This window comes from Balaenoptera musculus, chromosome 4 (assembly GCF_009873245.2).
Source record: "Balaenoptera musculus isolate JJ_BM4_2016_0621 chromosome 4, mBalMus1.pri.v3, whole genome shotgun sequence".
NCBI lineage: Eukaryota > Metazoa > Chordata > Mammalia > Artiodactyla > Balaenopteridae > Balaenoptera > Balaenoptera musculus.
Window position 1 is genome coordinate 15900006 of NC_045788.1, and position 70855 is coordinate 15970860.

Genomic DNA, 70855 nt, shown 5'->3' on the forward strand with positions numbered 1-70855 from the left:
AAACTCCCCTTGTTTCCCTGTTGTGGTGCACAGCGGTTCTGCGTCTGCGGCCTTTGTGCATTTTCCAGGCATGAGTGACACGGTGCTGAATGCCTGGGTGGCAGAGCCTATCAGAGGACGGCTGGACACAGGCCAGGGCAGCTTGGACCCCCACGGTGTACTGCCCTGGAGTTCCAGGGCCCCCCGCCTGGTGGAGGATGGGCACCCCGTAGTAACATCTCTCTGGACCGGGTCCATACTGGGTGACAGTGGGGATTTTCGGGGGAGAGACCCTAGGGGGATGATGGACTGAAGTGTTAGGAGCCTGGAACTTGAAACAGGCCTGGGCAAGAGAGGCTGCCGCCACCCACCCTGAGCTCTGGGATGGCAAGGGCAGGGTCCCTTGGTTCCCTCTGTAGCCCCAGCATGAAAGGTCAACTGGCGCCATACCTGGTGCTTATTAAGTGCTCCACGAACATTTGTTGAATATACAAATGTGAGGATGAAGGCACAGGAGGCTGTGAGGATCCCCGGGGGCCCTGGCTGTAGCTGAGCCCGGGCATTTGGAGCGACAGTGTGGGGAGGAGAGTGCTGGGCAGTGCTGGCTCTCAGGGGCTGAGGCACTGATAGGCAGGGGCTGCAGAGCTGGAGAAGCCAGGAGGGCAGGCGGAACCACCTCCAGTGTCTCCATGTGCTGGGATGGTGCTGCAGTGTCCACGCAGGGCCTCTTGGGGCCTCTCCATCCTTCCCTTCCTGCTGCCCTTGCTGGAGCCAGCCTTTCTGCTGTTGCCATGGCAACGTTGGCCCGAGGTGCTGCTAAGGGCCGGCTGGGCAGCGATGCTTCTCAGGCCCGAGCAAGTAAGGGGCTCTGGACTGTCCCTACGGAAGGCGGGCCCTGGGGGTCTCTCTTGTCTGAGAAAGGCAGGAAGGGGCATAGGATAGCGATCAGCACAGAAATTGCTCCCAGGACAGGTCGAGGTCCCCCCCGGTGTGGCTTTGGTGGTAGGGACCTTGGAGCTGGCAGGGCCCTGTTATCGTGGGGGCCCCTTGGTGCTGCGGCATTCTCACTACTTCACCCAAAGTCTTTATTTAGGGTTATTGTCAGGGCTCCCCAAGGGCCCAGCAGCCTCCTGGGGCTTCCTGTGAAGGGTGCAGGCTGGGGCCTGAGAGGGCCTGGAGGGGCCGAGTGAATTGCTCTTAGACAGAGTGGACTGAATTACTCCCTCTGAGAGCAGAGTCGGAGGTCTTACATCCTTAGACTCAGGTGGCAGGGCTGCCAGGTATTCCTGCACCTCCTGGCCCCTACCCAGGACACCAAGAGCGGGCACTGGCTGCTCTTGGCCTTGGAGTCTCCCATAACTTTTCTGTTGCCACATTCCCAGCACACACAGGGATTGTGGAGGCCCTCAGCCCCCAGTCAGCTGGGGGGCAGTTAGTTTCCTCTCCACACCTTCCTTCTCAGACCCTGGAAGAACAAGAAGTGGCGTCGGGAATGCGGAAGGCGGTCAGGTCTGGGGAAAAGATGACAGTCCAGCCTCCCCTGGGGTCCAGGAGTTGGTGAGAAACACCGTGATGCTCCTTGAAAGGGGCTCTAGGATTCAGGACGACTCAGCCCCGTAGAGCCCGCCCTCTCCTCTCTCCCCATCAAGGGAGAAGCTTTCGGCCCGGGCAGCATCCCGGCTTTCCCACACCAGCCAGATAACAACGACGAGAGCATCAGCACGAGAAGGGGGCGTCTGGGCAGTGGTGTACAGTTTACAGTACCTTAGATTTACATAGCACCTTTGTCTTCTAAAGGGCCTTTGCCTCTGTCCCCTCGGCCACCAGAACACAGACGTCAGAGCAGGGAGACTGAGGCAGAGGCCCAGAAGGGATTCCATGCAGACTCAGGGGTGTCTGGGGCTCTCTGCAGTGCCCGGAGCAGGGGTGGCGGGGCCCCGGTCCTCACTGGGCGTTCACCTTGTATTTCAGGATGTAGGAGTAGAAGTTGTGGTTGGCATTCTCCAGCACCATGACGTAGACCTCCTGGCAGCCGGCCGTGCTGCAGCTGCCCTCCCAGTAGCCCTCGCGGTTCAGGGTCAGGGGCCACGTGTCCTGCCCCTTCACCAGGGCTTTGGCGACACCGTGAAGCTTCAGTTTGAACGGGACGTTGCGGTTGGCGGGCAGCACGCCCGACAGGGGCTCCAGCAGCTCATTTTCCTGCCCCCAGTTGCCGAAGCTCTCGGGGAACACGGGCCAGTTCACTTTGCTGTTGGTGCAGCACAGGAGGTAACTGAAGACGAAGACGTAGTTGCCCGGTTCCTGCCTCTTCTTGACGAAGATCTTGAGCGCGAACTTGCCGGCGTGGGGCAACTGGACTTTCAGCTCCGTCCGCTTCTCCCACTGCAGCTGGAAGATGTAGCGCCGCTGTGTCTCCTCGGTGACGGGGCCATCGTCGCCGTGCAGCGATGCCAGGACACTGATGCCCTCCTCCACGCTGAAGCTGACGGAGCAGCGCCCGTCGCTGGTGTAGATGACGGGCTCGGGGTGGGACGGCTTCGTGATGCCCATCTGCTCCGAGAACCAGCTGGGCCCCACGGGCTGGTGCAGCTCCGCGGGCAGCCGGACGTCGATGTCTGCGTAGTGGCACTTGAGTGTGTACTCCAGCACCGAGCTGTAGATCTCCGAGTTGCCCTTGGCAAAGATCTGCAGCTTGTGGGTGCCCACGGTCGGAGGGTACACGTCCAGCTTCATCCCGTTCTTCCTGAGGCTCAGCAGCCCGTGCTCCTGCTTGCCGTTGAGCATGAACATGAACAGCGTTGGGGCGCAGCTCTCGATGGTGACTGTGACCTTCCCGTTCACTGTGGAGAGAGAGCCGGGGTCAGGTGAGAGGGGTCCGGCCTGTGCTGATGTGCTGGTAAAAGTTTAACAACGGGATCTCTGGGGGGAAAGCGCTGACATATAGCGTCTGCCCATTTCCGTGGTGTAAATACCTTCACCGCGATAGTTTTAAGTCACCAGTGTGACCTCACTGAACACGATATAAGCCGGAAGCAGCACACCTCTGGAAGGGCTCCCCTACCCCCTCTAGGTGGTTCTCTTCGAGAGCTGCAAGCTGGGTGGGAGGGGGTCTCAAGAAAAAAACCTGCCCCCAGCTGTATGTGCTCGCCTTGCGCATTTGATTCGTATCAGATGAGTGTTGCACGAAGCCTTAACCTGATTCTAGGGCAGGGGAGAGGGCCAAGGGACAAGGAGGGCCCAAGACCCTGGCTGGAGAGCCTCCAAGTCTCAAGTCTTGCTTTCACACTGCTCCCTCCAGCATCTGGGCCTTACCTTATCACAGCTGTCATGTCAACACATCACCTTAAAAACGGGTTGGAATGGCTTCCCTCCTGGAGGCTGTGCTCAAGGGGCAGGGCTGCTTCCTTGCGTGTCCCTCACTCTCCCTGCGCGCCCCCTGCCACCCCAGGCCGCATGTCTCTAATGGGGTCAGTGAGTGCAAGGGAGGGTCTTCTGCACCCACCTTCCCCACTCCTTGCCTCTCCCCTTGCCCTCCAGCGCTGTCTTCCTCTGTCCGGGTCATTGCTGTCAGGGAGAGGGGCTGAGTTCTCTGGTTATTGCAGCCCACCAGCACTCCCCTACCTGGTCCTCCCTGCTTCGCAGGACCACAGGGAGGGGGAGGGCTTCTCTGAGAGCCTCGCCTTCCTCTCAGAAGCTGATCACCTGCTCCTCCTCCCGGCCACCTCCCCAGTCCCGTGCGTGGATGAGCACAAAGGAAGGAGACAGACTAGTGTCTGATCCATGCTCCCTAGTAGCCTTTCCCCAATCGGGGGTCCAGTGCTCTTGCTGGGTAGGCAGAAAGCCATGCCCAGGCTCTAGGACAAGTGTCCCTGAGACTTCCTATCTAATCAGCCACGAGGTCCCTGACTCCAGGCTGCTCAGCTACTGCATTCAGTGCTACCTCCCATCGTGGGAGCGAGTGAGAATCCCCACACAGGCAGCAGGACCGGGATGGGGGCTCCATCAGCCTCCCCCCTTCCTTCTTCATGGCTCCTCCATCTGGAAGACTTTCCCTGCCTTCCCAGGTACTGCCAACTCCTCACCGACCTTACTCTCCCAAACACCTCCCCACTGCAGCTCCCCTCCACCCAGTCAGCTCTCTGAAATCTGGCCTCTGTTCCCGTGCTCCAAGTGTTCAGTGACTTCCTTGGAGGATCTGCGCCGCTGGCCATGCCCTCCTGGAAGTCCTCTCCTCGCCTTGCATCCACCACCCTCTCCAGCTTGGCCCTCTCCCCACCCTCTGACCACCACCTGATCCCTTCCCTTTCCCATACATTAATTGTGGCATTCTTTGTGCTTATGTGTTATTTTCTTTGTCTACACTCTTTCTCCACTGCCACCAGCCACCATGGGACCTGGTGACCTCCAAAGGAAAGTGACCAAGAACAGCAAACTTGTTATCAACCTCTCTCGGTTGAATCCCTCCTCTCCCCTCACTTCCTAATCTAAGCCAGCGCAGAGGGCAGAAGCTGTCTCAGCCCTCAGCTGCTTGTGTATCCTGTCCTGCTCCATCTTGCACCACAGTTGGTTGTGTGGTCCCCGTGCAGTTCACCTTTGATGCATGGAGCGCTCCCAGCATCTCCACATGGCAGCCCGAGGGCTCCTGAAAATATCCACCCGGTCACTCCGGGACTCACTTCACCATCAAACCGGAGGCCAGTGGAGAGGCCTGCCCCCTCCTGCCTTGCCTGAGTCAGGACCGTCTTCGGGCCCACACGGTATTCCCTCACATCCTCCCGGGGGACACCCCTTCACATCCCAGGGCCCTCACACATGCTCTTCCCCACACCGTTGTCCCCCAAACCTGGATAAGGCCTCAGTGTAACGTTCTGACTGCAGAGAAAGCTTTCCTGATGCCCTGGGGTGAGGCTGAGCTGCCTGGAAGTCTCTCTCCTGGCTCTGCATCTCCTCCAGGGAACTTAGCACCATAGTAATGAACTGGTTATGTGTAACGTCCGTCTGTCCTCCCTGCGGGCGCCACAGGGAAGGGTCCGCCTGCCTCCTTTCCTGCCATGTCCCAGGCCTGGCCGGCGTGCCTGGCCCAGGGCGTTCTTGGCAAAGGTGAGTTGACTGGCTGGGAAGACTTGAAATAAAGGTTTGGAGACCCCTGGGGACCAAGTTGGAGCCTGTGACCTCCTCTTCCCCTCACCCCTCCTTTGCCTCCTCTCACTCTCTCCTCCCTGCCTTTTGCCCACCTCAGTTTTCCTCTCAGCTTTCTTCCCATCCCCAATCTTAAGAAAACTAGCTCCAGCAAAGAAATATTCTATAAATATGCTTCATGAATATGCAATCACATTTTAGGTTTACTATATATTAAGAAACCCAGTGTTTACATTTCTCTGTCTCTTGAAAAGGCAAACCCCTTGGGGGCACTGTTTTGACGCTGGTGTGACCTGGCCCATTCCTCCCTGTGGCCCCGTGGCCCGCGACAGCTGGAGCAGGCCCCCATCTGACGTACATGGCAGAGCCGCGCTCCTGAGACGGCAGCTTCACGCCATCACCTTAGCAGCGGGAGCTGCCAGGTATCTGTAGTGTTAAAAAAAGTATTCCAGAACTCAGCAGCCTAGTTAAGGAGACTGTTGTGAGGTGGAAGGGACAAGTCAGCTGGGACTAATGTGGGTGCCCCCATAGCCCTGAGTGTGGGGTGGGGGTCCCCCGAAGACCCTCCCACAGACCCCGCTGTGCTCACACCAGGTGAGCTCAGGTCTTCTCTCCTGGGAGCACACAGGCCCCCGGGGGCAGAGATGGGGCCCGTAGGCAGTCCTTGGAGGTAGTGTTGGGGTGCACTGATCCTGCTGGGCTGAGCCCTGACTGTGGCTCTGGCACCCCTGGGCCCAGCCCCCCATAGGCCTTGTAGTGCCCAAACACACCCAGCTGGCTGCCCGTGGCCCCTGTGGGGAGGTGGGGAACAAAGGTCAGTCCAGGCCAGCCTTGGGGACAGCTTGGCCGGGGGTCCTGCATGCCCAGCCCTGGGGAAGTCGGCTGAAGAGTCTGGTTCTGCCTTCAGGAGGGAAGGAAACAGGGCAGCGGGCAGAACCGGCAGGCATCCAGGCGGCGAGGGGAGCTCTGAGAGGCCAGGCAGCGCCCCTGGGGCCCGGCCGTCGTCTGGGGTGCTCGAGCTCAGACCTTGGAGGCCTTGCTGTGTCCTTCCTGGAGCACTTCCTCCCATCTCCCGTGATGCCTGCTCTCCTCCAGCTCCCAACACCCAGCTCAGTGGTCACCTCCCTACTACAGCCCCCAGCGCTCTGTCCTGGGACACCCCCGCTGCTCAGGCCGCTGACACGCAGACCCTGGCTCAGCCGGGTCAACACACATTCTCTGCCAGGAGTTTAGGAGCATCTGTCGGGCACCTGAGCTGGGAGGCGGGTGTAGCCCGGGCTGAGGCAGTCCTTTCCCTGCTGTGTGAGCTGAGAGAGACTCCCCCAGCTCGGGCCCACCAGCCCTGGTGCCCCGACCCCGGGCTGAGAACGCGGCCCTCAGGCCAGGGAAACCTCGGACCCCCTAGGCATCCCTGTCTTGGTTTATGCTGGTGGGAGGGGCTTCCGTCCCCGCAAATGTGACCTGAGGCTGCGTCCTGCCCTGATGGCCTGATGGCCTGGGCTGCCTCTGTCGCCCCTGCACAGCCCCCATATACAGCGTCCAGCCAGCTGGGCCCTGGCAGGGCAGCCCCACGGGCCCGGGTTACCTGTTTTGATGATGGAGGTCTGCGGGTGGGCGCTCAGCATCCCCTTGTTGTAGAACTCACTCTTGTGGTACATGTTATTCTCAAACTGCCTCAGAGATTGAGGAGGTTTGAGCAGTTGCCAGTTCTTGTTGTCCGGGAAATGGTCCTCGATGAACAGCGCAGGGTGGGTGAGGAAGTAGAATTCATTGTAGCTGGAGGGGGAAAGCAGGTCCGTAGTCATGTGGGGGAGCAGGCCTTGGCTGTGCAGAGGGGCGGGGGGACCCACAGGGCGTCTTTGGGGCCTTCTTTGGGCTAACATATCCTAGGGGAGAGGCACCATTTCCAACCCTAACGTGGGTGCTGCAGATGCCCCCTCAGTGGCTGCTTCCATAAATAGGAAGTGGGGGCTTCCCTGGTGGCGCAGTGGTTGAGAATCTGCCTGCCAATGCAGGGGACACGGTTTCGAGCCCTGGTCTGGGAAGATCCCACATGCCGCGGAGCAACTAGGCCCGTGAGCCGCAACTACTGAGCCTGCGCGTCTGGAGCCTGTGCTCCGCAACAAGAGAGGCCACGATAATGAGAGGCCTGCGCACCGCGATGAAGAGTGGCCCCCACTTGCCGCAACTAGAGAAAGCCCTTGCACAGAAATGAAGACCCAACACAGCCATAAATAAATAAATAAAATAAATAAAATAAACCCAAAAGTTAAAAAAAAAATATATATATATATATATAAAAAAAAAAAATAGGAGGTGAGACAGGATCTGAGGCCCCTTTTAAGAGAAGGCCACTGCCCAGGCGGGGCTGTGACCAGGCGGGGAATGGGCTGCCCCTGCTCTCAAAGCCAAAGAGATTTGAAGGGAGCAAAGCCATGACCCACAGACCAGGTGCCAGTGGAGTGGAGGGAGGGCAGGGAGGGAAAGCCTGGTGCACCAGCTCCGTCCGCATGGTGACCTGATGTGAGCAGCTGTGCAGGTGGGAGGCCCTGATGTGGTCCCTGGGGCTGCCTAGACGCGGCTCTCTGGAGGTCAGTGATGGGGATCAGGAGAAGAACGGGGGACTCATCTGACGTGGGCGAGCCTTCACTCGACCCGAGCTGATGCAGCAAAGCAGGGGTGTGACTGAACGTGTCCTGCACGTACAGGCTCTGTGCACGCACTTGTATCTGCCCCGCGTGCAGGACCGTCAGGATTTTAACTGCACAAATGGGACAGCGCTCTCATTTTTCTGGATGAAAAGGCATCTGAGCTGCTGATGGACATCAAGATCCAGCACGAATGTCATGGCCTTAGCTTAAGGCCAGAGCCTGAGAGGACAGATGCGCTCCAGACCCCGGTACCCAGGCCATCCTGCCCCGCTGTGGCCACAGGGAACCTGCACACCCCAGCACCCCCTCCCGCAAACCAGACCCCCTTTCTCAGAGGTGGGATTCAGCTGCATTCAGCCCAGAGAGCAGGAGGAGGAATCCCTGTGTCTGGGAGAAGCAGTAGGAGAGAATTCTGGCATCTGTAACACAGTCAGTGGCCAAAGGCCTGACGGGAACTTACGGACTCTTAGAGAAGCTTCTCAGCCCGGCCTTTCCTTGCGCTTGGCCTGTGGGCAAACACTGTGCTTTTCGCGCTTGGGTGGAGGGAGTGCTGGGGAGCCAGAGGGGGGATTTAGACAGTGGAGAGTGAGGTGACAGAAAGGTCTGGGCCCTTATCATTGGCCTGGAGCTAGCTCACTCCCTCCACCAGGGGAAGGGTGGGAACGGCCAGCAGCACACGGAGGCCCCCCAGCTCTCCTTCCCCTTCCACCCAGCCTTCTCCACCTGCTGCCTCCTCCATCTCCACCCACCAGACACCCCGCAGAACCGAGGTACTTACAGGAAGGTGAATTTGGAGGTGGTGGAATCCACCAGGCCGCTGCCCCAGGTGCTGTCCACCAGGTGCCATCTCCCCTCCAGGAACACGGCGTTCCAGGCGTGGTCAAACTCCCCAGAGAAGCTCTGCCCCGGCTGGTAGCCAAAGCCCTTGGAGTAGCCAGGCACGGTCATGCACTGCACGCCGGCGATCCTGGGGCGGGACAGGGCTCTGAGAGGCGGCTCCTGCCGGGGCTGCGTCCAGCACCCCAAGTCTGTCTGTCTGCGGCCCCAGGCCTTTAGGCGCATTTGCTGTCCGGCAGTCCCTCCGGGCCTCTCCTTTTCCCTGCCTCTCGCCCAGTCACACACACACAGCCTTTTGTCTGCAGAGCCGGGGGACAGGGGGACACAGGGCTGGCTGGTCCCTCCGGCGCAGCCTGGCTGCAGTCCCCGCTGTCCGCTCCCCCTCCAGCCTCTACAGAGCACTTGGGGATGTCTCTCCCCAGAGCCTGCCTGAGGGCTCCGTCGGCAGCCGCAGGAGGACACTGGTGCAACGGTGAGGAGCGCCTGGCGGACACGGAAACCAGGGGCATGCCAGTGCTCTCGACTCTACACGCGTGGCTGGGGAGCTGGGTCGAGGTGACACGGGTGGGGCGTCAGGCAGGGTGCTGCACGCGAGGGTGCGGGAGAAAGCTGAGCCCACCTCCACCGCCACGTCCTGCTCACGGACACCTGGGCGGGGGCCCCTGGGGCAGGCCAGCCGGGGTCCCCATCTTGACCTGGGGAGGACTGGCCCACTGCCAGGGCCACCACAGTGCATTAAGGCCATTTGCCAACTGATCGCCCCGGCCACGGTTTCAGAGTCCCCTGTAGCTGTTACTTTGGGAGTGGGAATGCTGAGCGGTCAGCCCGAGCTTTTATCAAGACCCCCTTGACAGTGTGTTCCCCCACTGCTCACAGCCAAGCTGGCCTGGACGGTGGGGCGATGGGTGCTGGTCACCTCTGGGGACCAAATGGCAAGCTCTAATCTGGGCGCCTGTAGCTGGAACCCTGAGGCCCAGACCTGGGCTGTGGGCAGCACCCCCACGGCCACGGCAAGCACCCCGAGAGTCTTGCCATGGCCAGCTGGCCCTCTCCTTCAGCAGCCCTGCCCCCACACGGCAGCTCTTCTGGCGCAGGGGACCCCCGGAGCTAGCCCTTCTGGGGCCTCTGTGTGAGTTAGAACAAGGTGCTCCTTCTTCAGGACACTTTCCTTTCACTGTGGAAGGTTGGTGTAATCAACGCCCAAACCCGTGATATCCAGGATGTTGGTGACGGCCCATCGGATGGGGCTCACCACGAGCTGCCCGCTGACTCTGCCCTCACCTTGCACGAACTGGGGCTGTGCTCCAGGTGTCGGCCCGGCCTGAATCAGGGAAGCGGCCTCGGGCAGCTGGGGTCCCTCCGGGAGCAGGTCTGCAGCCTCAGTTGCTCTGAACAAGAGGCCATGGAGCCTCAGGCTAATGGGGTGAAATGGCCATGCACACAGGATAGGAATGGGGAAATTCTCCGTATAAAAACGACCATTTAATTAACAATTAGTAGAATATTGGATTAAATACGACTTATCTCTATTTACATATCATTTGTTGAGAGACCTAGTGAGGCAAAATATGGAGCCTGCAAATTACCAGATTCCACCTTGCCATGGGGGCCGCGCATGTGCCCACGCGGCCTGAGCTCCCCTCTCCTGCCGGGGGCAAGCCTGCTCTGCTGAGGCTCCTTATGGGCTGGGAAGTTTTGCAGCCCCCCACCCTTCTGCCTGCCAAAAGGACCTCCAGGCCTCCCAGGCTGCCTAAGAAATCCCATGGGAACAGACCAGCTGGGCCCGTGGGGAGGATTTCGGGAGCACTTGGGGGGCAGGGGCAGAGAACAAGAGAAACCAGATTCTGATGGATGTCAGGATTCTGCTGGTAAAAGCCAACACCGACTCCCTGGAGCAGAAGGGCTGCCCAGAGGCCCGAGGCCTGGGAGGGGTGGGCCCAGGACCCCAGGGGAGGGAAGTGCAGCAGGCAGGCCTGGAGAGCCCCCTCCTCATTTAGCTGCAATGGGATGAGGCCCAGGGGGTTTGTTCTCAGCCTGTGTGACCTGACTGAGTTTACAGTCTTAGAGGAAACAGCCGGCAGAGGGGCGAGGCGAGGGTCGCATGCCAGGCCAGAGGGGTGGGACTGAGCTACGTGGCATGGGGGCACCTTCCATAGGAGGTAGGGCTCCATATACTCAGAGAGTGGACGAGGAGAAGGAATGTTGTGAAAAACGTTTAACGAGGTAGGAGATGCTCCTGACACGCTGTTAACTGACAAGAGCCTGTAAAACCCCACCATCAGCACAGGGCGTGTGTGTATGTGTGTGTGTGTGTGTGTGTGTGTGTGTGTGTGCGCGCGCGTGCGCATGCATGGAAAACAAGAGGTGGGGGAGGGCAGAGTCAGAGAGGCAGCACAAAAGTCATCTGGCCTCTTAGTGATGGAATTATGGGTGGTTTTAATTTCCTTCTTTAAGCTTCTCTTTATTTTTAAAATTTTCAATAATGATTATGCGTTACTTTTCGAATTGGAAAAAAATCCATAAATACTACTTGAAAATGACACATTTAGTGAGTTATTTTCCTTTCTTGCCCAGAACGTCGGTGCATATGAATTTCTAGGATGATGTGGAGGAGCGTGGAGTACTGGGACAGCAGTGTTTACACACGGGGCTGCTTTGCAGGAAGGGAGGGGAGCTGCGGGCCTCGGGAGGGTGTCTACTCCACTCTGAGCGGAGTCAAGGGGGGAAGGAGAGGTGCCGAGCGCCCATGCGGCCTCCAGGTGCTGTGAGAAAGATGGGGCTGGTGCTGATGTGGGCAGACGGCCGGCTCGAGCTCTGCCGGAGTGCCCTCCTGGGAGATGTCGTGTCCCCGTGCGGAGGTATCCTCCCACCACGGGGGTGAAGTGGAGGTCAGAGTTGAGCACCAAGTACGGGAATAAGAGTGAACACCCCGCCCCAAGCCTGGAAAGGGCCGGAGGAGGGAGAAGCGAGTGGCCAGCTGTCCTCCCAGAGGGCTCGGGGCTGGAGGGGGCGGTGACTGGGCTGAGCCGGGAGAGCGGGGCTCACCCCAGCGTGACCTTGCCAGGCTCACTGTGGGCAAAACGGAAGGTTGGCATTAAATGATCTCTAGGGGTTGATTCTCTTCTGACAGGCTGAGGAGAAGCTGGGAGGGCCATGGGGAATGCCTAGGGCAGAGTAAAGATGAAAAAAACCCCCTCAGCTGTAAGCTTCTGCCATGCTTGACTATGATATGAGGATATTTTATTACCTGGCAGCAATGCGCTAGATGAACTGGACAAAGAAGTCATAATGTAAAGCATTATTGTTAATAATCCATAACTCTCATGCAAGGGTGTGGACCTAGTAATTCTAGCTGCTGGTTGCTAGACAGATGACCCACCACCATCTCAGGTCATCAAAAGATCACCAACTGTATACACTCTGTGCAAAGCACTGTACCAGGCGCAGGCACCAGGGGATAATATCACATATCATATCATTTCAAAATGTAATAAATACTATAACATAATAAATTGTAATATTCTAAACATAAAGCTCACTGGCTACCCTAGATGTGCTCATAGTCAGAAGGGGGCAGATATGTGAACCGTCACGAAAATGCTAGTGATAAGCATGGCCCTTTCAGGGAACCCAAAGGAGCAGGAATTTGCTGGAAAGTTCGGGGAGAGCACTGAAGAAGGGCAGAGGACGAGAAACGTTTCCGCCTCTCAAAGAACCCCAACCAGTCATCCTAGAGCCCCAAATATCAGCCAAGGAGATGTATCTAATAACTTCAGGCTGCGGAATCTTGGTTTTTACTTTTGACAGTTTTGAAAATCCCAACGCCAGTGGTTTGACTGAGGAGGTGATGGATCCAGACTGTGACTGTCATTTTAAACAGAGACGATCCGGGCCTCGGCAGCAGGGTGGCTGAGTGGCCTGGGGTGGGCAGTGTACCCTGCACATATCAGCCCCTGACCATAGTGGGCTTCCTCAACTCTGACCACTTCTCCCAGGATGTCTGAGCCACACAGAAAAAAAGCGAGGGTGGGAAGGCTATAGGAGAGGTAGTGAAGCATGCTCTTTTTTCCCATCTTGATGAACACATTGTGATTTCTAATAGTAAAATTAGGAAACATGGTTTCGTTAACGTTAAGCCCAAGGGCCAGTTTAACTGGGCAAACATGTGAATTAGAATTTTTAGGGCCTTGCTGTTCCTGAAATGGTCCTCAAGAAGGTCATAGAAAACAAATTTATGGTTACCAAAGGGAAGGTGGGGGAGGGATAAATTGGGAGTTTGGGATTAAAATATACACACTACTATATATAAAACAGATAACCAACAAGGTCCTATTGTATAGCACAGGGAACTATACTCAATATCTTGAAATAACCAATAATGGAAGAGAATGTAAAAGAATATATATATATATGTATGTATAACTGAATCGCTTTGCTGTACACCTGAAACTAACACAACATTGCAAATCAATGTTTTTCAATAAAAACTAAGAAAGGTATATTATATAAATCCAAAAAAAGGTAAATTCTAAACTGGCAAAAAAATTGTGATTTCTACACTACAGCAGGACATGAATAACCATGATTTATGTTCACAATTTATGTAGTTGATTTCTTGTAAATTTGATGGTGTCTTTATATTTCTGCTATATGGTCCCCTTACCCTTTTCTTATACCACCACCCTTACAGCAAGGTCACTAACTGTAATCACGGTAATAATTTTCACTCCAAAGCCCCGTTTAGAGCCTTTTGAGGTTGACTTCAGCGGCCTCCTCTCTGACAAGTGAGGAGTTGGCAGTTCAGAGAGGGAGGCTGACTTGCCTGGGGACACTCAGTAGGCCAGGGGCCAAAGCAGCGCCGGGACTCATTTTTCCTGATGCACAGTTCAGGAGGCTCTGTAATTGCACCGGCCCTTTTATACACCGAGATTTGTTTTAATCTATAAACTTCTGGGTGGTATACAGAGTGAAATTAAAGGCTGGTTTGCTATAGTGACGTAATTCATCTTCGTGAGCCCTCTCCTTTGGTGTGTCTATAAGGACGGGAGAGTTTAGATGCACCTTTCAGAGGCCGTATATGGTGAGGATAATTTAAGGTTATTTAATGCATCCGGACTTCTGGGCCTTTGGAACCAAGTGATGTTCTGGGATGGTCTGGGGCATGATGCCACGCAGCAGCACGCCACTGTGACAGCCGGAGGATGCGTGGAAAACGCACTGACATCTGATTGGTGGCAACCAGTCTCCTCAGCACCAAAGTCTCAAACTGGTAATAAGCTCCTGGCCTTATCAGAAGTCCCTGGAAAATTTGCTATAGCTGGTGGTGCTAGCGCGGTGATAACGGGGAGAAATTGCACTGGAGGCTGACTTAGTGGCAGAATTCTGGGGAATTAAGCTTGACCCTTGCAAGGAAGTGAAGCAAAATTCATGAAGGCTGTCAGGGAACTGAGGCAAAAGGAGAGACATCAATGCTGGACGAGAGAAAGTCAGAAAGAAACTGGTCCAGCAGTTACAAACAACAGTGCTGACAAAAAAGGTATATTGGTTACTTGGGAAAGACGATGAAGAAATGAATGACGTTGCGAAAATATCTGAATTCCCCACCAAATTACTTTATTAAATCTGTCTTTAATGAGGCCATTGCAGGGAGGTGGAATGGATTGGCAGAAGTAATGACGGCCGTGTGGATACAACTCTTGCTAAGAGGCCACCTTGACAACTAAGCAGGGGCAAATCAGCAAGTGTGGATTACACGTCTTCAGTTATTAAGGAGTCCGCTAATGAATTTACCAAACCTTCAGCTGTTATTTTAAAGGGAAGGGGACTTAGGAAAGATGCATGGACGAGGTTACTGATCTTTAAAGCCAAAGTTAAAGGAATTCAGCGAACTGTGAGCTATTGTTAAATGTCCCAGGCAATGCAGAGAGTATTTCACATGGTAACTGCCAGGTTGGAACCTAACTTTAAATGATGCAAAACGCTGGGATGTGTTTTAATGATCAGCTTCAGGCCAGAATACGGCCGTTGTTAAGCATCTGGACCAGGCCCAAAGAGCTGACAGTTCCACTCAAGGCCAATGTCAATTTTCTGAGCCTATGTGAGTCTACGTGGGTCTGTAGGAAAGCTCTACAGAGCAAAGACACTCCAATACTGTGGGAAGACAGGGAGGATTAAAAAACACAACAATCCCCAAGTCAGGTTAGCAAACTCCAAACTGCATGTTCTCATTTAGTCCTGCAGTCCTGTAAGTAGGCAATAAAGTCCCCAGTGTACAGATAAGAAAACTGAGGCTCCCAGAGGCTTAGTGCCTTCCAAAAGGAACAAAACTAAAAAGTGGCACATTAAGGACTGGAAATCAAGGACTGGTAAACTAACTGAGGCCTGGAAGTCTTTCTGCTATAAATCTGGTACTCCTTCCATACCATGCTAAGAAGGCTTCTACTGGATAAAGAAGGATATATTCTATGACTTAAAACCCTGAGTGTTTTCAAATTTGCAAATTAAGATGAAAATGCTGAAAGGTGCTAGGCACAAATAGAGCTGAACACAGATGGATGGCTATTCCATTATTTAAAAAGAGAAGAAGGTCCATTTCATACAAGTCTGCTAAGAATATCCTGTCATTTCCTGTCACTGAGGGCCTACTGTGTGTAGGATTCTGAGATGTGTATTCACAGGGAAAGCAGAAAGGGTTGGGGGAGGCATATGAAGACATATAAGACCTATAAGAAGAAATGAGCACAGGCAAAGCCTACATGATAGAACAAAGTCCAGAAAGGAATATGACAAAATGTCAAGTGTTATCTCTAAGTGGTAGGATTCAGGGTAACTTAATTTTCTTCTTTTTGCTTCTATGCACTTTCTAAATCTACAGTTAAGTTTTATTTTTAATTTACAAAAGTTAGTAAAGAAAAGCCTAAGCAAGACCTGAGCTGGGGTACCGGTGTGCCGACGGCATCCCGGGAGGGGAGGTGGGGGCCGTCCTGCAGCGGCGCCCGGAGAGCATTAGCAGGAGGAGAGCAGAGGAGCCTGAGGAGCTGGAAGTGGGGGGAGGGGCAGAGGGGGCGAGGCCGGAAGGGAGGTGAGGCTGGAGCTGGGAGGACATTACGGGGCAGTGTAAGCCTTTAGTCTTGTTCAGGAACCCAGGGCCTGGGAGCCTGGGCAGGGGGCCACTGAGGACCCCGGTTTCTGGAGAGGCCCAAAGGCATGTGGGGTGCCTGGGTCTGGGGTGGGGTGGGAATGCGGGGGTTGGGAGATGGGTTGCACCTCTGCACCCTGACCCGCCGTGGTCCCCTCTGGGGCCGTGGTCTCAGGGGCGGGCCCTGGCGGTGGGGGAAGGGAAGAGCAGACGGTGAGCAGGGGGGTGGAGCGGCATGTCTGTGCTTGCTGGGCCTGGGAGGCTGGACAACTGGGGCTCAGGCTGGGAGTGGGATGCGTGTCCCCCAGGAGCAGGACATCCTGTGGCCGCTGTCCAGCACGGACGCATCACGACTGCCCGCCCGTGGACTCTTAAGTGTCTGTTGCTACTCTTGGTTTGATGAATCGCCCCCTGCAGTCCTGGCTGGCTGATGTCTGGGTGCCCGAGAAGACCGTCTCCCAGAGGGCTGCAGGGGCAGTGGGCACAGTCTGTCTACACCCTTGGGGAGGGGCTTTTCAGTGGTCCCCAGGGCTGGCTGACTGTTTCCCGGGGAACACGGCAGACCTCAGAGAGCGGGCACAGGAAGCTGTGCGGGTCGGCGGGGCTCCCCCGGCCTTGAGTCTGTCTCCAGGTCACCTAGAACCCGCAGTGAGGTCTCCAAACACAAATGAGAGCAGCCGCTCGCCTGCTCTCACCCGCCTGGGCAACCTGGCCAGGTGCTCGCTCCCGGAGCAATGGAAACGGAGCCCAAAGGCTCCGAGAGACGAGCTGCTTCCTAGTTATTCAGCTTTTCCAGCTGACAGATCTTTTCAGGTGGGGGAGCTTTGGTGTCCCCCGAGGGGCCCCTGTGCCAGCCCCGAGGACAGCCTTTCACAGTCCTCTTGGCGCCCGGAGTCACTGTCCTCGCGCTCCCAGATCTGCCATTCTTCTAACCTTCAGCTGCACAGAGATGGGAGAAGGTGGAAAAAGGGCCTTTTATAACCAAATTATCTCTGTGCATTCATCTGCCATTATGTTAATGTATCCCGAAGCCCGACAGATGGTACAAAGTCAATTATGCTGGTGTTAAAAAGGGAGAAATTGACCTTTTCAGGACTCACTTGGATTCAGAGCAGAGTTTGCAAACTCGGGTTTCAGGCCTGGTACGTGGGTGAAGGCGCAGGGCGCTTGGCAGGGGGAGGGGCTGGGTCAGGGTGGTCAGCCCGGGACGCCTCTGTACCTGCACATTCTCTCAAAGAGCCCAGCGTAGCCGTCACAGTTGGTCTTCTGGGTCTGCAGGATGGTGGTGGGTTTGAAGGCCTGGCGGTCCTTCTCCTGGGCGGCCTCGATGTCATACTCTGGAGGGCAGAGGAGGAGGCCGTGAGGAACCAGGTCCCTGGAGACGACCCGGCTGGTGCAGAGGAGAGAGGGGTCCACCATCTGTGGCACCGCCCCTGCCCTCCACTGGACTTCCAGCATCACTTGGGCTGGCCTCCCTCAGGCTGGGGAGAAACCGCTGTGGACTGAAGGGAACAGGGCCCCAGTCCAGGTGCTATCTGGCAAATGTCCCCTCTGTGTGTGGGTGAGGGCAGGAAGAGCAAGGCACTGGCTGAGGGGCCACCTGGCTCCTTAGGCCTCTGAGGAGGGGCTGGGAGGGGAGGGACCAAGACAGCACTGGGCTGGGGTTTGCCCGCCTGTCCCCACCACAGCGCAGCTCTGCAGGCAGGGCCAGTGAGGCTGCTCACCCATCCCTGCGGCAGCCCCCAAGGCCAAGGCCTCACACTGACCTGCAGGGGGCGAACTGAGCTGCTATTAAAACGTGTCCCAAATAGAGAAGACAGTCACTTCAGTAACAGTAGAGCTTAAGGCATGGGGGAGGCCCTGAGGCGGAATCGCTGTGGCACAAAGGAGGTGTGTGTGTGGGGGTGGGGGGGTGGGGGGTGGTGTGTGTGTGTGTGCGTGTGCGTGTGTGGGGTGGGTGGGGTGTGTGTGTGTGTACGTGTGTGTGTGGTGTGTGTATGTGTGTATGTGTGTGTGGGGGGTGGGGTGGTGTGTGTGTGTGCATGTGTGGTGTGTGTGTGGGGTGTGTGTGTGCACGCGTATGTGGAGTGTGTGTGTGTGTGTGTGCGGGGGGTGGTGTGTGTGTGTGTGCTGTGTGTGTGTGGGTGGATGTGCGTGTTTTTGGTGTGTGTGTGTGTGCACATGCGTGTGTGGGGTGGTGTGGGCTGTGTGTGGGTGTGTGTGGGTGTGTGTGCGGGGTGTGTGTGTGGGTGTGTGCATGTGTGGTGTGTGTGGGGATGTATGTGTGTGTGTGTGTGTGTGCATGTGTGTGTGTGGGGGTGGGGTGGGGCAGCAAACAAAGTCCTGACGGATGTTCTGTTTCCCATCCTGTCCCCTTAAAGCCCAGGCTGCGTGCCGGGGTTGGAGTTGGAGGAGGTGGCTCCTCAGGTCCTATGGCAGATGCCCTACCTGTGTCAGGTGAGTTCATCCTCTAAGCTGCATCCCTAACTGCTGCTCTGGGAGGACAAAGAGAAAGCCCAGTGGCAGCAGGCCAGGGAAGCACTGCTGCTCTCTATGTCCCAGGGAAGTCACTAGAAGTCCATCCCACCAGGCAGCTCCTCCATAGACTGCGGGGTGCGGCACCCAGCGTCCCCTTAGCAGCTGCCTGTGGGCTTGGCTTGAGCTGGTCAGACTCTCAAGGCTGTCCCAGGCAGAGCTGCGGGCAGCTGCACAGGCCCAGGTCCCCTGGGGTGGCTCTGAGAACCTGGAGACTGGGCTGAGAGCAGCGGCCGAGGCCCCCACTGTGGGAGCAGGGAGCCGGGAGAGGGTTGCCCACCCTTCCTGGCGCGGGTGTTTTGAGAAACCTCTGGTGTTGCAGTAACTTTTCAAATAGCTATGGCTCATCCCCAGCCTCCTCCTTCTTGGAGACGACCTTCTGCCCTGGGTTCTCATCTCTGTGGAGCAGGTCGCCCAGGAAGGCAGGACTGAGGGAAGGCTGCCGCTGGGTGAGGGGCCTCAGCTCTGGCTGTGGGCAGTGGGCCACGTGGGATCCCCACCCATGCACCCTTCATGGAGACTGCTAGCACACAGTGAGTTAACCTTGGTTATTGAACCCAGCCATCTGAGAGCCCCTCTCCTCCACCTTCCCTCTTCCTCCACACACATGGGTGATGGAGTCAAGCCCAGAGACGTTCCTCTGGGAACAGGGTCCCAGAGCCAGTGGCCCCACAGGCAGGCCTACCTATGTGGTGGCAGATCCAGACCCAGATGGCGCGGACCCTCTCCAGGTCACTGTGGGCCTCCTGGAGCAGGTCGCTCACCAGCGCGTCCAGGCCGCTCTTGACTGTCACCTGGGAAGTGGGAGGGGTGTGCCACGTCAGGGCCCAGACAAGGGCTGTGGGGAGCCCGGTGTCTTGCCACCTGCAGCCAGCACTGCCCTTCCTCTGGGCAGAGAAGGAGGAGAGGCCCAGAGGCTCAAAGGCTGGGCTTAGGACAACCTTGATGCAGGGCTGGACGCAGCAGGCAGTGCTGACCAGCTGAACCACTGGCCCTAGAGCCATCACGTCTTCTCTCTGCAGCTCCTGGGCCAGCCAAGTGGCCATCTGGGCGCTGTAGCAGCGCCTAGTCATGGTCAACACTACCTGAAGCAATCGACAGATTTAGCACAATCCCTATAAAAGTCCAACAGCCGTTTTTTGCAAAAATGGAAAAACCAGTCCTCAAATTCATATGGAATTCTAAGGGGCCTGGAAGAGCCAAAACGATTTTGAAAAAAGATGAACAAAGTTGGAGGACACAAATTTCTGGATTTCAAACTTACTTAAAGTTACAGTAATCACAACAGTGTGATATCGACATAAGGGTTATATAGACTAATGAAACAGAATGGAGTCTAGAAATAAACTCATACGTCTATGGCTAATTGACTTTTGACCAGGGTGTCAGGTCCATTCAATGGGGAAAGAATAGTCTCTTTAATAGATGGTACCTGGCAACTGGATATCCATATGCAAAAGAAGGAAGTTGGACCCCTACATTATACCATATATAAAAATTAACTCAAAAATAATCAATGACCTAAATATAAGAACTTAAACCATAAAACTCTTAGAAGAAAACACAGGGGTAAATCACTGTGACCTTGGATTTGGCAATGGATTCTTAGATATGATACCAAAAGCACAAGACATAAAAGAAAAAATAGATTAATTTGGCTTCATAACAATAAAAATCTTCTGTGCATCAAAGGACAGTATTAAGAAAATGAGAACATAACTTATAGAATGGAAGAAAATATTTGCAAATCATATACCTGATAAGGGTTTAATATCCAGAATATATAAAGAACCCTTATAATTCAACAACAAAAAGACAACCCAATTTTAAAATGGGCCAAGGACTTGAATATACATTTCTCCAAAAATGTATAAATGGCCAATAGACACATGAAAAGATGTTCAACGTCATTAGTCACTAGGGAAATGCAAATCAAAACCACAGTGAGATACTATTTCATACCCACTAGGATAGCTATAGTAAAAAAAAAAAAAAAAAAAAAAAAGGCAATCATAAAAAAATTGGCAAAATTTGAAGAAATTAGAACCCTTGTACATTGCTGGTGGGAATGTAAAACGGTGCAGCTGCTGTGGGAAACAATTTGGCAGTTCCTCAGAAATTTCAACATGGGATTACCATATGACCCAGCAATTCTACTCCTAAGTATATACCCAAAAGAACTGCAGACAGATACTCAGATACCTGTTCACCAATGTTCATGGGGCAACATTCACAATAGCCAAAAGGTAGAAACAATGCAAGTGCCCATCACAGATGAATGGATAAACAAAATGTGATATATCCATGCAGTGAAATATTACTCATCCATTAAAAGGAATGAAGTTCTCAGAGATGTTACAACATGGACGAACCTTGGAAACACAATGCTAAGTGAAACAAGTCAGACACAAAAAGACACAGTGTATGATTCTTACTTATATGAAATATCTAGACTAGACAAATTCATAGAGACAGTAAATAAATTAGAGGTTACCAGGGGCTGGGAGGAGGGAGAATGGGGAGTTATTGCTTAACAGGTACAAAGTTTCTGCTTGGGGTGATTTTGGGAGTAGACAGTGGTGATGGTTGTACAACACTGGGAATGTAATTGATGTCACTGAATTGTACACTTAAAAACGATTCAAATGGCAAACTATATGGCATATATTTTACCATAATACATAAAAAAAGAGCAAGTTAGGTTTTCTGCAGGGATCCTCAGGAGGAAACAGGGCTGGGGTTGCTGGAAAGGCAGCCCTGGCCATGCTCACTCTTTCTAGAGAAGCAGGGGCACCTGTGCGCTTACCTCTGCAATGGTTGCCCACGCCTCGGTCAGCTCCCACCCTAGGTTCTCCTGGCGTGTTCTCCCCTGGGACGGTTCCGTCGCTCACCCGGGAGCTCCAGCGCCCACCCTCTGAGCACAGGGAGACCGCCAGGCCCCTCCGCGTCCCCCCTCGCCCAGCTGCTCCAACACCACAGTCCTGTCTTTGTCCCTCTCCCAGGGCCTAGAAGCACACATTGCAGGCCCACATTACAGCCTGGCTGACTCCTGACTTAATCCCCAGCTTCGGTTGTATGGCTTCTGGTCCTTTGGTCCCCACTCACTGCTCTCTGAGCCTGTCCAGCAGCCTGTCCATCCCTTCTGGCAGCCCTGACAACATATCCCACCCTGCACAGACTCTGGACGCCCCCCCTTCCCTCCCCTCACTCTCGCAGATGACCTGGCCTCGGACTCAACAAGGCCCAGGCAAGACTTCCTTACCAACGAGCCCTCCTCCTGCTCAGCTGGGCTCTCTGCCGGCCTCGGAGCCCGGCCGCCTGCCTTGGCAAAGCCTGTGCTTCCTTCCTCAGGCACTGTCCTCGCTCGGACGTGTCCTCACCTCCTCCTCCCTGTCCTGGCGGCCCCAGCCTCTCCTGTCTGCCGTGTCTCTTCAAAACGCCCCCCAGTCTCTCTCTCAGGACTGCCCACATCTAGTCTCCCTTCCTTGCCAGGCTCCTGTGGGGTCTTCCCTCCACTCCCTCCCCCTTCAACCCCCATTTGCCCTTCAGCCTGCCGGAGCCTGGCCGAGGCCGTCAACCTCCTCTGAGCTGCCCCCCTGGAAGTACGAAGGGCCTCAGTGCTGAGCAGTGGAAGGGAGCCTGTCTAGCCTCGCCCGGCCAGAGTGAACCAAGCCTGCACCTTCTAGAACACTGACCCTTCCTGGTCTCGCCCGGCCTCAGGTGGCTCCTGGCGCTGCCTTCCCCAAGATGGCACCCTCCCTATGGCTTCAGCTCTTAGCTGAATCTGACGGCTCCCAAAGCAGGGTTTCCGGCCCAGACCTCTCCAGGCTAGATACAGCCCCAGGCTCGGCTATCCAGCTGCCCAGGGGTCATCTCCACAGGCACTAGAGCCCACTGCCTCCCACACAAACCGTCACCCCCCGACACATGCTCCTGCCCCCTCGCTCCACGTGCCGAGGAGCTACCCTGCCTGCCCTCCACCACTCAGCGCAGTGACTGGGCAAGCCCTGCCCCGCCTTTGCCTCTCTGCACACACACTGGGGAGGGGTCCTTCCCCTCTGCTTCCAGCTCCTCTCCGTTCTCAGTGTCCCCGCTTCATCCAGGGATGCCTCCTCCTGCCGGGACAGCTGGACACCCCCTACTGGTGTCCCTGCCTTGAATCAGACTCTCTGATCCGGGCTCCTATCATCACTCATCAGTTCAGCAAACAAGGCTCCTGAGTGTCCACTATGTGCCAACCCCAGGGTGGTTTTCCTAGGACTGTAGACGATCTCCCGGCTTATCGGCCTAGGATTGCTCACTCTGACCTTAGCAACGGGTCCAGCTCCTTAGCTGCTCCAATCAGACTCTCTGTGGTATGGCTCCTGCCCGGCTCCCAGGACCCCAGTGTGTCCCTAGGGCATCAGCTCTTGTAGCTGCCCCTCCCCACACCCGCCCCAGATGTGCCCAGGCGCAGAGGTGTGGGAGCTCAGCCGCCCACGTGTTCGGGGTGAGGACTGCTGTGGCCATGTGGGTGCTGGCCATCTGCATCTGTGGTCCTTCCCCCATCCTCACGTCCCTTCCTTCATGGGCTGGGGCTGGCCGGGCTCAGCAGCAGCAGTGCCCCAATGGGCAGGGGAGGATGGGACAGGGCTGGCCGGAGGCTCCTGCCAACGGGGTGGCGCGGGGTGTGTAGCCTGGGGCGAAAGCATCAGGACCGTGGGTGGGTTGGGAGGGCGAAATGGCCTCTGTCCGGGGGCCTTCTGTCCCCCTCCCACACGCTGTGGAAAGGCGCTCGGTACTGTCCATCCAAGGGACTCAGGATACACTCAGGAGGGGTCTGGGGAGAGCCTTTGCCTCTCTGGCTTGGGAAACTCCAAGCCGCCTTGTGGGGGTGGCCATCGCCGGCAGAGGGCCCGGCTCTCCTACCTGTGAGGCATAGGTGTCCAGTTTCTCAAACTGCCGCAGGTCCAGGGGCATGGATTTCAGGCTGGAGCGATCCCAGGGGTAGGCTGGAAACACAAGGAGGTTGGTCAGGGGCTGAGACTGGCCAACAGGCCTGCCTGGCCCAGGGCTCCCTGTCTTTTTGAGGAGCTGTGACTGCCTGACCTTCAACATGATTCCCAGACTGAAACTCTCAATAGTTTAGAAGGGTTCCTCGGTCCAGCTGGTTTGGGAACCGTGGTAACTCCTCTGGTCCTCTGGGAGACTCACAGGGACAGTAAGCAGACCCCAGAGGTCAGCAGTAAAGAGAGTGATGGATTGCACCTCAACGAATTCAGCAGCCCCAGACGGACTGATGACAGAATCCCTTCTCCCCACCCCACAGTTTCCTGCAGATTCCCTGCTAGCTCTTCCAGGAATGAATGCTCTGTGGAAAGCTTCCAGGCAGTGCCGCTCGCCACTGATGTCCTGGCCACGGTGCCCAGGGGAGTCTGAAGGGCACCCGGCTGTGGGAGAGGGCATGATGGTCCTGGGCCACCTGGGCCTCCGTAGGGTGAGGTGCGTTTGGCACCCAGACAGGCTTCTTCCCTTGCCCATGGTTAGCTGGAGACTGACCACTTGCACCCCAAGAAAGTTAAGAGTTCTGGCAACAGGTGCCCAAAGTACAGTGGGGGGGGGGCCCTGAGGGAAGCTGGGCCTCAGAGTCACTCTTCTACACACAGCCTTTCTCAGAGGAGGTCAGGACACAGGACAGCCCCAGGCAGCTGCTGCAGGGCTGACTGACCAGTGGTCAGACCAACCCATGGATGGACGGGCAGCAAACCCCTGTCCCAGCCCGGAGAAGAGCCTGGGCTCTGGCTGGGTCTTTCTTATTCAAGGCCCTCTGAGCCAGGCTGACCAAAATCAGGCAAGCTGGATAGGAGGACAGGGCGGGGGTGAGAGGCGGATGCGGCCAAAGGGGCACTGATCCCCTGACTCCAGTGGATCAGCTCTCAGCCTGCCATGTCAGGAACCTCCGGGTGAGTAAGGGGTGCTGGTGGGACCCCCGGACATGACAGCAAGCCTGGGAAGAGCAGAGTAACATGGGAAAGTGCCTGGTGGGGCTGCACAAGGCCTGGGGTCTAGTCCGGTGACCTCCCCCTCCGGTGACTGGGCAGTAGTGCTAAAGCCAGCAGCCCAGCCTCAGGCGCAATCTACGGGGCACCTGCGGGAGTGAAAGAGACGGTGGATCACGTGGTAAGGTCAGCACTCTTCTCCCTGGGAGGGTGCAGGGTGAGGGTCCTTTGCAGGCAAGCGCAGAGCAGGGGTGAGAAGCCTCTGTGCCCGGTGCGGGGCTGCGCCTGCGTGTACCCACACAACCCTCGTGGACTCTGAGAGTCCTTTTTTTTTTTTCAGTTTAAGCAGAAAAATAATTTATTAAATGTCTTTAAGTAACTGCGTGAGCTACAGGGAGACCAGAACAGCAAGTGTAGAGGCTGCATAGCCAGAACCAGGGCTGTAAGTCAGACTGTAGAACAGCGGGGGACAGCATTTTGGAGAGTGCCGCCATTCCCACCGAGATGGATACAGTCGTTTCCTTGGTGCTATAGACCTGAGAGGTGTGCTGAGAGGGTGGGGACGCCACCAGCGCTGGCTGGAGCTGCTCCACGACCCTCTCTGGGCCAGCACTGGAGGTCAGGCAGTGCCAGCTGGTCAGGGAGCTGGTCAACGTCTGGTCACAGAGGAGCTCCCAGCCTCCAGTCAAGTTCAGCTGTCAGGAGCAGGCCACACGGGTCCTTCTGCACTTCCCCACTGCTGTGGGTCCCTTCCTGTTAGGACCCAGGCCCTTCTCCCTTCTCAGCCTCAGACTGGATTTGGCCCCCTCTCTCTGCTCCCTCGGTCCCTGCTGATGCCCTGCAGGAGTCCTCGTGGGGGGCGGCGGTGGGGGGGAAGGAGGGTGTGGGGCGAGGAGAGGTGCTGGTCCCTGTGATCTCTGACACATCCAGGATCCGAGGCTGTTCCTCTCCTAAGAGGGGACAGGGTGCGTGGTGGGCAGGCAGGCTGTGCAAACTCTACAGTGAGGCTGTGGCCTCGCCCGGCAACCTAGCATTTTCTTTCTTCATTTTCTGCTCCTCTAATAAGCACCAAGATTCCCTGGACGCCCCCTGCCCCCAGCCTTCTGTCCTGTACAGTCTTACCCTGGCGCTCCCTAGAAGCCCAGCGCCATCGCGGCTCAGTGACTGTCTGGTGCCAGAGCTGGGATTTCTCGCCTCCATCACTCAGATCACCTCAGGGCCTATCCTGGGTGGTCTACCATGCGGCCCTTGCCCAGCCAGACCCTCAGAAGGGAGGGGAGACACGGCAACAGGCCCTGCCAAGCTTCCCCGCTTCTTGGTGCCCTCTTCCCCCTACGGACTCTGGCTCCTGCCATCCTCTGACAAGGGCCGTCACGGTGACCTAAGTGGATATGAAGTGGACTTACACATTTAGCAAGCGTCAGCTCTGCAAATGAGGTCTCCCCGCCCCCATTTCAAAGAAGGATGGTGTTTCTAAAATGGGACTGAAAAACCCTATTATCAGTTTTACCCTTTCTCGGTTCCATTCTACACTATCTGAACATTAAGAATATCCATAATGATTTATGCCTCATTAAATTTACTTTCTGAGCAGATTATATAATATTTGAATATGATTTTGCATAAATACATTTAAAATACCAGTGGCATTAACTAAGTTATTCTAATTTTAAAGCAAAACAATGGGAAGAAGTACCAAACTGTACTAAACCTTAGATGCCATCTGGTCTACTGAGGGGGAAACTGAGGCCCAGGGAAGGTGAGTGAGGACCAAAAGCCGGATTCGAACCCAGGCCGTCTATTACCCATTCGGGATTTCTTCCTCTGCCCCACTCTGCTCATTCACATGCCTCCCTCCGTGCAGATGCTTGGCATTCCATTTAAAGTTAATACAATTCTGAATTCTGTTTTTAATGTTTCCCATAATGGGCTGCCTTGTTATTGGTGGGGTTTATGCTTTAGCTTTGGGATCGCATCTGGCGTGTGGGCTTTTTACTTCTCTACCTGTGTCCATGGCAGGCGTTGCCAATCGATCATGATACTCCTGTCCCCTGAGCCCAGAGGTGGCCCCAGACTCCAGGCACAGTGCTCCAGGGAGCCATTTCCAAGTGACCGCAGATTGGCTCATGAGGCTAAACCAGCTTACCGTCTCAGAGAACGGCTCCAAAGAAGGCCCCGCAACTTACCATGGGCGTCTTTCCCTCCAGGCTGCCGGGGTCTTGTGTTTCCATTTTTATCACCTTGGAAACCTACAATATCCCAAAGGTCAGAAGTAGAGACACTTCAGAAGAAATAGAAATGCAAGCACAGATGATTCTCTGTGTGGGTGTCCTTGTTTCTGACCTCTCCTCTTCACTCTCCCTCTCACAGTCTTCTTGCTCCCATCCCCACCCACCACGGAATTGCTGCTGGGATTGCCCTGGGCTTCCTGCTGAGGAATAGGGAGGACTGGGAGCCAGTGAGGGGATGACAAGAAAGAGAAGTGCAGTCTGTGAGCAGAGGGAGAATTTGCTTGGGCATCAAGCCTTGCGATTATTCACTGGGCCTGCCTGGAGCTCCGCGTTCCTCCCTCCTCTGGACGCTCCTGCCATCTTGGACCACAGCTGGGGATCCTGAGAGCACCAGTGAATTCACTACCAGATGACCCCAGGACAAGAACTGACCATGGGCAGTTCATGAAAGGGGGGAGAGGGGAATTATTCCTCGGGAAGGTTCAAGGACAACCAAATCCTATAAATCCAGGACTGTTAAGGCAGAATGGTCAGCAATTGTTATTAGACTCCACAGGCAACAGGAGAGAATTTCCTGCTGATTTGAAGCCAGGTCAGGAAGATGTGGGTCCCTGATGGAACCAGGAGGAGCCAGAGGTGGGGATGCCAAGGCAAGTTTTTCTCTGCCCTTGAAGGTCACTGTAGGCCTTCAAATGTACAGAAGTTTGCAAATGTACATAGACCACTCTGAGAAACAGTGGGCCTTGTCTTTCTTACACCCACATTTTGTTTCCACCTACATTCTTTGATAGAGTGATGGGGGTTCAAAATAGTAGCCAGATTTTTTGTGTACTTACTATACCTGGCTTGTGCATTATTGACTATCTCATTTAACCTCATGACAATCCTATGAGGGATGTTGAATTATTTTCCTCCTTTTATACATGAGGAAATTGAGTCCAAAATAGAGGTTAAGCCACTTGCCTGAGGTCACACAGCTGGGATCTGAACCCAGCCAGTCAACTCCCAGGGCCTGACCTCTCTACACCTGCCTGCCCTTCCGAGGGCCTGGCTGCTGAGGGCTGCAGGACCAGGCAGCCTTGGAGGAGCTGCCTCGGCACCCCCTATGAGCGGACATGAAGGTTCACTTCATGAACCTCAGCCTTGGCTGTTCTGCAGCCTCCGTTCCTTGGCCAGCATTTCCCCAGGCCCCTGTTTACCCACAGGATGGACAGATGCAGGGAGAGGACAAAGAAGGGAGCAGAGGAGACATCGTGGGCCTGGGTTGGGCCTGTGCGCACAGCATAGAAGGCAGCCAGGTACGGTGGTTAAGGGTACAGACTTCATTAGGACCTGGGTTCTGATCCGATTCCTAACTGGGTGACTGGCAGTTATTTCACCTCTCTGAGCCTTTGCTGATCTGAAAGGTGGGGATAATACTGGTGCATATCAAAGAGTTAAAAGCTTATTGAGTGTACAGTGCTTAGCACTGTGCATGTCACTTTTCAGGCAGTCAATAAATGGTGTCTAAAAACAACAGCACTCTTGTGATGAAATTCATCTTTAGCTAAATGCCTTGTGTTACCCACACCTAATGGCAGAGACTTAAGAACAGGGGTTGTTGAGTGTGGAGAAGAGCGTGCCCCAGGATGAAGCTGTCCTGTCTCTGCCTCTTCCCAGCGTGTAGGCCCAGGTCACTCCTCTCCTTCCCCAAGAAGGTGTCCAGGCTGAGCTCTGGCCCTTCCAGCTACCCTCAATCCTCCCTGCCAGCCCTCCACACATGAGTAGCCCTGTACGTACGTACGTTTAGCCAAGGAGAACTTCTTGAGCAGTTGGGGCATGGCATCCTGAGGGTGGACCTCCACAGTCAGCTGTGTCCCTGCAAAGGAATAGGAGGTGATATTCTCAGCCAGACGCTGCCAGGAAAGGGTGCAATGTCTCATGACAGATGTTTGATCAATAAAACACAATTGGTTTTAGAGTTTTCTTTTGAATATGCAAATAATTTTTGTTTACAAAACCAAAAACCAAGAAATAAGCAGACAGTTTCCAGATCTGGGCGAGATGGAGTAAACAAATTCTACCCTGTCTCTCCCACCGAGTGCAACTGTAGGCATTGGAAAGAATGCATGGGCTAACTATTTGAGGACTCCGCAAAGTAAATGATAGGCAAATTGGGAAAGAAGATTAGAATTTAAAGCATCATCAAATTGGCAGAGTTGACCATTCCCCACCCCCAATGGTATTACCTAGACTGGACTCAAAGGCAGCCCCAAATCCAGCAGTGCACAACGGATGCAGAGAAAAAGTGCTCTAAGAGAAGCCCTTTCTTTTGGTCTGTGGAGTGAGAAAGGGAAACTCTAAGAGTCAGAGTGGGGGAAATCCCCTGTTGTTTTTTACCCCTTTTTTCCATTATCTCCTGACTCAGCCCCCAGAGAAATTCTGCTGGTATCAGTGCAGCAGTGAGTTTGGTGGCCTGGCAGGCACCTAAGTCTTTGAGGGGAGGTACCAGTGAAGCTATGATTCCCAAGAGTGTGGGGGAAAATACTCATTGATTTTTTTTCTCTCTTTGTTTCTCTGCTGATTGTTTCCAGAGGCAGGCAGAATGTGAGAACTACCCAGAGAGTGGGGAACTAAAACCCCAGTTTTTGGGCCAGAGGACTGGGAAGTGGGTCATAAAGAGGAGGGAGCTCAAGAAAGCAATTCCATAAAGCTATGGATGAGCTCCTGTGGTCACCTCTGCATGGACGGACCTCATTCATGTTGTGCATGCTTTGATCTCATCCTAAGCATCATATCACAGTCTTTGAGAACTAAACTAGGGGGTAGACCAATGCCCAGACTGGCCGCTGGGTGCATGTGTGGGGCAGATCTGCATAGCATTGCAAAGGCTACAATCCCAAATTACTCAGTATAGAGAAACCCTAGAAAATATCAACTTAAAAAGGAAAAGAAAATCAACAGATGCTAACCCCATGATGACACAGATTTTGGAATTATCAGACAAAGACTTTGAAAGAGCCATGATAACCATGCTCTAAAAAGTGAGGGCAAATAGTTTAAAATAAATGGAAAGATACAAAGTATCAGCAAAATGTAGAAGACATAAAGAAGAAAGAAATAAAAATTTTAGAACTGAAAAATATAGTCGTTTAAAAAATTATCTGGATATGCTCAATAGCAAAATAGAGATGACAAAGCAAAGAGTCAGTGAACTTGAACATAGATCAATAGGAATTATTGAAGAAAAACAGAGAGAAACAGTGAACAGAGCCTCAGGAACTTGTGTGACAATGCCTGAAGATCTAACATTCATGTCACTGAGATCCCACAAAGAGAGGAGAAATAGTGTGGTGCAGAAAAAAATATTTGAAGAAATAATGATAGAATAATCCACAAAACCAAGAGCTGGTTCTTTGAAAAGATCAGTAAAGTAGATAAAACTCTAACCAGAGTGACCAAATAAAAAAGAGGTAAGACACAAATCAGGAATCAAGACACCAATATCAGGAATGAAATGAGTGATATCACTACAGACCCCATATATATTAAAATAATAATAAGGGAATAGTACAAATAAGTCTATGAGAGAAATTCTGCAACTAAAATGAAGTGAACCAATTCCTTGAAAGTTACAAACTACCAAAACTCACCCAATGAGTAGATAACCTGAATTTTCCTATATGTATTTTTAAAACTAAACTTGTAGTTCAAAATTTTCCAAAAACAAACAAGCAAACAAAAACCAGGCCCAGATGGTTTCACTGGCAAGTTCTAACAAAATTTAAAAAGAAATAACACCAATGACAATTTTTCACAAGATCCTTCAGAAAACAGAAGAGTATCGAATAATTTATATCCATTTTATGATACCAAAACCAGACAAAGACAGTATAAGAAAAGAATATTACAGACCAATATCCCTTATGGACATAAACATAAAAATCCTCAATAAAATATTAGAAAAATAAAATCCAGCAATATAGTAAAAGAATAACATACCACAACCAACTGTGGTTTACTTTGGGAATGCAAGGCTAATTCAATATTTGAAAATCAATGAATGTAATTCACCATATTAGCAGGCTAAAGAAGAAAACCCACATGATCATATCAACTGATGCAGAAAAATCATTTGACAAAATTTAGCATCCATTCAACAAAACCTCCCAAGAAGCTAGGAATAGAAGGGAACTTCTTAATCTGAAAAAGTGCATCTACCAAAAACTCAGAGCTAAGAGCGTATTTAATAGTGAAAACTGGAATGCTCTCCCCCTAGGACTGGGAATAAGGCAAGGATGGCCACTCTCACTGTTCCTAATAAACATTGTACTGAAAGTCCTACTCAGTGAAATAGGACAAGAGAAAGAAAGAAAAGTCATATAGATCAGAATGGAAGAAATAAAACTCTTCTATTCACAGATGACATGTCTATCTACAAAGAAAAATCCCAAATAATCTACAAAAGAATTTCCTAGAACTAAAAAGTAAGTTTAGCATGGTCACAGGATACAAGGTCAGCACCCTAAAATCAATTATATTTGTATTGGAAATAAATTATTAGAAATTGAATTTAAAATTACTATTTCTCATATCTCTAAAAATGAAATACTTAAGTATAAATCTAAAAAAAAGTGCAGGAACTCTAGGCTGAAAACTAAAGAATATGATCACACGAATTAAAGAGGACTAAAATAAGTGGGGAAGCATATCATGTTCTGAACTGGAAGTCTCAATATTGTCAAGTTGGCAATTCTCCCTAAATTCATCTATAGATTTAATGCAATTTCAATCAAACTCCTTGGAGGAATTTTATAGATGGTAGATATAGGCAAGATGATTCTAAAATTTTGATAGAAAGGTACAGCAACTAGAATAACCAAACTAATTTTGAAAAAAAATTAAGAGGACTCCAACTGATTTTAAGATGTACTATAGGACTTCCCTGGTGGCACAGTGGATGAGAATCCGCCTGCCGATGCAGGGGACACGGGTTCGATCCCTGGTCCGGGAAGATCCCACATGCCACGGAGAAACTAAGCCCGTGCGCCACAACTGCTGAGCCTGTGCTCTGGAGCCCGCGAGTCACAACTACTGAGCCCACGTGCCACAGCTACTGAAGCCCGCATGCCTACAGCCCGTGCTCTGCAACAAGAGAAGCCAATGCAATGAGAAACCTGCACGCCGCAACGAAGAGTAGCCCCCACTCGCCGCAACTAGCGAAAGCCGGTGCGCAGCAATGAAGATCCAATGCAGCCAAAAATAAATAAGTTAATTAAAATCACTTAAAAGGAAAAAAAGATGTACTATAAAGCTAGAGTAATCACAACAGTGTGATATTGGCAAAGGGATAGAAATATAGCTCAATGGAACATAACAGCGTTAAGAAATAGACCCACGCAAATATGGCAAATTGATTTTTTACAAAAGTGCAAGGACAATCCGATTAGAAAATGGGTAAAAGAATAGATATATCACCAAATAAGATGTTCAACATCTTGCTGTTTTTCAACATGATTAGCCATTAGGAAAATTCAGATTGAAAGCAGAATGAGATATCACACCTATTAGAAGACCAATAATAAAAAAAATAGTGGCAATACTATATGCTGACAAAGTCATATATGCAGGTGGGATTGTAAAATGATACCGCAGTTTGGCAGTTGCTTATAAAACAAAACATGTACTTAACATATGACTCAACAATTACACTTTTGGGCTTTTATCCCAGAGAAATGAAAACTCATGTTCACACAAAGACTTATACACAAATGTTTATAGAAGTTCTATTCATAATCACCCCAAACTGGAAACAACCTAAATGTCCTTTGATGGGTGAATGGATAAACACCTTGTGGTACATCCGTATCAAGCTGTACTTCTCAACAATTCTCTTAGGAATGATGGGAGGATGTGACTACAAAGAGTCTGCACAAGAGACTTTTTGGGGTGACAGAACTTCCCTGTATTCTGATTGTGGTGTTGGTGACGTGAATCTGTGCATGTGTTAAAACTCATAGAACTCCACACCAGAAAATCCAATTTTACTGCATGTTAATTTAAATTAAAATAAAAATTTTAAAATACCAACCAAACACCAAAGTCAAAGCAGAATTAAAACAAAACAAAAACTTGTATGATACAGAAAGATGTAAAATAGAAGGTGACACTGAAAAGCAGGATTATAATAAACATGCTTTTTGTATCCTGCTTTCTTCACTTAAGTCTTTACATGTCTGTGAATATAAAGTCATCTTCACAAGTCATCATTTTAAATGGCTGCATAATACTCTATTCTATAAATGGTTTATAATCATTATAAGCAATCCCTTTTTGTTGGATAGTTAACATTTCCCGAATGTTTTGCTATTTAAACAATGATGTGATGAACATTCTGATACACACTGCTTTGCACACTCTTCAAATCAATTCCTTCAAATACATTCTTAAACATGGAACAAAAGGTATGGAGGTTTTTAAGGCTTTTGTTAGATATTGGCAAACTTTTCTCATGAATGATTTTAAGTTTACGATCCTCTCAACAGTGCAAGGGAATGCCTACTTTGCTCATCCTTGCTGTGTTTGATGGCAAGATTGGCCACAATACTTTGTACTTCTTCCTAAGAAGAGGTCTTTCATTCCTTCCCTCACATTTGGCCCAGCCTGATGATGTGCTCTGTCCAGTTAGCATGTGGTAGAAGTGATTCTGTGCATGCTCGGAGCCTAGGCCTAGAGACTTTGCAGCTGCCACTTCCATTCTTGGGATTCCAGCCACAACTGCCGTGTGACTGCACCCAGGCTAGCCTCCTGGAGGATGACAGACCACATGGAGCAGAGCAGAGCCATCTCAGCTGAGGCCACCCTAGACCAGCTGCTCTCCTGCCAACCCTCCCACTGACCACACACATGAACGAGCCCAGCCAAGACCTGCGATCAGCCAGGTGTGGCTCAGACGAGAATATCCAGCCAACCTGTAGACTTGTAAGCTGGTAATTGTTTTAAGCCACTGAGTTTTGGGGTGGTTTGTAATGTAAAACTAGATTACCAATACACTCACTGACATTTGATTGTTATTAACCCTTTACATTTTTATCAATGAACAATGACATCTCATTGTTTTTGTGTATTTCTTTAATTTTCAGTGTAGTGTTTTTCATATACTTATTTGCCATTTTAAATCTTATTTAGTGAATCACCTATTTTCCTATTGACGCGTTATTTTTTCCCTGTTGATTTTGTAAGAGCTCTTTTAACCCTTTGCCTGTTAAATGTATTTTCACAGAATAACAATACTGACTTTCTTGTGTAGCTCATGAACTTGTTCTGCATGCCAAAGAGGGTAATTCTCAAACAATTTTAAAAGATACAATGTGGCCTCCCGAGGGATTACTTTAAAGGGGTTAATATTCATTTTGAGTTTCTAGTTTCTAGCACATTCACTGTCAAAGAAAATCAGCCTGCGACTTGACAAGACGTTAAGCATTTCAGAGTTCAAAGCATCATTCAGCTCTGGTCCCAGGATCGGGTACCATCGCCATGGGCAGCAAACTCTGCCTGTGTGTCTTCCCACGATGCACGAGGCACAGCCTGCTCACCTCTGCCTTTGTACTTTCTCCCCCAGAGACACTCGGAGTCAGTTTTCAAAGTGGATGCCAAGCTGTACTTGGCTGCCAGATTCCTTGTGAGAAAAATGCCCACTTTCTCCCCTTTTGTAGTTCGCAACACACAATGCTCTGAGAAGTCCTGCAGAAGTCTACTTGACCCAGTACTATTTTATCAAACAAAATCTGGAAAATGCTGAGCTGCAACAATCTCCAGAAGTGCAGGGAAGCTGCAAAACTGACCCACCTGTTGGTTTAGGGCTCAACAACAAACCTCTTCCCCGAACTTCTCCTAACGTCCGGGTACTTCCAACCACTCCAATCCAGCCACGTCGCTCTGTCAGAGAATGAGCAAGCCGAAAAATAAAATACTCTTTAAGCCCTTCCGAGGTGGGTGCTGAGGTGGTCTCCCACTGGGAACTCGCCCTGGCCGGAAGCTCCACCCATCACCGTTTCTCATCCCCTCCTCCTCCCTGCACTGCCTCTTCTCTCTCCCCTCTTGGACAGGGGCTGACGTCCAGCATCCTCCTGAGGCCCACTCCTGGCTCTGCCCCAAAGTGGTGCTGGTGATCATCATCACTCCCCTCCCCGCCTCCCTGATGGGTGTGGGAGTGTGATTCCCACTCCCATTCACAGGTGTGTGAGAGCACTTCCGGGAGGCTTCTCTGCTCCACACGGGCCTGGGTCTGGGCATGCTGTCCCCAGGTGAGCAGGGTCACAGTACCCATGCTTCCTAAAGGTGTGAAGTGCTAAGAGTTTGCTGACTACAACATTCCTGTATCAAATAAAACTCTTAATTTATGGAAAAAATTAATTTGGCCAATCTCCAATGATAAAGAGTGGAGCATTATTTGGAGCACAATTTAAAGCGAGATCTAAACCCTAAGTACAGTCAGATACCATGGCATTAATCTTAGTCACATCTAAACCCAAAGTAGCCCCTTCCTGGGATTTCGGGTCACCTGGCTGGCTCTCTCATGGCACCCCTCCCCATTTCTACCAGTTGTCACCCAGACAGCATTTTCTGAAGCTGAAACTCTGGCTGTCTTAGTAAAAGTGTATTAGCGATTATTTTCTGCTGCATCTGAGAAGTGGTTCCCAGGCCCTTTTCCCAGATGCTACGGGCTCTGCTTCCGTCTCCCCACCCTCGCAGACGTGGAGATGCAGCAGGCAAGCCCAAGCCCATCCCCTGGCCTGCTGCCCTGGGCCTGCCTTCTACCCCGTCAGGAGAGTCCTCCCACTCGAGAGCTTATCTCCAGGTCTCTGCGGGTTTGAATCAGGCTTTGTCTAAAGGCCTAATTTGCTCAGAATTCCTAATGCAGAGATGGCAAACAGATTTCGTGTTGTTCATTAACTCTGACTGATTGGAAGTGGCTGCCTGGAGCGCTTATCAATTAGCAAAGATTGTCAGGTATGTGCGTGTGTATGTGAATGTGTGTGTGTGAGTGTGCACACACACACGTGGGTGTATATCAGTGTGTGGAGGCTGCAGGATTCACGTCAGATGTTTGCCGTCATTGACTTAAGGTGGTCCTTAATGCTCTCTGTAACTGGCTGCTGCCTTTACAACCTGGATCCTCTGCCTTGGAATTTTTTCCTGCCAAGAAAACCTCAGCTAAAGCATTTGTAATTATTAAAAAAACGACCCTTAAACAGCCCCTGGCTGGGTGTTCAACAGAGGTGTCTACCCAGAGTATGGCAGTCAGCTTTAGTGCAGGAAGCGTAAGCTCTGACATCCCAGGAACAGCGAGCTGAATGATGACCCGGGACAGTCCAGCTCTGTAGATCCCGCACCGGGTACTGCAGTGGCTCTAGTCGTGGGATGACAGAGAGTGTGCAGAGCTCAGGGCCAAGACCTCAGGGGCACCCGTCAGGGGGTGATGAAGGGCATCTCCTGCAGCCCTGACTGACCCTGGCTTCCACTGGGCTCTTGAAAACCCAGGGCCATTCATGATTCTTTCTGCAGAATGGAGCTCGACAGGGATGTCACAAGTCTGGAAACACGGCAGTTGGAGCCTAGTGCGTGCATGATCCAAGAAGGCACTGAGGGTCTGCGTGGGGAGGAGGGTGGGTGACCTGGAAGGATGAGGCCTCAACCCAAATCTGATTCGTCACGAATAACTTTCGGGGCCTGAGGTCACTGGGGCTCCTGTGATCGTTCCCCTCTCATTCAACGCACACACCCATTGCAGATGAATCCTCCGAAACCCTCTTCTGCATGAAGATCCAAGATTCCAGTGATCTTTCCGTCACCTGTTGCATGAAGTTACCACACCCGGTGTCCCTCTGCGGGGAGCTCTTCCCCGGAGGCCGCATGACCCGCTGCTCTACCGCCTCCCTTACTCAGATGTCACCTTCCCAGGGAGGCCTTTCTCAATCACTCTATTTTAAATCATTCCCTGTGGTAGCTGCATGATGGCCCTTAAAGCTATCCATGTCCTAATTCTGGGAACCTGTGAAAGTTACCTTATATGGCAAAGGGGACTCTGCAGATGTGATTTGCTTAAGGATCTCGTGATAGGAAGGCAATCCTGGATTATCCGGGTGGGCCCGATGTCATCACCAGGATTCTTATAAAATAGAGGGGAATGTATCTACTTTACGGAGAGAAGGCAATGTCATAGTGGAAGTGGAGATTGGAGTGACGCAGCTACAAGTTGGCAAGTGCCAGCAGCCTCTAGAAGCCGGCAGAGTCAAGGAAAAGGTTCTTACCCAGAGCCTCCAAAAGGAACCTGCCTGCCAACCGAGAGACTGATTAGCCCAGCGAGGCTGGCTTGGGACTTGTAGTCTCAGAACAGTTAAAGAGAATACATTTGTGTCAAGTTACCAAGTTTGTGATAATGTGTTACAGCAGCCATAGGAAACTAATACACACCCATGTGCACCACCCCCCATCCCCCTTCCTGCTTTATTTTCTCCCTTAGCCTTATCTGACACCTTGCATTTTTCTTGTTAGGGTCATCTGTCTCCCTCGCTAGGTGTCAGCTCCACGGGGACAGGAGCCTTTGTCTGTTCTCTGATGGATCCCCAGTGGCGGCATCCAGAGCTGCTTTTTGTGGAATGGACGGGTCACCGTCAGTGTGGACTCTGGCTCAGCCCCAGAGCAGGGCAGCCTCTCCCTCGCTGTGGTCCAGGCTCCCTTAAGACCCGGGGGTCCCATCCTATCCCAACTTACAATGGACCCTGTCCTGTTTGCCGGATGCCAAGGCCACCCTCCTTCCTGCCCTCTGGAAGCCTCAGATGCTGGGAGGTGGCATGTGAGTGGCCCATGAGAGCCGGGGTATGGTGTGCCAGGTGAGGCTCTGGAGAGCGGCAGGCCCCATCCCCCTGGTCCCGCCGCACAGGTCTGACAGGAGCACCCCACTCGGGGACTGCAGCAACCCCGGTCCCAGACTCCTCCTCTGTAAGCAGGGATAACACCATGACCCCACCGGGGATGTGGCCAGAGCCAAGCGAGAGAAGTGGCTGCTAATCCACTCTCACTTTAGTGAGGTGTCACTTACTCTTGTTTGGGGTGAGCTGCGCTGCTAGTCATTCCAGAGAAGCAGGGGGCCTGGGTTTGTCCTCGCGGTGCTCAGGGGGGTAGCAGGTCGTCGTGGGCCCACGGAGTGCCCTGGGGTTTGTCCTGGAGCCATAGTCCCAGGAATTCTGCCCTAAATGGATACTGACCTAGATTGCAAGGACAGCTGGCCACCTCTGCTGGGAACTTGAGCTGACAGGCCCTTCCTCACTACCTGCCAGTGCCTTTCCCTGGGGATGGTGGGTTAGCCGGTGTCTCAGAGAGCAATTCCCCGAGGACCTCCGAATCCTCCAGGGTCTCCTCCTTCCGCACCGCACCCTGGACGTAACCCTTATAGATTAGGACATCAGTGCTGAGAGCACCAGTGGTGACATCTTAGGGCTGAGTCTATGAGAGCTCTCAGGCACCAGGCCCTGAGCAGAAAAACCGAGCTGGCAGGAGGGGAGGTTAGTGAGGGGGGGGGCAGTGGAGGTCTGTAACCTGGCCTCTCCTCCAGCTGTAGCTACGGAGCCAACCCGTCTCTACCCCGTCGTGCTCTCAGATCCAGTCAACTGCAGAGTCCGCACGGGGGTGCCCTTGCCTGCCCTCCCTGACCCCCCAGGACCCGTCCTGGCAAAGTGAGGATTCTTGAGGAAGGGCCCTCTCACTCCCCGTTGCTGAGTTAAACTTGTCCCTGGGTGGAAGGCCCTGGAAGGCTCAGCCTCAGGAGGAGAGGCCAGGGAACCGCTGTGACTCAGTGGGAGGGAAGGCTTGCACGCGGCGAGCCAGTAGGGGGAGGCCGGTTTCTAGGGTGGCTGCGAGAAGCAGAGCTGTGAGAAGTGTAACAGCTGAGGCCCTGGTGGTGGTTGGGGGGGCGCGGGGGGTGGGCAGGGAGGGGGTCAGGCCGCTCCTGCTCTGACTCTTGCTGGCCATGTGATCTTGGACGAAAGAAAACCTTTCTAAGCCTCAGCTCGCTCATCTGCGAAATGAAGATAGTAAGAGTACCAATCAAATACGACTGTTGTGAGGCATAATTCACATGAGAATGATCATGTAAGTGGTCTGGCAGGGCGGCTGACATGAAGTTAGCACTCAGCAAATGTCAGGTACAGTGATGACAACCAGGGTGACGCTGATGACAGCCGTGGACGCTGGAGCCTGAGGACTTTACTCCTCTGTTCCATGACACATGCAGCCTCTCACTGTTCTCCATGGGATGTGGGAGAGGGGAAGGGTGCTCCAGCATCCCCAGGACAGAGAGGCCCCCGCTCCCCACAGTCTGGGCTCTGCACCTGCTGTCTCTGGCCAGGACAGTGGATCCGGGCACACAGGAGCTGGAGGGGAGGTCACAGGTAGTGGCGGAACCTTACCTTGGTTGTCGTAGGAGGTGATGACCTGGGTCTGCTGGGGGTGCTGCTTCTCCACCAGGTTTCCTATTTGAGGAAGACAGAGGGACCTGCAGTGACCACTGGGCCCACGGTGGGGTGGATTTTTCCCTGGGCGGAGGAGAGAGCTGCCAGGCTCGGCGTAAACACGTGTGAATCGGCAGAGTCGCACACCTGAACGCAGAGGCAAGTGACCGGGAGCCCACGTACGCACAGCCTCACGCTCTCGGCAGGTGCCGGCAGAGGCTGGGTTTTTCTAGAGAAGCTGGGGACGCCTCCCATGGGCTAAGTGACCACAGCTCGTGACTTTGCTGCAGCCGGGCCCAGTTCCCAAAGTGCAGAGGGATGCCCCGCTGAGCTCCACACCTTTCTTTGGAACGGCCAGGGAGGCTCCTATCCTGATTACGGGCCTGCAGCTTCGACTGGTTAACTTTGCCAAAGACCCCACAGCCAGGTGAGACCCCGGACTTGAACCCAAGTCTCCAGCCTCCTGCCTCCCTCTGAGAGAAATGGGGGAGTACCCTGCCGCCTACTCCAGCCTAGGAGCTGGGGTGCTTGCAGTTTGGTTCAGTTTCACAGACACTTGCAGGGCACCCGTTCTGCAGGGTGAATGCTCTCCATGCACTGGCGATATTCATGTCCCGGGACACAGAGCTGTCCTCAGAGCCTAGTGGAGCCACGCTGCTGTGGAGAGATGCCCAGCTGCTGCCATAGGCCATGGAGGGGGAACCCACAGGCTTATCTGCCCCTCCTACAGGAAGCACCGCCTTCCCTCCATCTCTCCCTTTACAGCTGCTGTGGTGGCCTGGTCTTGCCCTTGAACCTCTGCTTCAGAGGGGTGGGGGAAGGGCCACTACCACCCTGGACTGCCATATTCTCCCCTGGCCTCCCACTGGGCTGCAGAAAGGCTGTTGGGCCTGTCACTGGAAGTGACCACTGGCACATGTGCCTGGACCTGGTGCAAGCACTCAGGGGCACTGGCCTGACCTGGTTCCATTCATATGACATCCCTTGTGTACCCAACCAGATCTGCCACTCAGCGTTTCCCATGCCTGGGCTCAGGCAGAAGCCAGTCAAGGTGGGTGAGTGGGTGGGTCACTGAGCTGGGCTGGACTTGCGATCCTCCTGGTGGGGTCTTGCCCTGGGAAGCCCATCCTCTCCAGCCTTCTCTATAAGCAGGCCCAGCCAGGACCCTTAGCCCCCCACGGGCTGAGGTCGGTTGGTTGGCCAAGGGCCAGGACCTCTGTGTGTGCCAACCGAGGGTGATGCAGTATGCTGGGCTGGAGCTCCAGGCCAGACCCAGGCGAGGGCAGGGCAGCTGCCTCCTGTGGGCACAGCTGGCCGCATCTCTGCTCGGCTGGCTGATGGAAGAAATAGGATCTGGGAAGGGAATCCTCAAGGAGGATGATTGGCTGGCATAGCTGCTGTGGGCTATTTATAGTCAGGGTTGCACAGTTGGTTTCCCTGTAGCTGTGGGGCATTAGTCCCTGTGCTGCTAGGCAGACTTCGGCCAGGACCAAGGAAAGCAGCCAATCACAGCAGGGGAAGCCCGTTGCCGGGCAAGCTGGTGGCTCAGCCCAAACACCTGCTGCTTGGAAAAGTTTGGAGCACACGGGCTCCCCCCACCCTGTCAACGCCCCAGCCCAAGGAGTGCACAGCGCAGAAAGAGGGGGGACATGTGCCCTTTTGGACCAACCCCACGTTCAGCCACATTTGTGCACACTCCACCAAGCACAAGCCATCAGCTGCTTCCTTCTCAGATGAAAGCCATCCAGTTTCCAAGGCTGGGCAGCCTGCTGGTTACCAGGGCTGGGTACCTTGGGCACCAGCAAGGCAAATATGTACCCAGGACCTCACCATCAGAAAACACAGAAAGAAGCTGGAATTTTAACTTCTTCACGGATGCAAGCATGCCACTCGAAAAAATAAATAAAATTTGACTTAAATTTTAAATTGCGTATGTTGGTGGAGTGGAGGAACTTTCCCAGGCTCAAGGCCTTTCCATCTTTCCCAGGCTCAAGGCCTCTGTGCGGCCTCTCTCCAGCCCTGCACTTACCTGAAACTCTCAGTTCTTGGGTGGTTTTGCAAGAACTATAATCATTCTCTTTATCGGCTGGTACATCATACTAAGACCCACTTCATGTCTTAAGGAAGAGTCTTGTAAGAGTTATCGTGTCTCTTTGTGTTTTGTTATATTTTTCCACTAAACTTCCCCCAAACCAGGAACCCCGAAGATGGTAAAAAGAGGATGAATTCAGTATATTTCAATCCTCTCCTGAGGACTGATAACATTAATAACATGCCCGAGAAGCCATAAGATGAATTTCCAACAACTCAGGCAAAGTAAGAGCTGCAACAAACACAGACGCAGTGTCTCTTTCCTCCCACGTGGCCCGTCTGCCCTCCACCCACCCGCACACTGGCCGAGCGTGCCTCCCTGCATGGGCTGCTATGTGCTTCTGTGGCTGTTAGGTCTCTGGAGGTCTGATTCTCACTGTTATTCTCAAGAGCCCACAGCACAGTTTTGCTAACCTTGGCGTCTGCTTAGGTAGAGCTGGAACTGGTGTGTCTACCATCTGATGACCCCGTATCAAGGTTTAGGAAGCCATCCCACTTATGCATGCCCATCAGCCAGGACTCAGAGGGGGTGTCTTGAGGATGACTTATCTCCATGCACAGTGCAGTGGACACAGGCAAGCTCTTCACCTCCAGGGTGCTGAGACTCGGCTGTGGTGAATGGCATTATGATGCAATCATTCTAACATGGCCCCAGGAGGGCAGGCGCTCCTGACTGTCCCATTCACTGTTCCATCTCCAACAATTAGAACCCTTCCCGGCACAAAGTAATCACTGTTGACCTTTACTGAGGGAATGAATGAATGAATTTACTTTTAGAAGTTCATCCTCCCCTTTTGTTACTGTCAGAAGGATGGCAGAGCATAGGTGCTCTGTTTTGTTCACTTGGGGTCCTGTTTCCCCATTTGTGGAGGGTCATGGGGGTGGTGGGTCCCCTCCTACTGGCATTTGATGAGTCAGTCATCCGATCCTGGGGCTCACACAGTCGGAATCTGACTGAATCCCCTACTGGGGCTCTGGGAATGGAGGTCTGATTCTTACTGGAATTCTCACATGCCCACAGTGCAGTTCCACAGTGTTTCTTCCTGGAGGCCGGGCTTATGAATCTCACAATAAGGGCACAGAATAAGGCCCAGTATAACGGTTCATGCATGGCACGGCCAGAGAAATCCTGGGCCTGCAGGGGGAAAGACACCTGGCACCATAAAGAGGCTTTGGAAGCTGATTTCTTCAGATCTTATTGTATTCTGGATCCCAGGCCAGGAGCCCCAGAACCCTTGAGTGGCATCTCCCGAGGCCTTGAGTAACACCACCCAAGGCAGGCCGCTGTCTTCTCTGTTCAGAAATATTTTCAAAAGATGGGTGCCCCAAGATGCATGGGACGCATGACCTGGGAAGCCCCACCTCCCATGGGAACACACCCAAACCCACCATCCCAAATGATGCCAAGTTCTTTATAGCTCAGCCAGCGAACAAGTGGGTTCTCAGGGTTATAGCACTGCTCCGCCCGCCTCCCCGCACACCCTCCAGGAAACTGGTGGACCTGTTGCCAAGGAAAATGTTCCAGGGTCACAGTGGCCCCAGAGGCCTGGCTGCGTCACAAGCAGCCACTGTCTGAGTGGTTAGATGTCTAGACTAGTCCTCAAACAAGTGAAACCCAATGCTTCCAGGCATTTTTCCGTGTGTTGAATTCCAGAGATTGGAAAGAAAACAAAATGAAAATGAGAGAATTTACCATGTAGTTCATTTCTTTCTAATTTCTGCCATCTCCGGATTCCGTTTCCAACACCTTGAAGCCCTGTGAAGTAACAAGGACCGGCGTGAGGCTCTCTGCGGTGGGGAGACTCAGGTCAAGTGTGTGATGCACCAGTTGCAGACTGATCTGGGCTAAAGCGGGGCTGCTGGAACTTGGCTCTCCTGGGCTCCGAGGGAGGCTGCCCACGAATGAAGTGCACTTGGAGGAATGAATGCAACCCTCTACATTCAAAACATTAAAAAAATATTACCACGGTAGTTTCCAAGGGTGGCGGGTTGGTTATCAGGATCATCCAGGGAGAATTTTCACAATAGAGATGCCCCTTTGTCACTCCCACATTTCCACTGCATAAATATGGAAGCATTATTGTGAAGACGTTTGCCATTCATTTTTCCTGCCTACTTCTGTATGTGGTGAATCTCCCACTTTTAGAGTCTTGATGTGGGGTGGGGGGTGGGCAAAGATGGAAACTGATGGATCCCTATGGGAACTGAAAGTGATGGTTGCCTGCCCTCCCAGCCTCCCTTGCAGCTAGAGCATGGACCTGTGTGGCCGAGGCATCCACTGAAATGAACCTGTGTCCCATTCTCTCTTGGGACCTAGTGAGGCAACAGGGAAGCGAATGGAACCGCGCGCTCTCTCTCTCTCTCTCTCTGGTGGCGGCTGGAAGTGATGGCTGCAAGGTCGAGTTCCTGGCACAGAACTGGCAAACGTTCTGGCAGCGCAAGCAGCTGCAATAATTTCAAGTTCCTGGCGCAGAAGGAGCGTCTAGGGCTCCTTGGTGGCAGCGGAGTCTTCCTCACCAAACCAGCCATTCTGCACAGCTTATGGTCGCGTTCCTGGAAGCTCAGCCTCCAGTCTGGGTCTCCAACCCTTTCCACCACTCTGAGCGCCCCCAGTCCTTTCCTGACACCCTTCTTTTCTGCAGAGCCCTCCATAGTCAGTGTCTGGGCCTTACCACACGGAACCTTCACCAACACCCTGGGAGTGGAATGCACACATCCCATCCACTTTGGGGATAAAACCTAAGGCGTTGAAGCTTTTTCAGACCTGCTGCAGCAGCTTTAGGCTACCTCCTCCATGGCCAGGGGAATATACAATAGGAGCTGAGGGCTTCTAGGCATGTTTTGGAGAAGTGCGGCTCTAAGGAAACTGCTGGGGGAATGCTAGGGCCCTGCAAGAAAGGGGAGGGGGTATTTGTTGCCTTGCAGCCCAAATTCCCAGTGCACACGCTCTCTGCCCCCTTGTCCCTCTGACTCTTTTCTGCCACAAGGACACAACAGAAAGCCACCGGGTCACACCCTTACTCAGTCCTCTGCATGTGAGAGTAACCGAGCTTTGCTCTTTTCTCAAAGCAGAGCTCAGGCCCTCCTTTGCAGAGCCGGGGAACATTCCCTGTACAGCCGGGGGCCTGGAGTGGGGAGGAGACTGGAGGAGACGCCTGGAAGTGGGGGAGGGGTGGGTTTTGGATGTCTGTGCACCAACAGGAGGCCTTGGAACAAGCTAGTCTTGTTCAGCATTTCCCCTCCTTAGCTTGTCCCAAGGAGTGGGCCCGCAGGCTGTCTTAGCCAGGGGTCTCCTGGACATCACTGCCGCCCAGCGGGCCTTGGAGGTCACACACGCTCCCTCTTCTCTGCTCTGGTGCAGAACTGTCTGATCGTCAACAAGTGACATGGGTCTTTCCGCTGCCATAGCGCCTGGGAGAAATGTCTGTCAGGAAAATATTTGGAGAAAAATATCAGCAGAGAGGGCTCAGCAAACAGGGGTCTTCTTTCCCCGAGTCACGGTCATGAGTGTGAAGTGCATCGGTCTGGCCTCATGTAGGCTTTATGCCGGGTGCTGGACACTTCTCTGAGCAGCCCCGATCCCTGGCATCTCTGGGCCTTCTCTGTGTTCTCTGCCCTCTCTTTCTAGTGTCAGAGCCTTTCGGAGAGATGTGATCAGAGGGGGAGAGGGAGGAGGGGACTCATGCGCTCACCTGGAGCTGCGCCTCGTGGGGGGCCTCTGGCCTTCCGGACCGCAGTCCGTGCAGTAGGTGCAGCCGCATTTCTATCAAGGAAGGCCAATGGCCTCTGCCAATTTCCTCATTACAAATACCCCTGCGCGGGCCATCTCCCCTTCTCCCAGGGGCAGCTCTGAGAACTAAAGAACCAACTAACCCAAACAACTCCTGGGCCCCAAATCCCTCAGGAGACTGGGGCACCTGTCAACATTCTCAGCTCTCCAGAATCTCTTTTCTTTCTCCTGCCTGCCTCCCCAGGAGGTCACCAGGAGCTGCGGGGCAGCTGCAGGTTGTGGGGCTGGCGGGGGGCAAAGCCACCCATGGCACCGTTGCTTCAGCAGGGTAGGTGGAAGGTGCATGTTCAATGTGCGTAGGGGCTGTGGGGACAGAAGAACTGGGGACGGACTTCAAGGAGCTCTGGAGCTGGAAGGGAGACAGGAGGCAGGTCATTTTACCTTGAGGGCTGTGAAGCTTCGCTCGCAAAGAACCAGGACACAGTGCGTCTAGTGCGCCCTCACACCAGCCTCCTCAAGGGCTCCTGAGGGCTTCCTCAGAGACTCAGGACCAGGGGGTTCCCAGATGTATGAGGGGCTGATTTAACCGCCATTGTTATCCATCTCTACTCTCTTCACGTTGTGTCCTGTTCTCTGGAGAGTACAGAGGCTTTCCACAATCACTCTATGAAAAGTCGCTTTATTTTACCAGTCTACCCTTCCCCAGAAAGTCTGTAGGACAAGTAGAATCAATAGATAAGCCAAAGTGGGGAGAGCAGATTTCAAGTCTAACCCTACCCAAGCTTGTGTGCCTTTTTACACCTGGCATGCCTTCTACTGTAGGAGGCTGGGAGAGGGCTCAAGAAAGGGGACAGTGAGGCCATGAATTGTGCAAGGACACCAAAGGAGGGTCCCACCTCAAAGTCTGACTCAGCACACGAATCCCCCTGGGTCCGCTGTGCCCTGCAATGTGGCCTGTGGGGAGCAGGCCTCGGGCACGCAGGAGTCAGGCCCGAGGTCCTTTTCTTCCAGGGCATCTTCCAACCTGATCTGCACCCTTCAAAGAGTGACCAGGAGGAGACCTACTGCCGGGGGTGACGGAAGCACAGCAGGCCTGCACGGGGTGTCAACCGGGGCAATCGCGGGGCTGCGCGTTGCCACGGGATGCCAGAGGCGCAGCGCGGAGGCGCAACCAGCCTTGGGGAGCGGGTCGGTCTCGGGGACCTCTTTCGGGGGCGCGTAGCGCGCCCCCCCGACAGGCGGGCCCTGGGGCGAGGAGGTCGAGGGGCCGGGAGTGCGGGGCCCGGGCTGGGGGCGCATTACCTCCTCTGCGCTGCGGAGGCGCGCCCGGGTCCGCCTGCCGGTCCGAGTGCGCGCCCTGTGCGGCGCGCCGCTTCTCCGAGTGCACGATCAGCAGCATGTCTATGGATACGGCGTTGCTGTCCTTCTTCAGCTCCATGGTGCCGCCCGCTCCGGCCGGTGCGCGGCGGCCGCTCGCCAGGCTGCCTGCGCTGCAAATGGCTCGTGCGCGCCGCTGCCCGGCGCGGGAGACGGCGAGGGCGCGGGAGAGGGCGCTGCTCGCCGCCCGGCCGCCGCGCCGCGTTTCGCTGACTCTGCCAAACTCGCCATTAGGGCCCGCCCGGGAGGGCGCTACCCTAATGAAGAGGCTCTATGTCACCTTTGAAAGGAAATTCCCGTCCGGCCGCTCTCCGGAGCCTCCCTCCCCGCGCCCCCTGTCTCCCGCCCCGGCCGGCCGGGCGCTGCCCCATCCCGCGCTCCCCGGGGCCTTCCTGAGAGGGCCAGCAGCAAATCTCCGAAAGCCGCGGCAAATACAGAAATTGTACAGTGCTGTCAACAGGGGGAATCAGTGCAGGAAAAGAGAAACTGCAAGGGGGCTCCAGATTCAATTGCAAAATGTGGAGAAATTGGCCAAGTTTTGGCCTTGGCTCCACTGCCTCCCCGGGTGGGCTTGGAGGTTGACAGCTCCCTTCGTTAGAGGGAGGTGTGTGGGGCGTTGGGGTCAGGACACCCTCCCCCGTTATGGCCCCACCAGAACTTGGAACTTGCCCACTGGGCGTCAGCCTAACAGCCCTGTCTGGTCTGAAGGGAAAGTCTTAACATCTCTGTACCTTCTAGAAGCCTGGCTCTAGCCCGCTGGGGAAGGGGGAGGGGGAGAGGAGGAGGCTGGGTGTAGGGAGCGGCCTGCCTCGGTTGGCAGTCAGGGAGCTGGACCTGAGGGCCCGTCTATTTTTAGCGAGGCCTGGCCTGCCCAGCCAGCGGCAGCACGGCCTTTGGCTCTGGGACTCAGGAGTGTTTACAGCGCATCTGCTTGGCAGCCCTTGGCACCGTGGGCCTACCGGGCTGGGGTCAGTCCCCTAAGTTGAGTTTCCACCGTTAAGAAATACCGTGGATGTGGAGACCTTTGCTCTGGGGCCCTCCTTGCTGTGGAGTTAAGTGACCCTACCTTGCAGCGTGGCCGCTGAGACCTCCCGCTACCTCTTGGAGGCAGACCGTATGGCACAGGCCTGGGTTCCACACTTGCCGCCCCTGTGACCTTGGACAAGCCACTTCCCCTCATTTTGTCACTCGTATCATGGGCATAATGCAGATCCTCACCAGGCTGCTGTAACAGTGACATGCATGTGAGGTGCCTGGTGCATTGTAAGTGGTCTTCAAGTGGTAGCTGTCATTCTTACCTGATTCTAAGGGCGAGGAAAGGGACAGGTGAAGTGACAAGTCAGTGATGGAGCTGGGGGTCACAAAGCTGAACTCTCAGACTCTGAAGATCTTTCCTCGCTGACTGTGGCTCACAGTTTAGTCACATGTAAAGACCACCACCCCATTGTATCACCGCTGCCCCATTGCCCACCGGGCATCCGATGAAAGGAGCAGTCACTGGCTTCCGGCAGTGTTGACTGGAGTCCTGAGAGAGCTGAGCGCAGGACCAGTAAAGGTGATGACTCGCAAGGCAGTTTCTTCATGAAGCAAGCCCTGTCCTTCTCTGTCCTGTCTGCATGTGGGCATGTACACACACACACACACACACACACACACACACACACAGGGCTGGGAGGCTGGCTAAGCCTTGCTCTCTAGATGACTAGGGAAGTAAGGACTATGGATTATTCATTATCTGAAGCTGCTGGGGTCTTGGAGATTGCCCAGGCAGCTCTCTGGTCCCAGCATCACCTCACCACTGGGGCTAAGTCCTTTGAGGGTGCGGATCCCAACAGAAGCTCCTGTGCAGCACCTGAATGGGGCTGCGTGGGGAGGGCAGGGAGCTGAAGCCCCCTCAGCAGACATTTGCGTTCCATTCCCCATGCTTACTCCCCTGCTGGGAGTGTCATCTTAGGAACTCGCTCACCATGGCATACCTTCCATAGCTGCCTTTGGAGGAGGGGGTGATGACCTGGGGCAGGGGGGAGGGTGGTGGTGCTAGCCTGAGCTCCAGGAAGATGGTCTGGGACACCCTGCCTTTCCGGAATACTTGAAAACAGATCTTTTGGGGCAGGGCTTCTCCCCATGGCACTATGGACGTTCGCGGCCAGAGAACCCTTTGCTGCAGGGGGCTGTCCTGTGCACTGTAGGATATTCAGCAGCACCCCTGGCATCTACCTACTAGATGCCAGGAGCACCCACTTCCCAGTTGTGACAACCCAGAACAACTCCAGTTGTTGACGTATGTTTCTTGGGAGACAAAAATGCAGTGAGAACACCGCTTTGGAAAAACCCCATGAATATAGGGGCCGTGTTGCCTTGACTGCTTTGGGAGGTGCTGCCACTCCTGGACCCTGAGGCTGCCCAGAACCTGGACCCACTCTGCAGAGGCTCCCGCCCACAGCCCTCAGTCTTTGGGCCTGCCAGGAGCATGAGCAGAAAGAAGGGGTGCCTTCCTCACCCCCAGCCTCCCCCATGCCCAGCCCCAGGTGACCCATACCCTCATCCAGAGCCTCAGCAGTTTTGGGCTGAGAGGGAGACACCACAGGGAAGGTGATGTGGATGAAGGCATTTGGATGCATCTGGAAAGGCGAGGGGGAGCAGGAGTGAAGACTGAGGCTATGAGTTATCCGTCAGAGGGCCTATCCCTCTGCTTAAAATCCCTCTCCAGTTGTTCCTACAACCAGCGGGACAGAGAACAGACACTCAGCCTATGATTCACACCCTAGTCCTGCCTCCTTCTACAGACCCATGCCTTCCTCTTTTGCTGCCAACTCACACATGCTGCAGCCACGGCCATGTCCACTGTTCCCCGAGCGCATCTGGCCTTTCTGCTTCCAGGCTTTGCTCTGCACCCCCTGGCCCCTCCATCCTGCCACCATCTTGAACAACACGGGATTCAAGGACCTCAGTATTCTGACCCAACTAATTAATCTACACCCTCGTCTTAGGATCTGACAAGCCAGGGGATATCTCCATTTTAGGGCAGAACTTTAATTATTTTAATCACAATGAGTTGGAAATTCCAGGACACTGATAGACAAAGAGCAGTCAGATGGCTGTATTGTCTCCTTTATCCTCTGTCACATTTAATACCCAGACACGTCCAGCTGTCACCGGCATCGCTTTCACGCCTTTGCTTGAAGGGGGGATTTGTCCATTGAGTGGTTCTGAGCCCCAAGCCCACTTTGCTGTTTTGGCGGTGGGGGGTGGTTGATGGGAGGAGGCTTGCCCTTGCCAGAAGGGGTTGTGTTCTGACTCACATTATTGTTTTTCCTCAGAAATAGTAGTTCCTCAGGGACCACCAGTCCTAACTCTAACTTCTCTAGAGATTCCAAGAGGCAAGTTTTTCCCTTTCCTATAGAGACCTAATAGGTAAGCCAACCCATGGAAGGCTCTTAGCCGGCAATCTGTAGACACAACATGCTTTTCTCCATTGGTGCAGTGGGGAAGGGGTGCACAGAGAGTGGGGTGACTCGAGGAAGGGCAGCCGACCAAGTCCCCGCCTCTTAACACTCTCGCTTCCCCTGAGATGGGCAAACAGTTACACGGGGGACCAGACATCTTTCCCAGAAACCTTTTTGACAGCTCTTGTGGGTTTCTCCTGGAGTCATGACCAGCCTGGCTTGGCTAGCTTCTACTTCTGAGTCTTTGTTATTGCTTTCACTTCTTCCTGGAAGACTTTTTAGACCTCCCTGGCAAGCACGGTCTAGCCATCCTTCAAGGCCTGACATGAGACCTCACCTCCACCCTGAAGTCTTCCTGGGTACCCTAGTTCCTGGAAATCCTAGAGAATGCCAGCTCTCTGTGGTGCCTCTCTTTGTGTCCATCCCGATAGTTAACAGGACTTGGAAGATTATCCCAGCTCTGGTCCCACACTCATCAAATTTAGAAAACCTGTCAATTCCCACTGGAGCAGTTATGCCAGGAAAATGTATGCTTCCAGATTCCCTCCTAGCGGGGTGACCTTGGGCAATGTATTTAACCTCTCTGAGCTTCAGTTTTCCTCATCTGTCAAATGGGTGAGGGAGTTGAGATAAAGTGCTTAGAGATAGCTTAGTTAAAGCTATAGTGGCTTCCTGTATTCTGGTGAGACCCCTGTCTGTTCTGGTCTGAGGAGGGTCTCATGGATGTGGTTCCACAGTTGGGGAGGAGGGACAGAAGAAACTGGAGGCATCCTTGACCCCCTCCTGGAGCAGGAAGTTGCCTTCCCTCCTGTGTCACTGTTCTCTGTCGCTGTTCTGCCATTGCAGAGAAACTCAGTGAGCCACAGAATCCATTTCTTGCGCAACTGACTTCAGATCTGTGCAGCGGAGTGTGACTCAGCATAGCTCTTCTTCCTTCCCCCCCTCCCCCCGCACCTATACTCTGTGAACACGGTGTGCATCCAATGGGATGTGCCTCTGTATTATCTCCATTTTATGGATGAGAAAACTGAGGCTTAGGGACCTCAGCAGACCTATACAAGGTCCCACAATGTCTCATACATAGCACTGATGCCCTAACCCTTGACACCATACCCTGTATGACTCCAAAGCTCAGGTGCTGAACCACCCCCTGCCCCCTGAGACCATCACATGCTTGTGAGTTGAGGCTGCCTAGCATCCCAGCCAAGGGGAAGGACAGCCGTCAGCCTGCAGGGGAGATGCTTTCAATGGTCATAATGAACACACCTTGAGCCAGGAGCCCAAGACATCTGTTGAGGTTCTTGGGAAAATTCTTTGAGCTCAAGCCCTGAGTTGGGCCTTTGGGGACAGATTTCTTAGGCTCTGTGCCATCTCAGTGGGTGAGAACTGGTGGCAGTGGAAATAGACAAAAGTTGGTGGTCGGGAACACTCAGCAGCCTTTAGGAGCAGTGAGGGATGGAGAGGGAGGCAGAGTTCTGCCATTTGCAGAATCATTAGGAGGTGTGCTGCAGAGAGGATGGTTAATCTGTAAAGAAGCCTTGTTATTTCTGCTGGGTTTGTCTTGAGGATGCTTCCTGGCACTGGCTGCAGCTTGTTCCTGAGACCCTACTATGGGCAGTGCCATCATGATGAAATGAAACAGTAAGCGCTCAGGGAGGGGGTACCTGTCTTCCTAAAGAGGAGGGTCCAGGAAGGCTATGAGGTGGGGCTGACATCTGAACAGTGTCCTTGGTGGTGAATGAGTCGGAAGAGCCCCAGAAGAAGGGCGAGGACTTTCCAGGCTAAGGAACAGCCTGTGGGGGAGGGGGTGGGGGGCAGGGAGAGTGCTGGAGGTGAGAGAGAAGATGACACGTTTCAGGAAATGAAAGCAGGGTGGTTTGGTTGATGCCGCACTACAGGGAGGAGGGTTCAGAGGAGAGCCCAAGAGCAGCAGGGGGTCAGCATGAGGGGAGGCCTGCAGTGGGTGGGGCTCCTGCTGCCAACCTGAGCCGTGATGGACGTTGTCAGCAGGGAAGGGAGAGCAGGGAGTGTTCACGAGGGGGAGGGGCAGGCCTGAGGGTCCGTACTGTGGGCTGGGCTCCTGGAGAGGCTGCTGGGTAAGGGGATGCTGGTGTGAAAAGATCGTCAGGCACCACACTTGGGCTGTGTGATGAAGGGGCGTCTGGGAGTGTGGTGCGAAGTGCCCAGGTAAGGTGGGGAGCTGGGCTCAGAGCCGGAGCACAGGCGGGGGTCAGGCGCTGGTGGAGCAGGCAGGTGACACAAGGAGCCTCCACTCCAGCTGGAGGGCAGACCCAGCTCAGCCCTCAGACACAGGTGACCGTTCCGGGTGAGAGCAGGACCACGTCCTGCAGGGCTCCCTAGAGGGGTCTGTGAAACAAGCCATCCTGCCAAACTCACGCTCATTATTGAAAATTTAGGAAATGCAAGCGTTATATAGGGAAGAAAATAAAATCACCCAATCTCATCATCTAGGGATAATCACTTTTAAACATTTTGTTATTTAGCATTTCCTTCAACTACAACATATATAATAAATGTGTGTGCGTATTTACATATATACACACATATATATGTGTATATATTTATTTAAAAAATAAAACTGGGATCACACCATATAGAGTTTGGTCTCGTGATTTTTTTGGTCTCAACACAGGTAGTGAATAGTTTACTAAAAGGTATTCAAAATCTAATTTAAAAGGCTGCTTCATCACCCACTATACCGATGTGCCATAATCCATTTTTCTATTTTCTTGTGGTTGAACTTTTATAGTTTGTTTTGCATTTTCCACTTTTATAAATAATATGTTGATAAATATCTGCGTGCTTATACCTTTGACCACATTTCTGATTATTTCCTTAGAAGTAGATTCCAGGTAGTAGAATTACTGAGTCAAAGGTTATGACTATTTTAAGGCTTGAGATAGATATAATGTCCAATCACTTTCCAGAGAAATCGTGCCTGTTTACAATCTCACTAGCTGTGTATGTCCACCTTCCTGTAGACCGTCACAAGCAGTGAATACTGTCATTGTGTGAACCTTTGTCATACTATAATTGATACATGGTAACTCTTCCTAATTTTCATTTTAAATTTACCACTGAGATTGAACAATATCTTTTACATAAATTTACGTGTGTGTGTGTGTGTGTGTGTGTGTGTGAAATCATTAAACCTTAAATAGTTTGTATCCTTAGTTCCTTTTTCCTACTGGAATGGCACAAACATTTAAATATTAGTTTGAAAAAAGAATACTCTTCCAAACTACCTAGAGCTTTCCTATTTCATAGCAAAGTCTATGGTGAGGTCATGGCCACGCTGGGATCACGTTAAAGTCTTTGAGGACCGACTCATGGTCTTCCTCATTCCTGAGTCCCCCTTCCTGTGCCTCCTATTTGTCTTGCACACGAGAGGTGCTCAATAAATGTTTGAATCAAATGGGGTGTAATGAGTGCTCCCAGCCAGCAGGACCTCTCCCTTTAGCCCAGAGGGGTACCAGCCGCCCAGAGAGTGGTAGCACTTGCTCTTCTGTGTTTCCCTTGGACCTTCAGGGGATGGAGGAGAAGGAGGTTAAATGAGGACAAGCAGCTCTAAAGCGCCTCCCCCGCTCCTGGCGGAACCATCTGGAGCGCGGATCTGGGGAGAGTTTGGTTCTGACAGCGCTGCTCAGTCCCACGCAGCTGCCCCACCTCACCGCAACCGGGAGCCAGAGCTGTGACATTTCTGTTAAACACGGTTTCCGTTCTCAGCCTTTCTGGTATGTCTCTCCCCGATGGCCCATCAGCCGTTCCCTGTCAGTATTTCTGTCCATGACACCCTCATCACCAGTCCCTATTTTTCTGTCCATGGCTCATTCCGACCCCCTCTTCTTGCATATAATGAGGTGCACCTGTGGGAAGAACCACATCCAAGTTCCAGGTAGTTTAAATTTTCGAGTCTTCATACTCGCTGGCATTCTTGGCCTTTTCCTGTGGATGGATATGATGAAAATCAATTTGTCTTTCATCATCACTTCCAAAATATCTCAGGCCATGCCAAGAGAGGTATCCAGTGGCACATGAAAGCCCATGGAGAGATTACCTCTTCAGCTTCACCAAGTGTTTATTGCCGAGCTATTGAAATGCCCCCTGCATGTTCCTCGATCCGCTTCTCTCTCCGATGGAAGCAAGGCGTCCTCACACCTACTTCCTGCTTCAAAGTTCGTCCACCTGCCGTCACCTACTTCGTGCAGAATTCTGCATTTTTACTTCCATGAACTCATGTCGTCCTCACTCTAACCCAAGGCTGGGCTGATGCCTTTGTGTCTGTTTTATTGGTAAAGAAACAAAGGAGCAAGAAATCTGTTCACACAGTTTCAGTAGTGTGCCAACTCTGGCTACTAGATGGGCCCGGTGCTCACACCAAGCCTCACACACTTGCCGTCCTGCGTGTTTTAATAGAAAGGGCACAGATGTCTTTTCCGGGATCAGGCTAAGACTTGGGTGGGCCACTTGCGGGGCCCAGAGCTGTGCTTCCGGTGACGCGTGTCCCCTGGGGAAGAGCCCTCGTGCCTCATGGTGGGAGGCTGTCTGACGGGGCGGTGAGGAGACTCCCAGAAAATGGCTTTGGAGTATCTGAACAAAAACACACCTGAAGTCAGAACAACCTTTTGATCATTACTGGAGATCCCTGGGGACTGTCGGGAGGAAGCTGGTGCCCATCTGCCCCAAGCGGGACAGGCCCAGTGGCCTAGATCCCAGGGGGCACAAGGGAGCCGGTTTTCAGTGTCAGTGAGCGCTCCAGCCTTTCCTGTTCCTGGGCAGAGCCTCTAATAGGAGACATGGGTATTTTTAGTCTCACGTGTGCAGGCACAGGACAAGGCGAGCTGGAAGGGAACAGCTAATAAACCATGGTCCTTATTAAGTTGGGAAGGATGAAATGAGGGGAGGGTGGGGAGCCTGGTGGAACTTTTTTGCACATGCCTCATTTTCAGAGAACTCTCTTTCCATAATTCACAGAGAAAGATTGAGGTCAGGGCGATTATGCATATCCCTGGTTACAGAAGCCTGAAAGTGGAGCAGCCTCACCTCCTGCAGCCTGCTGGCCCCCTCCCCACCGACCCACTCTACCCTCTGGTGAGCAGGTGGGATGGATGTTCAGCTTTGGGGTTTGGCTATCAAGGCTCTCGTGGTGGCAGGGTCTTCAAAAGGACCAGATTAGAACCCATGCCCAAGATGATCCTCGCAGCCTCAGGAGATAGTTGAGTGGTATCAACTATTATCCTGATTTCACAGGATTTGGAAACGGAGGTTCAGAGAGGTGCAGGCACTTGGGTAAGGCCACACAGTTGGGAAGTGGTAGGGCTGGGCTTGAAACTCAGTGTTCTAGATCAAGGTTTACTGTTGTTTTCCAATACATTCCACTTTTCCCCAAATGATAGTCAGTTGTGTGTAAGACTCATTATGCGTTTTAGAAACCATAAAACTTTTTTTTTCTATGCCAACTCTGTGTCAGGAACTCTATAATTGGAATGAGGCAGTGATCAGTGGCAAGGATACAGCTGTTGCTCTCAAGAGCTCTGGTCTTGTTGAGGGTAACATAGACCCATCCCCCTCATTCACCTACTCCTCCATCCCCAGCCCATTACCAATTCCTTCATTCCATCTAGAACCAGACACTGCGTTCCAGGCCTTGAGTCTGGTGTGGTGGGCACACAGAGATGAATGAGTCTCTCTCTTGCAGTCGACCTAGAAAACAGTGTGCAGATCCACATATGAAGGAAACAGTGGAATTTAAGAGGATCCTGAGAGGAGCAACAGAAAGAATATTGCTGCAGGATAAGGAGAAGAGAGGGGGCTGAAGGAGGATCAACTAAGGTCACTAGCTTCTGCTTTGGGGGGAAGATGAAAGAAAGAAAGAGAGAGGGAGGGAGGGAGAGGGAGAAAAGAAGGAAGGAAGGAAGGAAGGAAGGAAAGACGGAAGGAAGGAAGGAAGGAAGGGGGAGGGAGGGAGGGGGTAGGGAGGGAGAGGGAAGGAGGGAGGGAAGAAGAGGGTGTAGGGAGGGAGGAAGGAAGGAAATATGCATTGAATATCCACTGCTTGCGAGACCCTGTGCTAAGTGCTTTCATTCATCTTAATTATCTCAACAACACGCATTCTGGAGATGAGGAACTGGGTCTCAGATAGGGCATCTGTTTAACATGAATAAAACCTGAAGAGCGGGGCTGGGTTGAGTATGCCTGTTATCACAAAGCATCAGAGCGAGAGCGAGAGCTTGAAGTGAATCGGTCTAGGACAATTAAAGAGAGTGCTATTTGACAATTCACTTCGGGAATGTGTTGCCTGAAGTTGTGCATGTGGACAGGAGCCACGAAGCTGATCGGCTCCTGTGGTACTCAGAAGGAGGTCATGGGGGCACGCACAACTGCTGGAGTTTGATGCCAGGTAGTATCTGTTTGACGTGGAATTGGAGCCTCCCTTGGAGGCTGCTCCAGATTCAGGGTCCTCCTGGAAGATTCCTGGCCCTGGACCCTCTCTGCAAGGATGTAGGCTCAGGCCAGACCTACTGAACCGCAGCCAGTTCAGTGTCCAGCTTTGCTTTGCTTTTCTGGTTCAAGACCTCCTCCTGGGGGTAGGGTCTTGTGAAGACCCAATAGAGCCCCAGAGAGGAGAGTTCACCTTTACTTCCCACCTGTTAGGGCTTCAGCCAGGGCTCCGTGAGCCCCAGCCCCAGGCCCCTCTGACACCCAGGATGTACAGTTTTCTACTGCTGACACATCAGTCGTGGCACTTTCTGGATCCACACACAGTCCTCATTGTTTGATGTCACCAAATAGTTCCCTGACTGTTGTGATGAATCTCTAAGGACACTGATTGTCAATCTCTGTCCCCAGGCTGGAGTGTCCCCAAATAGGTAGGTGGTCCAATCAACCAAGGACTCTAGTGACAGCTCAAGGTGAAGGGGCCCTGTGGTTTCCCAGGCGGATGCCTTCCAACAGGTGCAGAACTGTGGGGTTAGGGAACAGCACGGAGGCTGGGTGGGGATGGCAGTGTTAATTAGAGATTCTAGAATTACAGAGGTCTCATTCAGTTGAGCCCTCCTGCTTCCTACAAACTAGTGGGTCTTCTCCCTGGTGTCAGTCTTTCTGTCTGTTGAGAAACTGCTCGCTGGGCCTTTGCCTGCCTGCCCTGGAGAGCAGGTTTGGGTAAAGGGAATGCAGGTGCCCAGGTATCAGTCCGGGGCCCAGTGGCTCGGCCCCAGCACCCAGGACTGGGAAGGGGCATGGGTGGGGAGAGTGGCTGCTCTGGGCCCAGTTCCCTTGGCCGCCCTTCCCCCCCAGCTCTCCCCTCGTTATGGCCAGCCCACCTGCCAGCTCAGCTGTCCTTGCGCACCACGGAATCCCTGCCAGGAAGAGGGGGGAACATGAGCCGGGCCTTCTCCCAATGCATCCTGCCATCCTGTCCTCCTTCTAGCCAGGAGGGACGGGAGGGGTGCTGGGGACAGGGAAGGGCAGGGCGCAGGCTCAGCTGCCTCGGGCTGCTGCAGCAGCGGCGGCCTCCTGGATGCGCAAACCCCACAAAATCAGGCCTTCCCTCTGGAGCCCGCGCATGCGCAGGGCCTGCTCTGGTTTCTGGCACCTGGACACCTGCTGGGCCCGTTCAGCCCAGGAGAGTCTCTCCTGCCTCCCCTTCGCTTCCCTGGGTCTGGGGTGGGGAGCCCTGCTGGGTACTTTTATTTCCATCTTAAAAAAAAAACTTGGGACCTAGGGAGCTCAAAGTCCTGGCGTGGACAAGCAAGTCAGAGCCTCAGTCTCCCCATCTGTAACCCAGCAGCCATCTTGCCTGCCGCCCCGGGTAGAAGACAAAGTGACGTAGCGCAGACCGTGGCCCAGCACACACTGGCGCGGGGTGGTGCCTGTGTACAAGCCGTGCAGGCCGGCCCTGAACCTGGACATGGCTGCTTCCCTCATTGTCAGGGGCGTCTCTGTACATTGCACGGGAGGAGCACCTCTCCATGGGACCCCAGGGACAGCAGGGTGGGGCGCAAGTACTGCATTCGTTGTGTGCTCTGCTGCCGGGGCTGTCTTTTGTTTGTGTTTTCCTAGAGCAGCTGCTTCCTGCACATGACCGGTGCTCCTTTCAGGCAGTTCCGAGTGTGTATGCACGTGTGTAATGAGGCCGTTTGGGTCCCCCACTAGTGCTGTGGGACCTTGGAGCAGTCTTGTCCCTTCTCTGGGCCTTGGTTTCCTCATCTGGACAATGGGTGTGCTGATTCCTGCCTGACGCAGCTGTTCTGGATTCTGCAGCGGGCCCCCTGCGTGGCACAGTGACCCCCCCCATCCAGTGCAGAGGTTTTCTCAGCTGCCTTAGGGTCTGCTCCAGGGAAGAAGGGGGGACTGGGGGGGACACTGCATGGGCAACAGGGGTGTGGGGGGCCCTGGCTTTTCACCAGACACTGACGCTCTCTGCAGACAGAGGGGGGGCAGCGCTGGCTGCGGGTCAGCAGCACAAGGCCACTTCGGGCCACCCCCTGCAGGTCTGGGAGATATTGGGCAGGAGGCTTTAGGGCATGCCACCCAGCCTGGCTTCTCCCTGTCTCCTGCTAAGGGAGGGGGCCAGAGCGGAGGCCTTGACCTTGCCTCTCAGTGAGAGATGGGGCTGGCCAGTTTCCATGGAGGACCCCGACCTCCACGTGATGCTCCGGGGAAGAGCTGGGAAAAGCCTCCTGGGTTCAAGCCCCCGCCCCCTCCTCGAGGCCGGGCCTCTGGCTCTGGAGCAGCTGTTGTGCAAGCAGAGCCGGGAGCTTGGCCTTGCACAGGGTTACCCGAGACAGGCTGGGCCCCGGGCTGGGCCAGGCCCTGGATCTCGGTGGTGACAGTGACCTGTTTGTGGCAGGACAGTTTGCACTCTCCCCAGGTGGTTGCTGAAAAGCCACCAAGGAGGGAGGAGCCTGTGTGATGAGACGGGCCTCGGGCCAAGCCTGACAGCCAGCTGCTCCACCACCAGCCTGCAGGCCTCCAGGGAGGGAGAGGGCAGGGGAAGACACAGAGGGAGAAGCAGAGGACAGAGAGGGACAGAGACCAGACACAGAGAGACAAAGAGACAGAGACAGAGACAAACACTGAGAGACACAGAAACAAAGAGACACTCAGAGACAAAGGGACAGAGAGAGGAAGAAGGAGCCACAGAAAGGCAGAGAGACACTAAAGAGGAAAGGTGCTCAGAGAGAAAGAGGCAGACAGAGGACGGGAGAAATGGAGGACAGATACAGAGGCTAGCGAAGAGAAATAGGACAGAGAGAGAGAGACAAAGAGACACAGAAGGAGAACAATAGGAGCAGAGGAACCAAGAGAGTGATGGAGGGACTGGGGGGGAGGGTGGTGGGGCGGAGAAGGGGGCAGGGGATAGAGACAGAGACAAGGAGGAACTAGAGAGACACAGGGAATCAGAGAGACAGGAGAAGACGGACATGGAGAGAGACAGAGAGACAAAGAAATGCCTGGAGATGGGTACAGAGAGGGTGCGTGCTGGGGCAGCTGGGGCAGCTGGGGCTGGAGTCGGAGAGACGGGCAGATGCTTCTGGTCAGGCTCCTGGTGGAAGGAGCGTCTTCAGAAGGAAGAAGTCACACTTGGCTGGGAGTCCTGGGTCCAGGGTCCTAACAGTGGTTCTCAGATGTTAGTAGGCAGCAGGATCACTGGGAGGCACGTTCAAGTTCAGGTGCCGGCTCCATCCCCAGTTTAATCCACTGGTCAAGGGGAGGCCTGGAATCTGCATCTCCAGCAGGTTCCCCAGGAGAGTCTACTGTGGGGTCACACCAATCACAGTCAGGATGCTGCACTAGAAGGGCCCAGGGCCAGGTCCCTCTCCCTCCCTCTCCCTCCCTCTCCCTCCCTCTCCCTCCCTCCTCTCCCCACACTGTGGGGGGGCCCTAGGGGGGCAGGGCCAGGGCTGGGAGGGCTCTGAGGGAACCATCTCCACAGACCTGGGGCTTTCCTACCTCTTTTGTTTCATCACCAGCTATCCCAAGAAGGGTTGGGGGCCTGTCTAGCCTTGGACGGGCAGTCTGGGAGGCACCTTAGAGCTCATGATTCAGCCCTGGCCACTCTGTGCAGTTGAGGAAGCTCCATGGCTGGGCCAAGGCAATGGAGATAACATGAAATGTTAATTTATCAAGCCCCTGCCCAGGCTGTGTGCTCAATACTATTTCATTTCATCCTCTTGAATAGGGTAGGGGTCATCACTCACTCCACCTTAGAGGTGAAGACATGAGGCCCAGAGGTGACAAGTAACATGCCCAAGGACACAGAGTTAGCAAATGGCAGAGCCTGGACCAGAACCCATGTCGGTTTTACCCTAAAATCCATGCGCACTCCCAACCTCTCCCTTATTTCCGCTAATGGCTCTTTTGCCTCTCAGGCTGAGATCCCAAACTCAGCTACCTTGGTTCCTTCCACCTGTTCCCATCCATTCGGTGTCCAAGGCCTGCCGACGCCAACCCCACAATAGTCCCTCATCATCACCATCTTTTCCCACTGTAATGTCTCTTCCCAAATTCAGCCTTCATATCTCTTGCATATCTATCTGGACAGTAATCTTTCAAACCAATTTTTCCCCTAAACTTGTTACCTGTACCACTGGAAGGGAGAGAGATGATTTTAGGCAGCTGTCTTTCCAGGTACCCTAGAGAACAGAACCGGAGGCAAATTCCTCCACTGACACTTTCTGAGAGGAGGGTGGTGGGTGGGATGCAACCCCAGGGCAGCAAGGGTGAGGGGGGATTGCTGCGAGGCAGTGAGAAGGGAGAGGACAATCAGGAGGGCGTGTTACCGAGCTGACCGCAGTCTCAAGAAGCAGAGCTCATTTCCTCAGGCACATGGGCTGTTTCCAGAGAAAATCAGTGGAACGCCTTCCCTTGAAACACTATGTCTGTGGTTGAAAGGGCCAGGGGTTCCTCTCTCTGCTCCTTCTTGTCTTTTACTCTCACCTCGAAAGGCATTAATTAACTTCCCTGTACTTCCAGGCTGTTACCTGGCTCCTCCTGGGCAGCCGTGGGACACCCTGACTTGGCGCTGGAACTGTTGCACGCCTCACCGTGGAGGGTGTGACAGGCTGCGCACCGGCTGGCCCTCACCCCCGGGAAGGTGGCAGTGTTAGGAGATGGCGTGAAGGCACCAGGGGCTGGGCTCTCCTCTGAGCAGACGTGGAGTAAATTAGACAACAAAACATATACCAGTACGGTTAAGTTCACGTTGTATTTAGAAACAGGTGCACTCGTGTCTGGAAGCGGCTCACTGTGTTTTCTTCCTTTCACACTACACCACACTTACAGCACTCAAACCAGCGCCAGATGTGTGGCTTTTCCACACCAAGCAATTCTGACGCTAACAGCCTGGAGCTAGCGTAGACCCCGTAGGTTAGGAGCTCAGTCCCACAAGACTGACCCCACTCCAGACATCAATTAGAAGTCGTAGGTCCCCAGGTTATCCACTTCTATCTGACTTGACTGCAAATTGGAGATTCCCGGGACCCCTCGACAGGTTTAATAATTTCCTGGAGGGGCTCACAGAACCCAGGAAAACATGTTACCTACTATTGCAAATTTATCACAAAGGATAATGTGTACAGATGAACAGTCAGATGAAGAGAAACACAGGGCGAGGTCTGGAAGGGGCCCCAGCACAGGAGCTTCTACCCCCATGGAGTTGGGGTGCATCACCCTCCTAGCACCAATCTGGAAGCTCTCCAAACCCCACGCTTTTGGGATGTTTATGGAGGCTTCATCACATATCCATGATTGATTATTTACTCATTTTCCAGCCCTTCTCCCCTCTCTGGAGGATGGAGGGTGGGCCTGAAAGTTCCAAGCTTCTAATCATGGCTTAGTCTTTCTGGTGACCAGCCCCTATCCAGGAGCCCACCCAGAGTCACCTCACTGGCGCACCTATCCTCCTATTACCCAGTACCTCACAAGGGTTTGAAGAGTCTGTGTTGGGAACCAGGCACTGGGGCAGAGACTAATATATATATTATATTTATTATTTCACAACTTGACCATATGAAAAACCCAGTGAAACACCCATGCGTCTGCTTTACAGACACATCTGCCTCGTGACACTTCCTGGAAGGGGACTCCCTGGCTCAATCGTAGTGGCTGGCAAACTTCATGATCCAGCCACTGGGGAAGGGCTTGCAGGGGGCTGCCCCCTTGCCAGACCACAACCTCTGCCTGGACCCATCTGATGGAAGGGCCAGGGACCAGAAGTGTGGGCTCCAGAGGGCTGGGGCTGCACCGTGAGGTTGCCTGGCAAGGAGGGTTGTGAGGCCCGTGAAAATGTGACATCCAAGTCTGCACTTTGTGAACTCTTGGGGTGCTCTGACCCGCTGTTTCTCATATGCCCCTGGCCAGGTCATGGGGGCGAGGAAGCCATGAAGCCCACAACCATGGCCTTCCTGTCTGCCCAACCATCCACCTTGGTGTGAGGAGGAAGTTGAGGACTGAGAAATGCTGTCCAGGTGTGAGCCAGCCAGGAGGCGAGCTGCCAGTCCACCCTTGGCTCCCAGGAGCTGGGCCTGCCCAAAGCCAGGAGCAGAAATAAGAGGTGGCATTATGAGCTCACCACCTCCTTGACCTTCAAGACAAGTCAAGAACAAGTCCTGGAGCTGCTGCTTATAGCGAAGAGGGCTTTCCACATCTTCTGAATGGCTTTCTGTCTGATCTGAGTGCTGTCCAGTTAATGCTCATGAGAAAATAATTTCTGTTTCTTCTTTTAACTGAACTCAACAGCTCTTCAGGTAGATGGCCGCTCACATCATGTATATTTCCACACAGGTGGATGCACTCTCTACTTTTCCCTTGGACTGGTCCCTTCTTAATAAGGCACAACTTATTGCCACATTTCTATCAAGAGGTCACCACCTCCACCTCCACCACCATCATTATCTCTACCTCCACCCCCACCACCATTTTCACCTCCACCTTCACTGCCCTCATCATCTCCACCTCTACCACTCCCCTACCACCACTGTCATCTCCATCTCCATCGTCATCTCCACCTCCACCACCATCATCATCTCCACCTCTACCACCATCGTCATCTCCACCTCCACTGTCACCTCTACCTCCACCACCATCATCATCTCCACCTCTACCACCCCCCCCACCAGTATCTCCACCACCCCCACAGCCTTCACTCTCACTCTCACGACCAAAAGAGTTTGTCCTACTCCTCAGAGACCCTCAATCTTCAAATTAGCCGCTAATGGAAGTGGGGCAGACTTCCGTCAGAGGTGCACACACCATGGATGCAGAGCAGCAGCCCTTTCCCTCCTCTTTGTGAACCTGTTCTTGGGGTTCTGGTTAGACACTGTGCTGGCGTCATGTCCTGGCTTCCCCCTCTACCCACTCCTCCAGCCCTGAGGCTTGTGGCCCACATAATGCAAGAGTCTGGCAGTGCTGTAATGACAGGAGCTCTCTGGCTTTGCTTACTCTTTAGCTGGTTTTCATGGTCTGTCTGCACCAGGCTGTTGACAGGTGCTATCTGATGGATTGATCAGCCTCTGTGTGGTACAGATCATTAAGTATTTTGCACAACACCAGTGCTGTCCAGGCTTACTGTGACTCAGTTCATGTTACTTATTGATAAGGCTGATGGTGACTTCCTTCATGATAAAGCTCTTTAGTCTTGTTCTGTAGTTTTTGGGGGACTAAAATGCCTGGGTAACTGGATCAAAGAATCTTAGGTAATAATAGAGCCAGCGCATGTTAAAAGATGGAATTTGGGGGGCTGGCAAATTATTTCTGAGCACAAGCAAATGTTTTCAACCGTTACCAACTAGATAACCCAAATCAAATATGATTTGTGAGGCTCTCTGAGCTATGTTAGAGGACAGTTTTGCAAGTTGTTGCCCTCCAATGTGAACGTATTCCTCCCAAATCCACACACAGCCCCTCTGCATCTAAAATTTAAATTTGGGTGAAAAATCAGTTCTAACTAGGGGGTATCTGATTTGATAGGAGCACTTGGGGAAATGCTCTGGAGGATCTTAGATGGTCACAGTCTGAGCTTACAAACAGGGAAAGTGCATCCATCACTGTAAGGTAGTTCCTTCAAGAGTCAGCCATGGAAAAGAAACGGTGCTGCAGAGAACAGCAATGAATTCCCTCTTTCATGTTAGAGGATAGCGTGGTCAGCAACACCATGGTTTACTCTGGGTAAGTGGACTGCTCATAGCTGACTTGGGGGAATATAAACTGTTATAATACTTTTAGAGAGCGATTTAGCAACGTCTAATAAAGTTGAAATATACATGCCCCATGACCCAGCTCAGATCATTAGAGGTTGTTTATTATAGTAGCGTTTGTAAAACTTACAAACTGGGAAGTGTCCATGGTCAGGAGGGTTGTACAAATCATGATGTCCTCTCGCATTGAAAGTCTATGTGGATGTTACCATGGATGAACTAGATCTCCATGGAACTGTATGAGTAAACATCTACAACAAAAAACTGAGTGAATGAACTAGGGTTGGAATATTATAACATGATATCACTTAGATATAGTTTTAAAGCATCCAAAACAATACGTATTGTCCACACATGTATACATGTGTGGAAAATGTTTAAAGAATGAGTAGAATGTTCTGTTACTTGTAGATAGTGATTCCATGTGGAGAGAGAGAATTGGGGAGGGATTCATATAGATCATCAATACATCTGTAATAGTTGACTTTCATTAAAAAAAGATCTGAAGCAAACATAGAAAAATGTTAGCCTTTATTCACTCCCAGTGGTGGACACATGGGTATTTGTTATATTATGGGTGTCAACAGTGCTTTTCTGTGTGTTTGAAATATTTCATAATGAAAATAATAGATGTGAAAGGAAAAGGAAAACCAGGAATCCTGCATTTGTGGAAGCTTTTAAACAGAGGCTGTACAAGTGTCTGTGGGTACAGTGAGCCAATGCTTCTTGCATGAGGGGTGTTGGGGGCTGCAGAAATGCCCTATATATCAGATAAAAGGGTTTGAACATGATTTGTGGGATGTCACAAGTGGTGGGGTTGCCCCCATCTCTTTGAGCCAGTTTCCTCATCTAAGAAATGGAATGCTGTGAACTGAGGGAGGTTGTGTGTGGATGTAGATGGGGAGCATGGAGTCATGTACAGTAAACATTATGACCTGGGCTGGCTCAAGGTCTCCCTTGGGAACCTCCAGTGACAGACAACTTGTCAAGTTGAGTAATATTTAAACAAATGTGTAGGGTGGAGCCTTTAAACAGATTTTGAAAATGGTGTTCCATTTTCAAGGACCACAAAACCCATGCTGTGTTAAAAAGGGGTGCACTGGGCTTCCCTGGTGGTACAGTGGTTGAGAATCTGCCTGCCAATGCAGGGGACACGGGTTCGAGCCCTGGTCTGGGAAGATCCCACATGCCATGGAGCAACTGGGCCCATGAGCCACAACTACTGAGCCTGCATGTCTGGAGCCTGTGCTCCACAACAAGAGAGGCCACGATAGTGAGAGGCCCGCACACCGCGATGAAGAGTGGCCCCCACTTGCCGCAACTAGAGAAAGCCCTCGCACAGAAACAAAGACCCAACACAGCCAAAAATAAATAAATAAATAAATAAATAAATAAATAAATAAATAAAGGAGTGTACTAATTCCATCACTGAGAGTTCAGAAAAAAATCCATACATCTATGACAATTGATTTTTGAGATGGATGTCAAGACAATTTAATGGGGAAAGAATAGCCTTCCACAAATGGTGCTGGGACAAGTGGATGTCTACATGAAAAAGAATGAAGTTGGATACCTGCCTCACAACATAAATGCAAATTACATTAAGATGTATCATAGGCCTAAATGTAAGAGTTAAAACTATTAAACTTTCAGAAGAAAACATAGGTATAAATCTTTATCACTTTGGGTTGAGTTTCTTAGATATGACACGAAAAGCATGAGTAATCAAAGAAAAAAAATAGATAAAATGGACTTCCTCAAAACCAAAAATGTTTGTGTTGTCAAAGACACTAACAAGGAAGTGACTTTTTACAACTCGCAATATGGTTGAAAATATTTTCAACTCATGTATCTCATAAGGGACTTATATCTGGAATATATAAAGAATTCTTACAACTCAATAATAAAAATGACAACCCAACTAAATAATGGGCAAAGGATTTGAATACACATTTTTCCAAAAAAGATACATGATGATTAATAAGCATATGAAAAGACACTCAGCATCATTTGTCATTAGGGAAATGGAAATTGAAACTACAATTAGATATGACTCACACACATTAGGATGGCTATAAAAAAAGATAGATAATAATAAGTGTTAGTGAGGATGTGGAGAACTTGGAACCCTCATTCATTGTCAGTGGCAATTTAAAATGGTGCAGCTGCTGTGGAAAACAATTAGGCAGTTACTCAAAAAGTTAAACACAGAGTTACCATATCACCCAGCAATTTTACTCATAGTTACATATACAAGAGATTTAAAACCATATGTTCACAGGCCTCAGGAAGGGAAGTTGGCTAATATGGTGAAATAGAAAGACGCTTAGCCCACCTCTTCTTATGGGCACACAAAAATTATAACTATTTGGCAAATTGGTACAGCCACTATGGAGAACAGTATGGAGGTTCCTTAAAAAACTAAAAACAGAGCTACCATATGATCCAGCAATCCCACTCCTGGGTATATATCCAGAAAAAAACATAATTCGAAAAGATACATGCATCCCAATGTTCATTGCAGCACTATTTACAATAGCCAGGACATGGAAGCAACCTAAAGGTCCATCAATGAAGGAATAGATAAAGAAGATGTGGTACATACATATAATGGAATATTACTCAACCATAAAAAAGAATGAAATAATGCCATTCACAGCAACATAGTTGGAATCTAGAGATTGCCATACTGAGTGAAGTAAGTCAGATAGAGAAAGACAAATATCATATGATATCACTTATATGTGGAATCTAAAAACATGGTACAAATGAACATATTTACAAAACAGAAATAGAGTCACAGATATAGAAAACAAACTTATGGTTACCAAGGGGGAAAGTGGGGGAGAGATAAACTGGGAGATTGGGACTGACGTATACACACTGCTATATATAAAATAGATAACTAATAGGAATCTACTGTATAGCACAGAGAACCCTACTCAATACTCTGTAATGACCTATATGGGAAAAGAATCTAAAAAAGAGTGGATATATGTATATGTATAACTGATTCACTTTGATGTACATTAGAAACTAACACAACATTGTAAATAAACTATACTCCAATAAAAAATTAATTTAAAAAATTACAACTATTTGCAGGATAACCACTGATGAAAAAGATATAAAGAAGAAACTACAATGAGATGGGTAGGAGGGGTGGAGTAGGGATACAGTCAAGTCCCATATTATCCCCAGGTAGGTGATCCACAAACAGGTGAATAATTACAACTGCAGAGGTTCTCCCAAAGGAGTGAGAGGTCTGAGGCCCACATTGGGACTTCTGTCCAGCCCAAGAGTCCTGCACTAGGCAGGTGAACCCCCAGAGCATTTGGCTTTGAAAGCCAGTGGGGTTCACTTTTGGGAGTCCCACAGGGCTGTAGGAAATAGAGACTCATCTCTTAAAGGGCACACACAAAGTCTCACATGCTCTGTGACCCAGGGCAGAAGCAGTAATTTGAAAGGAGCCTGGGTCAGATCTACCTGCTGATCTTGGACAGTCTCCCAGAGAGTCAGACAGCAACTGTAGCTCACCTTGGGGACATAGACACTGGTGGCTGCCATTTGGGGGACCTCATTCTATCACATGGACACTAGTGCTGGCAAGTGTCCTTTTGGAATCCTCCCTCTAGATTATTAGCCCCAGGACCCAGCCCTGCCCTGACCCAACAGTCTATAGCTGCCAGTGCTGGGATGCCTCAGGCCAAGCAAATAACTGGGCATGGGCATAGCCCCACCCACCAGCAGACAGGCTGCCTGAAGATCCCAGGAGCTCACAGCTGCCCCTGGACATGGTCCTACTCACCAGAGAGCCCAGGACATAGCCCCATATATCAATATGCAGGCACAATACCCAGGAACCCCAGGACCCTGCAGCCTGAGATGTTGGGACACTGCTCTACCCACCAGTGGGCAGGCACCAGCCCCAGAATCCCGTCGACTCCAGTCCCACCCACCAGCAAGTCTGCTCTATCTTTGGATCTTTCTTCATGTACCAGTGGGCAGACAACAACCTCAAGACAATTGCAGTCCTGCAGCCTGTAGACCTGGCCCACCCACCAGCAGGCCAGACCCTGCCCTGAGACTGGCTGAGCCCTGGTCCTGCCTGCCAGCAGGCCAACACAAGCTTTGGGACACCCTGGACCCTGCAGCCAACTGTGTCAGGAACCAGCCTCACACACCAGCCATGTGACACCAGCTCTGGGACCCCTGGGCCCTGGAACCAGACCCCAGGACCCATCTCTGCCTGCCATTAGGCTGTCACTAGCCCCAGGATTTGGCTTTACCCACCAGTGGGTGGGCAAGAGGCCTGGGGTCACTTGGACCCTGATTCCACCCACCAGTGAACCAGCACTAGCCCTGGGGCCCCCTGGGGTTCTGCAGTCAGCCATCTCATGATCCGGTCTCACCAACCAGTGGCCTACAGTCTCCACACAAGGCAGGACCTGGCAACCAACTGGACTAGGGACAGTAGTCAGCTCACCACAACAGAAGTACTCACACAGCCCACACAGGGGGCATTCCTAGAGCATATCGCTCTGCTGAAAAGAAGACAGTACACTGCTGGGACACATAGGATGTCTCCTAAAAAAGGTGACTTCCTCAAGTTTGAGAAATGTAACCAACCTATGAGACACATAAAAATAAAAACAGCAACTTAAGTAAAATGAGGTGACAGAAGAACATGTTCCAAACGAAGGAACAAGATAAAACCCCAGAAGAAGAACCAAGTGAAGTGGAGTTAGGCAACCTATCCAAGAAATAGTCCAAAGTAGTATTGTAAAGATGATCAAAGAACTTGGGAGAAGAATGAATGTACAGAGTGAGAAGTTAGAAGTTTTTAACAAAGGGTTAGAAAATATAAAGAACAACCAAACAGAGATAAAGAATACAAAAACTGAAACAAAAAATACACTAGAGTGTCAGCTCTACCCACCACCAGAGCCTCCCATCAAGCCTCTTAGATAGTCTCAACCACCAGAGGGCAGACAGCAGAAGCAAGAAAAACTACAATCCTGCAGCCTGTGGAACAAAAACCACATTCACAGAAAGATAGACAAGATGAAAAGGCAGAGGACTATACACCAGATGAAGGAACAAGATAAAACCCTAGAAAAACAATTAAATGAAGTGGAGATAGGCAAACTTCCAAAAAAAGAATTCAGAATAATGATAGTGAAGATGATCCAGGACCTCGAAATAAGAATGGAGGCAAAGATCAAGAAGATGCAAGAAATGTTTAACAAAGACCTAGAAGAATTAAAGAACAAACAAACAGAGATGAACAATACAATAACTGAAATGAAAACTACACTAGAAGGAATCAGTAGTAGAATAACTGAGGCAGAAGAACAGATAAGTGACCTGGAAGACAGAATGGTGGCATTCACTGCTGCGGAATAGACTAAAGAAAAAAGAATGACAAGAAATGAAGACAGCCTAAGAGACCTCTGGGACAACATTAAACGCAACAACATTCGCATTATAGGGGTCCCAGAAGGAGAAGAGAGAGAGAAAGGACCAGAGAAAATATTTAAAGAGATTATAGTTGAAAACTTCCCTAACATAAGAAAGGAAATAGCCACCCAAGTCCAGAAAGCAAAGAGAGTCCCATACAGGATAAACCCAAGGAGAAACACGCCGAGACACATAATAATCAAATTGGCAAAAATTAAAGACAAAGAAAAATTATTGAAAGCAGCAAGGGAAAAACGACAAATAACATACAAGGGAATCCCCATAAGGTTAATAGCTGATTTCTCAGCAGAAACTCTACAAGCCAGAAGGGAGTGGCATGATATACTTAAAGTGATGAAAGGGAAGAACCTACAACCAAAATTACACTACCCGGCAAGGATCTCATTCAGATTCTATGGAGAAATCAAAAGCTTTACAGATAAGCAAAAGCTAAGAGAATTCAGCACCACCAAACCAGCTCTACAACAAATGCTAAAGGAACTTCTCTAAGTGGGAAACACAAGAGAAGAAAAGGACCTACAAAAACAAACCCAAAACAATTAAGAAAATGGTCATAGGAACATACATATCAATAATTACCTTAAACGTGAATGGATTAAATGCTCCAACCAAAAGACACAGGCTTGCTGAATGGATACAAAAACAAGACCCATATATATGCTGTCTACAAGAGACCCACTTCAGACCTAGGGACACATACAGACTGGAAGTGAGGGGATGGAAAAAGATATTCCATGCAAATGGAAATCAAAAGAAAGCTGGAATAGCAATACTCATATCAGATAAAATAGACTTTAAAATAAAGAATGTTACAAGAGACAAGGAAGGACACTACATAATGATCAAGGGATCAATCCAAGAAGAAGATATAACAATTATAAATATATATGCACCCAACATAGGAGCACCTGAATACATAAGGCAACTGCTAACAGCTATACAAGAGGAAATTGACAGTAACACAATAATAGTGGGGGACATTAACACCTCACTTACACCAATGGACAGATCATCCAAAATGAAAATAAATAAGGAAACAGAAGCTTTAAATGACACAGTAGACCAGATAGATTTAATTGATATTTATAGGACATTCCATCCAAAAACAGCAGATTACACTTTCTTCTCAAGTGCGCACGGAAATTCTCCAGGATAGATCACATCTTGGGTCACAAATCAAGCCTCAGTAAATTTAAGAAAATTGAAATCATATCAAGCATCTTTTCTGACCACAATGCTATGAAATTAGAAATGAATTACAGGGAAAAAAATGTAAAAAACACAAACACATGGAGGCTAAACAATACGTTACTAAATAACCAAGATATCACAGAAGAGATCAAAGAGGAAGTCAAAAAATACCTAGAAACAAATGACAATGAAAACACGATGATCCAAAACCTATGGGATGCAGCAAAAGCAGTTCTAAGAGGGAAGTTTATAGCTATACAAGCCTACCTAAAGAAACAAGAAAAATCTCAAATAAAGAATCTAACCTTACATCTAAAGGAACTAGAGAAAGAAGAACAAAC

At 52.0% G+C, this 70855-nt stretch overlaps 1 protein-coding gene across 2 annotated transcripts; it reads right to left on the minus strand.

Annotated features, from left to right (window-relative positions):
* Positions 1-1050: 1050 nt before the first annotated feature.
* Positions 1051-46370, minus strand: KY (kyphoscoliosis peptidase). Of its 2 annotated transcripts, XM_036851746.1 has the most exons (12): positions 46103-46370; positions 42764-42826; positions 38938-39000; positions 34316-34405; positions 28272-28346; positions 26444-26506; positions 23188-23270; positions 18965-19073; positions 16964-17081; positions 8548-8736; positions 6704-6894; positions 1051-2819 (listed from the first exon to the last, which is right to left on the minus strand). In XM_036851746.1, the coding sequence occupies exons 1-12, from the start codon at positions 46236-46238 to the stop codon at positions 1924-1926; spliced, it is 2076 nt and encodes a 691-aa protein (XP_036707641.1). In that variant the 5' UTR covers positions 46239-46370; the 3' UTR covers positions 1051-1923. The 2 variants fall into 2 exon arrangements, with proteins under 2 accessions (XP_036707641.1, XP_036707642.1); XM_036851747.1 differs by lacking the exon at positions 34316-34405.
* Between the last annotated feature and the right edge of the window lie 24485 nt (positions 46371-70855).

Bases quoted from the DNA above. Each gene is read 5' to 3' on its own strand.
- KY (XM_036851746.1), bottom strand. From the start codon at position 46,238: ATGGAGCTGAAGAAGGACAGCAACGCCGTATCCATAGACATGCTGCTG. The intron at 23,271-26,443 runs GTAAGTTGCGGG...TTGTGTTTCCAG, and splicing joins TGGAGGGAAAGACGCCCATG to CCTACCCCTGGGATCGCTCC. The intron at 6,895-8,547 runs GTAAGTACCTCG...TTCCCCCTCCAG, and splicing joins ACCTCCAAATTCACCTTCCT to CTACAATGAATTCTACTTCC.